We start from the raw sequence: 72089 nt of genomic DNA on the forward strand, positions 1-72089 counted from the left end.
TAAAATAGCATATATTATTATTGATGATTGATGTTTTCAAATAAATACTGTAAGAATTTTTTTTGTGACTTTAAAAATTAATTCTCATATTATATGCTAGTTCCAATACATAAAACTGAAAAGTAAAAATATATCAAAATAAACACCATTGGCTCCTCTTCTAAACCAAAGCTTGTCCCTACCCACTTTAATTCCATTAGAGAAGAGAAGTAGACAACCTCTCCTATTTTGCCTCCTAAGGATGTGAAGGTGCTAGAGTCAGATGAAGAGGAAGTGTATGAGGATTTTGAGTCCTACTATGATGTAGAATCATATTGGTATCTCATGGCTTCTGAGGAGGTTGCTCCCTTTGCCCATGGTCAAGAGATTCCCAACACCAAGATTGTCACTCTTAACTTGGCTTTGAAGGTATTAAAACTTGAGGAGAGTGTTGAGCAAAACGATTTGGTGATTAAATGACTTTTATCATATTTCAATGTGGCCATTGGCAAGATTAACAGACTTGATGCTATGGCTAAGGTTGATGCTAGGGTGGATAAATAGGTTATGGAGGAGAAGGATGGGTCTGGGAAGCTACGAACAAGAATCGAGATGTTATCTAGCATTATATAATAAAAGTGAATGCATTATTATATTTTTAAAATATGATATCTCTTTTATATGATTAAAAAAATATGTTTAATGCATTAAAAGGAAAAAATATTACAGTATAACAAAGACAAAAAAAAATATTTTAAATTAATAAATATAACAGTGAACATGATATCTATTAGCCTTTTAATTTACTAATCAATCATCTTTTTATTATCCCGAGGTAATATTTTGTTCACCATTTATGTTTTGATTATAGGGGAAAATTGGTTTTATATGACCAGAAACCCAAAGTCATAAAAAAAGAGCCAAAAACTGTCATCCAAGATCCAACAGAAAAATAGACGCTAACCAGCCCAGAAACAAGGGCAAAGCAGAGCCAAAAACTGTCATCCAAGACCCAATAGAAAAACAGATGCAAACCAGCCCAGAAACAAGGGCAAAGCAGAGCCAAAAATTCTCATCCAACACCCAACAGAAAAACAAATGCAAACCAGCCCAAAAACAAAGGCAGAGAACAACAGCCAAGAATCTTCACACTTTATGTTGAGACTAAAAGAGATTTTGTTACAATCATAGACTTTATGTTAATAAAAATAAAGAACCTACAACATATATATAGAATACAATGCTCTGACTCATTATTTCAAGACTCTATTTTCTTCATCATTTTTACTGGAACTAGAAAATAATTTGCTGAACAATAAAAAATGACGAGTCCATGATGTACCATTTTTCATCGTAAAATTTCATTATATTTCATTATATTTCATTAAAAACACTTCTACAATACTAATAATTAAATATATATCATTCTGAAAATCTGAAAACAATTTAATGATTTTTTAACCAGCAAATGACATTGGTGGAGCCTATTAAGGTAGACCGTGATTCAGTTTGAAGAATATAAACATAAACATATTCACCACAATTTTATTGCATGGACGACTCCTAATTGTGTGGCAGAACCCGTGACGATTTTCAAGAGGCCTATAAATATGACTGAAAATATATGACCCCAGATTAAAGAATGATTGGTAAGAACGAATTCACAGAGGCGCCCATAATCCAAACGGACCCTCATCGTCTTGCAAAACCCTTAGGTTATCCACTGTTGTTCCATTTTCACTATATGGATCGTTTTGATGTACGACACCCAATGCATTTTCTTCTCCAACGGAGTTACAAAATCCGGTGAGGAGAGGCGAAAGATTAGCCTGTGTGTTGAGGAGCTCTGCTTGAACGGTTGCCAGTTGCGATTGAAGGTTCAATACTTCCTTCTCCAATCGACAGATGGCGCCAGTGCAACCGTAGATTGGATCGTTCGCTCTCGCACTCGCTTCATATACCAGGCTTGTTACAGCATCTTCTCTATTCTCAGCCGCAATATCCTACACACAATGGAATGATATTGAAATAAAATCCGCGTTCAGTTGAAATAAAGTCGATCAAAAGCCTTTTATATTTAGAATAAGTATGCAGAGTTAAATCAATCAAATTGTTTCGATTGTGTGGAAAAAATCTGAAAAAACATTTGATACATACCCGCAGGATTTTGCTAATGTTCCTTGCCCCAAATAATTTGTGTACAACTAAGAATTTGTGTGGATCGTTTGGTGGGAAATAAGGAGCAAGCACACATTTATCTCCACATTTTCTTCGTTGAATCTTGCAAGCGGCACAAGGGTAAACAATACGGGAGATCTCTTCTGATTTCTTGTATATATATTAACTTCTAATAGTAAAGGGAGAGTATTAGAGTCGAATTCAAGAATATATAGATGAGATGGATTTGGGAGAAAGAAGTGAGTAATAGATACCTAAAATACTTAGATATATTACGGGTGTAAATGGGACATTATCTTCTTTATCACCATGCGACTCCAAAAAATTCGATTGATTATATGCGGTATGTCACCCGTATGGTTGGTTATACGACAGCGTCTGGGGTGTTCTAATCTGATGTCAGGCGGCATATATGTGTACGAATGTTGAATGTCAAATCAATAGAGTTCTAGACAGTGTTAATTTAAAGTGTAGTAAATAATATCTCAATCAATTAAGATGGAAAAGATAAATACAAAGGGTAAGCCAAATTTTTTTTTAGTAATTAATACATTTACCATTCAAGCAATTATGAAGATTTAGTGTATTATAAAAGTATATAAGTATGAGAAGAGTTTAGATTAAATAATAAATTAAAGTAAATAAACATTAATTTAGATATAATGAGTTGTAGGGTGTAGAGGATCATATAAAGAAAAAAGTATAGTCAAATTATTAATAGTTATAAAAGAAGATAGAGATTGTTTAGCAATTGTGATCAAACAAAGTGTGTCAATAGATCAAAAAAGTGACATATATGCATCTCAAAAAAATTGGGGATACTCTAACTTTTCGTGTATATAGATTATAATCAAAATAGTATCTTTAATTAGTGCTTAGTCAAATTTACCATTTTGGATCTAATTTCCACTTATGAAAATGCTCCATGCCTACAAGCTTCACCCCTAACGATTTTTTAATTCTATCGTGTGAATTCTTATTAAATGAACAATGTTACCTCCTTCACGCTCTTAGCATTTTTTCAATCAAGTTAGTAATATTAAAAAATACAATAAAAATGAACATTCTTCAATATGCACATACAAATTTCAGAATAGTTGCTAGGTGATTCACTTACAATACATTGAGTGTATGATTAGATATCACAAATGTAAGCATGAATTATTTTCTCGAACTCCATCAATAAAAAATAAACATGAATTTCTTTTGTTGTATGTGTTCTCAATTTTTATTTTTTCTATAATTGATAAATTTTGGTTTCTTTTTATACATGAAAGAAAAATATGTGAATTTTTGCACATAATTATCTTTAGACAAAAAATTAAAAGAGAGGACAATTGATTGAATTGTTTAATTTTAATTTTATATTTATAAGGATAAAGATCATGGATATGAAGATAGCACTGCAATTACCAATATGACCTAGGGCAAATAACTAATATTCATAATTTTTTAAAAGTAATGTTTTTAAAAGCAATGGATTATGGATTATAATTTGATTAATGGTTAGGATGAAAGAAGAATTGTATTTTCATTATGGGCATAAAATTATAGAGATAAGTGATGTGTAGAGAGTTAGGTACACATAAATAACTTTTGATAAATCTAGATATTTTTTGCTACATAAATGTATCAAGGCATTGATAAAAACTAGGCACAAAAATAAATAGAAAACACATCATGGATTTTTGAAACTCACCATTACATTTTATTCTCATTTTTAGGTGCACATGAATTTCTATATATGAATCATGTATCTCTATGTGTGTAACATTCTCAAACATTTATATGAGTAAATGCATTAAACTAATGAAACTATGGTCCACGAAGGATGAAGATTCTCCTTGCATGTATTTTTCTTTCAAGTATAGCCTTATGAACTCTTCAAAGAAAAGGAATAACTAATAATCCTTGTAGACCTCTTTAATTTATAAACCCTAAGGAGTTTTATTGATTAAAATGATGTCTTATCAGATAAATTAATTAAAAAAAAAATTAAAAAATGATTGGTAGAAAAAAAATGTTGTGCAATAATCTCAATCATGGTTATATGAAAAATAAAAATTAATTGGTAAGCATGTAAGAACATATAACCATCCTAGCATTAAAATATATCAACCATAGAATAAAAATACATTATACAAAGTATGGCAATGGATTAGAGATAGGGACAAAGGTAGGATCACTACCCTTAACATGTGAAAAATAAGGTGATGTGGCCCTTAATGACCAAAAAAAATACCCATGAAAGTACAACAAATTCCTAGAGAAATTAAAATTAAAACTAGGTCTAGAGAAATTTAGTCAATGCGAAAATTAAAAAAAATTAAAAAAGAAGAATAGAGAAAACAAGATTAATCAAACTATATTAAAACTCTACTACACAAGCACAAATCTAAAATTTTCCATAAGCAATGTGTCATCATCCATGTTCATATAATTAGAAAGAAATATTATTTTCACATAGAAAGATTAATTTTTAGAACTATCATAATCATACTGCAATTCATATTAAAAAAAAATGTATACTATCATTGTGTAAAGACAATGAAGTTTTAACAAATCCAACATGGTGAAATAATATATTATTTGAAAATACATAAATGATCATGTGAAATGTAAGATGAGGGGTAATATATGTATTCATCATAAAGTTCAGCATCACATATAATGGAGGGTAACTCATAAAAATAATATAGATCTAGGTTATGATGAGATTATAAGGATATATAATTACAAAACGTGTTACTATTGTTATAGGTAGGAAAAATGGTAGATCCTTGGTTGAAGAATAATCATTGATAGTATGAGGCTAAATATCATTATGAAAAAAGTAAATAAATGCACTCACACTCTCTAATAAAATATAATTTTCATTCATTAACACCAAGAAGGAGAATAAAAGTAAGACATGATAAAATAAAACCTCCATAAAGATGACACCCATATCCAAAGCATAGAATTGTGTGAATGAAAATAGAACATATGTATCATGTGAAACACATGAAATGAGCATATCAAAATATAAAATAAATGCCTACAAATCAAACAAAGAAGAAACCCTAGGAAATATCACGATAAAATGTGGAGTTAAGGTAGTAGGGTAGGATGAATAAGTTTTCTAATGCAACCCTAAAATGAACATGATATGAAAGAATAATAAAATTAGTGCTATATTAGATAGAAAACTTTAGATATAAAATTATTTACAATATCGTTGATAGGTTAATCATTTATGTAGAGTATACTCATATTATCATTCTTTGTTTTATGTAGAGTCAAGTTTAATATTTGGCTCAAGTTCCAACCTACAAACTTAATTTTGGATGATTAAGTAGGATTTTGCCTTATGAACTCTCAGATAATAGACTGCTAGACAATGATGTTCTTTTTCACAATCTTAATGGTTTTTAAGCTAGGTTTGCATAATTTAAAATACCTTCACAAACAACATTCTTGAAATATGCACATGAATTGCATAATGATTTTTAGATGATTCACATGCACTCGGATTTATGTGTTTTCATTATAGTATGTGCAAGCATGGACATTACTATTCTTGAATGTCTTTGTATTGAGAGATTCTTGGGTCTAATATGTCTTCTTCTATGTATCTAATGAATGCAAATTAATGTAGTTTTATTTATGAACATAACGCGAAATCATGAATGCTAGTGCATAATTGACTTGGTATCAAAGTGTAAAAGTGGGGACCAATAAACTATGATTTTCAGTTTTGATTTTACATTTTTAATGATCAAGGTAATGGCTTAAGAACACCTTATAACAGCAAACATGATTTAGACTAGACACTTAGATTAGATCAATGTCTAAATTATAGATAAAAATTCTATTAATAATCTGAATTAGATTAATATAAGTTAAATATTTTAAAATTTTATGTACATAAAATAAAATAAAAACACATATAAAACTAGGTAGAAACAAAGACCATGGATATATAACTAACTACACAAAAATACACCATTTGTACCTATATAAATATGACAAAAAATTTCTAAGCTACACCATGTATAGCTGTCTTGTTTCCTGAAGAATCGACACATTTGCTTTCAATGATGTACACTCGTCAAATGTGCACATTTATAATACTCTCCCTACTGTATATTCGTCGGCTTGTCAAATGTGCACATTTATAATACTCTCCCTACTGTATATTCGTCGGCTTGAAAATAAGTCTCGCGCGTGTAGGACCAACTCATTTTATAAATTGTCGCTTATAAGACACGAAGTGGAAATACATGGGCGACTCTTTCTGTGGGCTCTGATGTATTAGATTCTCTTTTCACAAACTACTTTATTCCGCTTTGATATAAGCCACCTCACCACCCAATATCACAGAAAAAGAATGGTGTTGTAATTTCAAACTGAGTTGAAAAAAAGTCGATCAAAAGTCATTTATACTTAGAATAAGTGTCCAGAGTTGAACCACTCGAATTGTGAGGTTGGTAATTTGGTGGGAAATAAGGAGCAAGCCTCCATTTATCTCCGCATTCTCTTCGTTGAATCTTGCAAGCGGCACATGGATAAACAATACGAGACATGTCCTGTTCTCGCTGAATCAGGTGTGCAGCAGGAAGAAGTAAATATATAGCTTTTAACAGTAATGCAAGAAGATCAGAGTCAAATTCAAGATGAGTAAATGTCTAAGGAGATGGAATAGATTTTGGACAAAATATTGATTGATAGATATCTAAAATATATAGACGCATTACAGGGACGCGAGGTGTAAATAGATCGTTTTCTTTTTCGCGCCGAAAGATTTGACTGATTATATGCGCGCTGTCTCTTCATGCGAGGTGTTAAAATTTGACTGCGTGTTAGAATGGGTGTACGAATGTTGGATTTGGTGTTATACTACGTGAAATAAAATAAAGCCCAAGTCTTTTCAAAGTTCATACAGAGAATCTAGTAAATGATATCACAATCAATGCATAACCAAAAGTAATGATATTCTAGTTAATCCGGGAAAATATTTAAATGATTATAAAGATTTGGTTTAGTATTTAGAAATGCAAATAAAATAGAGTATACTTTTTTTTCTATTTTTATTATATATAGATTTTTTATTTTTTTTTATGTAAAAAATCCGGTTTTAGAGGTCTGGAAATCAAAAAAAGAAACAAGAAAATGTTTAACCTTGAGTATAAAAAGGCTCAACAATATGAGCCAACCATAAAAGAGAGATCACAAAGACCAAACCAAGAGCTAATAGACAAAAGAAACAGTTACCACAAACATTAAATAGGTTTGTCACTTGTGATCATATCACAAACATCAATTAGAAGATATTTGGTCCAAACTTTAGTCACATAGTTGGTCCTAGAATTTAGACAAACACCCTCATTTGCTTACTAGTACACAACTTTGTTGTCTCACCTGGAAACATGCAAAATAATAACCTCTTCCAATTTTCAAGAATAAACTTTGTTGCAACTACAATCACTTCTAGTCTCTAGTTGTGAAAAAAACATGCTTCCATAACTCTAATGACTACTTTGTAGTCTTCTTCAATTCATAGTTTTCTCCAACCTTTCTCTCTGGTAATCATAAGATCAACCCTCGCTTCAACTAAGTTATTAGTATTAACACCATAGTCAACAACATAGAGTAGAATAGGATTTCCCAAAGTATCTCGAAAAATACCTCCTTCCCCAGCTAAGCCCAAATTCCCCTTAGTAACATCATCAGTTTTACATATGATCCACCCATTCTCTAGTGCACCCTACTTATGTTTCTTACAAGTTCTAGGAACCTATTCCAGGGTAGGAAAAAAGAAACAAAAGTAGTGCCAAGCGTTTTCCTGTTTCCTCTCAGAGTCCTTGAGCTCCCAACTGTCTCTTTTATGAGCCTTCCCAATTACCCCTATGGTGCAAATAATTATGTCCCAAATCATATCTACTCACCACTATTCCTCTCTAAAGATACGATGATTTCTCTTAGTCCAATGTGATCAAATAATCACTACAAGCACCACATCACAAATCAAATGCAATCTAGGCCTCACAACTTTATTAATTCAAGAATTTAGGAGGTTGGCTACATCTTTCCAATTCATTAGGCCAAACCCCACTTAGCTAAAAAGTGACACCAAATTTGCTAGGCCACCTCACAATGAATGAAAAAGATTTGTCAAGTGACCTCACAATGAATGAAAAGATGGTTGTTATTCTCCACTTGTTGTTTGCACATTACAAATCATGAGGGACCAAGATTGCTTAGCATCTAAAGTCGATCCTAGCTAAAGGCTCAACACTTCCAAGCAAGCCAGAGGAAGGCACTTATCTTTTTAACTCCAAACATGCACCCTATTTTATAATTCCATAGGAAGGTCGACATGGAGAAGTAGGGGAAGAAAGAACTCCTAACCATAACAACACCACTATCATGACCTTTCCACATAAGCTTGTCATCTTTTACCTCCCTAACAAGAGGCCACTTGTTTAATTTTCCCTCAAAATCCTCACAAGGGGAATGCAATTCATCAATAGAGCTTGTAATCATTTCCAAGATCTAAGAGTGGTGTCTCCCTCAATATAATCTAAAACTCAATCCCCCATTAGAGCTTCAAATTATGTCATAGAGAAAATATACAAGGCATGAGCCCTAAGAGAATTATCCTCAAACCAACCATCCCTTCAAATACAAATTTTGTCACCCCTACCAGCTTTCCATATCTTATTTGATCTAAGGAACAAATAATGGGCCTGGAGAAAATTCTAAATGCACCAACCATTAAGCATCTTGCAAGAGAAAATATTATTCATATATTATCCTTAAGATAATTAGCCTATACAATCCCACTACAGCACTTTCCTTTCTCATTGTAAATCCTCCAAACCAATTTTGTGCAAAGGTAAATTTATGTCCTTACATTTTATGACTCCTTAATCACCTTGCAGGACTCGTTTGTATACTTCATCCCATTTCACCTAAGTTTTATTTAAATCTCTCTTCACATCCCCTCCATAAGAAGCTTCTTTTCATCCATTTCAAGTAATTAGCCACCTTAATTTGAATTTGAATGACAAACATGGTGTAAATCAAAATGGTCTATTAAGGACACTCCAATGAGTGTAATTCTACTACATAAATGTGAGATTATGCTTGAATCAACCAAGACCAAAGAGACCATAAGATAGCACAATAATACAAGAGTTAAAATATGACAAGAATAAATTGTATTCCTATCATGTATTTTGTCTCTCTCTATTGTACTTTTCATTGAGTTCTTGAGATTATTCTTAAAGAAACCAAGATCAAAGAGACCATCAGATAGCACAATGATAAGAGAGATAAAATATGACAAGAATAAATTGTATTCCTATCAAGATGCAAAAGACATCAACTGGATCATCAAAATTGTTACATAAAATGTTATGAGGCTTCTTATAAAGGCAAGGCTAAGAGACTTGAGAGAGCACACAATGATGACATGTGGCTCAATGAGATGCAAGGGTAGGTAGGGGTAGGTAGGAGAAATAATAAAATATTCAACATGAGGTGGATCACCCACCGAAGGTGGAATTATGACTCCACAATAAGTGGATATGATAAGAAATAACAAGATCACACCATAAAAGGTGGAAATTATCCTACATACACATTCCCAATGTAGCACATCTCCCTAAGTGTCTCATATGCAAACTACTATGTTATGCATGTACCCAAGTAAACTTATGTAAAGTGTAATTATATCCAAGATGCATAAATAATTATACCAACACCCCCCCCTTAAGTGCAACTTAGGGAAATGCACTTAAGTCTACAATGCAATGAAGCAATGCAAGATGGGTCCCGACTATGAGGCTTTGTTAGGTACCCATGTACAAATGCAAATGCAATCTTCCATAAAGTGCGGAAAGAGAGAGAAACCCAATGGGGAAAAACCCTCCCCTAAAAGAGAGATGAAGACTATATACAAAGACCTCTCAAAGAAGTACGTGAAGGATTGAATCGCATGTGAGGAAAATGCCCCCCCAGATGAGAGAAGAAGAAAAGCTAAGTAGCCCTCTCTCAATGTAGAATCTGCACCAAAGGTAGAAGCTCGAAGATGAATGAAGAAACTGCTTCATGAATGGCTAATAACATTCCTCCCATTGGGAAGAAACAAAACCAAAGGTGTATGCATGTAGCTTCCCCAATCATGAAGGGAAGATGTAGGAAAAAAACTCATGATGAATAAAGCCTTTGAAATCTACTCAAGTGTCGCCATGTCGATGCTAAAAGTTACCCCCTCTAAAAGTGGTGAAATGATCAACACTGCTAAAAAATGCATTCCAAGATCTAGTGGAGATGAACGTAGAACAATATACAAAGACTCACATGTCTCCTCTAATGATAAAGAGACATCCTCCAACTATTGTACATAAGTATCCACAATCATGTCAAACTTGAAAGAATGATCATGTAGAGATTGAACAAGAGGATCAGAGTGTTCCATCACAACAATTGAAGAAGGATCATCCTCATCAAAGAGAAGATGAATATCATCAATGATGTCTCCCAAATATGAAATGTAGGACTCCACAAACAAACCTTCAATGTTTGTCAAGTACTCATCCCATGAAGCTAAATCTAGAAGACAAGATATATCCTACTACACTAAATCACAAGAAGGAAAAATTATCGCACTATCTTCATCATTAGGTGCAAGAGGTGATGTGATATCAATAAGAGGAGATGAAACACAAGGCTCAAGAATGAGGTCACATGTGAGAATCCCCAAATTCAAGTACCCAAATTTCTCCTCAGAATATCAATCACCACAAGAAGTGTGATTATAATATGTAGAATCATCATGTGGAGAATTGGCATATGTAAAATCATCCTCATCAAGGAACAAAATATGAAAAGATATATAACTGAGATGCATGATCCACTGCCCCAATCGCAATGATATTTCTATTCTCCAAGTCTCTAATAAAAACTGACTCAGGTGTGAACTCCACAATTTTCTTTGTTGCCCCATGTGTGATTTGATAGATGGAAATAAGGTTGTTTGTCAAATGGGGTACACAAAACATCATTGAAGGAGTTATCCCCAGTGGCAATAGTTCCTTTCCCAATCACATCCATGTCTGTATGATTTCCCATCAAAATATATGGCATGGTGCATGGCTCAAATGTAGAAAACATAGACTGTGAAGATGCCATATGACAAGAAGCCCCCGAATCTAGAAGCCATCTCCCTAAATCATGACTTGTCGTAGCACAAAGAGCTTCTCCTTTTATTTTCCCAAAATAGTGATTCTTCCCAGTTGTTGAGGCCATGAATGCTTGCACTTTCCCCTTTGATTGTGAGGAAGTGGAAGGTGATGAATCCTCCTTTTTGTAAGCATTAGGCAAATCAATGTTGTGCTTTTTGAGAATATTTATGAGCTCATCTATTTTCTTAGAATGGCAATGATGCTCCTCATGACCAACCTTTTTACAATAGGCACAAGTAGGTCTCTCCTTCTTTTGTGAATTGTCCTTCTTGGAAGAGGATGAATCTCCTTGTTGTGGAGAATGTGGTGCTTTGTCCTTAGGCTTTGATTTGCCTTTCTCCTTGTTTGAGTTATCTCATTTGTTTCCTTGAGTTGCCACTAATTCTTGAGACTTAGAAGTCTTAATAATTCCCATGCTTATCAACTTAGTTTATTCGATCATCAACATTTCAGTGAAAGCATCAAATGTAGGCATTGTGTAGCTTGAACCCATTGTCATCCTATGGGTTTGGAAACTAGAAAAAAATGCAGCATATTCTTGTGGAAGCTTGCCCATCAAATTGAAGATCAAATGAGTATCCTTCTTATCAATTCCATAATAATTGAGTTGTGCCCACAACTCTTTTGGCTTAGTGAAAATCTTGTATTGTATCAAAGTTCTTGGGATCTAACATGGTGAGATCACTATCAATTTGATATCCTCCAATCTCATAAAGTTGACCATAAAAGTCTTGAAACTTTTGCCAAGCATCCTTAATTAAGGTACATTTTTCAACATGAAAGATGAGATCCTTTGATACATACTTTCTTAAGGTACCAATTGCCATGATGTTCTTAGTGAGACAATTCAAGCAACTATTGGGATCAGCCTTAGGATCAACAGGAGCAACAATAGTTCCATCAATGTAGTGAGTTAACCCTTTTTCCATTAGTTTACTCCATGCATCAATTTTCCAAGTAGCATAATTATGCGGATTTAAGAGAGGAAACTTAGGAGAAAATATAGCAGCAAAAGGAAAGAACACAAGAGACCAAAATCATAAGAGACACACCCCCAAATTCACTCAATCAAATTACACCCCACCCCCCCAACCCAAATGATGATTTTGGCACTTTATATGTAGTGCATGTACAATAGGCCGCTTGCAAACAAAGAAAAATTGGAATTTTGATTTTGTTTTACAAATTCATCAATAGGATTAGAACTACAATGTGAAAGACCAGAAAGATAGATATATGCAATACATGTACCAAATTGGCCAAAAAACACCATATGTGGAAAGTACAATATCTACTCAAAATCACTGCAAACGGATAGAATATTATTAAAGTAGATGAAAAATCACACACTTTAAAAAAAAATGGCACTTGGAAAGGAGTTTGAATGAGCCCAAACAGAGTCCTGGAAGTTGCAGAAACGAGGATTGGACAGGTACAGTCACAAAAAACTGAATTTTATGAAAAATATGTCTACCGGAATCAAAGAATAATACAACCACATGAAACTAAAAAAACAATTAGCCCATTTAAAAAACAATTGCACCAAAAAAGGAGCAAAAATGAGCAAGATATGGCCTCTTGAAGTTGGACTATAAAATCGAAAAGCCAAATGAGAGGGGGCTGATAATTTTTTTTTTTAAATGATGATGGCTGCAAATCAAGTGATTAAATTTAATGGTTGTATGACTCTCATCGAAAACTTCACCCCCTATTGATGATATAGACAGATAACGTGGCAGATACGATTGTTGATGTGGCGCTATAGGTGTTAGTATGACAGGTGACATGGCATGTATGGTCGGTCCATGACGTGAATTTCTACGTGGAAGTACAGATGCGAATGATGTGTCTACTGATCTAGCAAAATACGTGGCAAATTTGACTATGCAGGTTGCGTGGAACTTGTCGTACAATGATGAGTGTGCAAGTTGGAACCCGTGAGAAGATGACACATGGTGAATTGGGCTTGTCTAAGGTGCTACACAGAGTCGGCAAGGTAACTGGGTGTAGGTCATCGGCGAGGTAATCGGTGTGTATCATCGGCGAGGTCACGGCTAGCTGGGGGAGTTCGAAAGAATGTGATGCAATGGCAAGCTAGCAACAAACAATCAGTGGGAAACCTCAAGGCCGAAAAACAATGCACGACATGTTCTGTCGGCGACGAAGTAGGTCGGCTAGAGACTGCCCAAGCCAGGATGACAACTGTTGGCACAGGTCATCGACGAGAGGAGGGTCACTGGCATGTGGAGGGTAGGTCACTAGCATGAGGAGGTTGGGAAGCTGACAAAAGAATGATCAAAGAATTGTGGCGGGGCTAGTGGTGGTCGGCAAGTGGGCAGAAGTGATATGAGCTAAAGGTACCTTGCAACAATGAAAGCGTAGTAAGGGTGTCATGGGTAGGTGTAAATACTCCCCCCCCTCCCCCCCCCCCAATTTTTTTTTTTTTTTAATATATGACTTTTACAAATAAAACATAAAAAAATATGAAATTCATAATGAAATTTTAGAAACATTTTTGCATAATTTTTTCAAATTTTTTTTATTTGTACCATATTGCCCTAATTAGTAAAAAAAATTCTACCAAGCCCTGAATCGCACTTTCATCAGAATAGGCCAAATTTATAGTTAAAATTCATGGAAACGACCACCCGGATTCAATGGTGAGGTCAGACTTGGTCTAGGAAGCCTCTATAAGATGCTTATCCTTAGATCTACCTCTTGACCTCCTTCAAAATCTCTCCAAAGGGTATACAAAGGTTCTCCTACCACTCTGATACCATGTGAGATTATCCTTGAAGCAACCAAGATCAAAGAGACCATAAGATAGAACAATGATAAGAGAGATAAAATATGACAAGAATAAATTGTATTCCTATCAAGATGCAAAAGTGATCAACTAGATCATTAGAATTGTTGGGTACAATGTAGATGAGCCTACTTATCAAGGCAATGCTAAGAGACAAGAGAGTACACAATGATGACATGTGGCTCAATGATATGCAAGGGTAGGTAGGAGAAATTGTAAAATATTCCACATGAGGTGGATCACCCACCGAATGTGGAATTATCACTTCACAATATAAGTGGATATGATAAGTAACAACAAGATCACACCATAAAAGATGGAAATTCTCCTACACACACTACCAATGTAGCACATCTCCCTAAGTGTCTCATATGCAAACTCCTATGTTATGAATGTACCTAAGTAAACTTACGTAAAGTGTAACTATATCTAAGATGAATAAATAATTACACCAACACTAAAGATAGCCACTTACCCTTCCACGAGGCCAACACCATTTGCACATGATTGGTAACATTGCTCTATTTTCTTTCAAAAATACACTTTTTGATAACAGGTATGCCCAAGTACTTTCTAGGAAGATAATCTATATAATAGCCACAAATATTTTGAATCATTAGCCTATAATAGCTACCATCATTTACAAAGAAATTTTTAGACTTGGAATCATTCACCTTTTTCCTAGGAGCCTCTTTGAAAGTGCAAGCTTCTTTGGCCTTAGAAACCCCAAAAAGGAGAGTATCCTCCACAAATTGCATATGGGAGATATTCAATGAACCACCCAAGACTTGTAAGCCTTCCAAGTTTCTTTTTCGCATCTCCTTTTTCAAACTTTTTCTCAAGACCTCCGTGACTAAAATAAAGAGGAAAGAGGACACCGAGTTACCCTGGTGAATGCCTCTTTTCAAATTGAAGAAGCCAATAGGAATCATATTCACCAAAATATCATAAGAAGGCATAGATATGAAGTTGACAATTCATCAACATCGAGACTTGAAAAAGACAAACTTTCTCATGACCTAGATTAGGAAGTCCTAGGGTACTTTATTATAAGCTTTATTCATATCCACTTTAATTATCATCTCTTTTTCCTCTCACGGTGGATCGATTGAATGACCACGAGTAGTGATGATGCCATCTAAAAGTATTCTACCTTTGAGGAAGTCAATTTGTTCCTTAGAGATAATGCCATACAAACACACCTATAACATGGATGTCATGCCCTCAGAGACTTTTTATTGTAGTTTACATTGCACAAAGATATAGGTCTATACTAATCAGAGGTCAACTAATATTTAACCTTGGAATCAAATCCAAGAAACACCAATTTTTTGACTTTAGAATAGCTTTCCCCTCCCTACATTTCTTTTCTACCCTCCAAACATCTTTGCCAACGAAGTCCCAATATCTATGAATAAACTTCACTTGGAAACTATTTGGCTTTAGAGTCATCTTAGCTCCATGAGAATAAAAAAAATTTAATCTCCTCCATAGTAAAAGAGACTGAAAGGAAATCGCTATGAGACTTCATGTTGCGATGATGGATATAGCAAAGAAGTTCCTCATGAATTTAAGGATTTTAAGCCACTTGGGAGCCCAAAAGATCAGGAAAGTATATCAATCCTTCACCTCTAATGGCTTCAATATCCTCAAGGAAAACATTCTCATCATTACTAATTTTCAAGAAGTTATTCTATTTCCTCATAATGTTTTTAGATAGATGAAAGAATCTTATGTTTTTCTCACCCTCTTTAAGCTATTTCACTATAGACTTCTGATGAAAAGAATCTTTTCCATTCTTAACAACCGATTTAGACTATCTAAGAACTTAACTTCCTTCAACTTGTAGTCTTGATTGTACCCAAATTTTGAAATTTCTTTCTCAACACCTCTTAGATTAGACTCCATCCTACTATTGTTAACAAAATAATAATAAAAATTATCCATAGCCTTCTTAGCCTTCCTCTTAAATTTTTTTAGAAACAATAAATCTCTAATCTCTTGCATCCTATAACTTTAGTGTTGCACTACTAACCAACCAGATCACCATAATCAAGGTGCTCATAATAGAAGGACTCCATATTGAGAGGAATATGCGTTCGTTTAAAAGGATTTCTCAAAATAAGAGAAATGACTCAATGAATAGATCCCCATAATGTAGAACATCTGAGTTGAAACCCCCAAACTCCACCAACCATTTAGATTTGAGGAAAGATTTGATCAAGTTTGGACTAAGAATATTATTTGCATCCAATCTCTTTTTATTCTGGGTAATCCGTCCATGTTTAGGCCTCATATCCAACAATGTGAGGTCATTGAAGCATCTTTTAAAATTGATAGACTTCAAATTGCCAAGCATCTGCCACCTTCGCTTGTCCTCAGGGGCCAAAGTGGCATTAAAATCGCCCCCCAACTACGTTATTTTCCATGTTGTAATTGTGTATAAAATACCATAGGTAGTCCCACACCACAAAATGCTTAAGTTTAGAATTCGGGTCATAAAAATTAGACACAATCACCTAAATATCATTCCTAATACCCTTACATCTGACTGAGAGATAAAACTATTTGGCCTACATCACTGAGCCACCAAATTTTCTTTTATTACAAAGAATAGGTATTGTAGACATCTAAAATTGTCCTATCCTAATTATATAAATATTTTATTTACTCAATTATTTTATCCTAAGCCTTCTATTTATTAAATAGATTTTTATTTATTTAATTAATTCACTAAACCTTTTCTAGCCTTTCCCTATTTAAATAAATATTTTATTAATTTAATTGGCCCCACCTCTTCTATTAAATTAAATCTTTATTTATAATTTAATTATTTTATTATCTTTTTCTTTCCATGACACTTGTCATTCATCTCTTAATTTACCTTAAACCACCTCCCTAATATTTTCCTATTTTCTATATCTACTCTCCAATCCTAGCGAACCATTTATTTTTCCACTTTTTAATCCTATCCCTTTATTTCTAGGGTATTCTCTATATAAGAAGATACTTTTATCCTTATCAATCCTAATATGAATCCTAATGCTCGTGCAAGTCCTCATAACAATCATGCATCTACACAACCACAATCCGTTCTTCATTGATCTCTTGTGTGCATACATAAAATCTAATAGCAACCAACATATCAAATCAAGATCAATCAAGATAGGAAGAAATGGAGATCAAAGCCTAGAATGAGCATGTGATTGTATAATCTTTCATAGTTGTTGTTTTGTATATTTTTAGGCTCTTCATTAGTGTATGGAGGATTTCACTATAGAACTATGGTTTTATGTGGTTGGATCTTATTTGGTTTTACAATAATTTAGTCTTCCAATTTCACCGCACATATTTTGGCACACCTGGTGGTACCTAGTCCCTAGTTTTCTAATATTTTAATGTTGTTAGTGTTTTTACATTTATAGATTTGACATTTGCAATGATTATTCTTCTTATTGCATCTATGGCTCATCTTATCATGTCTACAGATTCCTATCACATCTCTAGTTTTTGGTTGTTTGTAGGTTTTTATGTTGACACATTTATGGTCATTCTTACCACATTTTTTATCCATCCTGTCACTCCTATGGATTTTGGAATTTTCTAACATATCTGATTCCAATGATTTTTTTTTAGTTATTACTACATTTTTTTTTTATTATTAGTATGTTTGTAGTTTGTCCTAGTGTATTTTTGGATCTCACAGTTTTCTATTTTGCAAGGTCTTTTTGTGTTTTTGTCAGTTTCTATCGCATATGTGGCTTGTCCTGCCACATCTAGGGTTTAGGGTTTTATCATGTTTTTGCTAACTCTTAACGCCTTTCTGGTCTGTTTTGTTGCATTTTTTTTCTTCCAGGTTGTTGAAAGATGAATTTTTTTGAAATCATTTGTAGAAGACCCCTTTCGATTTCATTTTGTGATCTAATATTTGCCATTGCAAGTTTGGGTAATTTTGAAACTACTAAAACATTTTTTTTTTGTAGGGGTAATTCGGGAGAGTGGTTTTTTTTTTATTAGATTAGAAAAAACTTCCATTGGTGCACTACAAAGAACATTTGTTTGAAGTAAGAGAAATCTGTTGTAGAACCCTAAGGTGTTTAATAAAGTATCCTCTCCTCTCGCTTTCATAGATCTTGAGTGTAAAAGAAATCATTAAGAATCTCTTTTCTTTATAGGGCCTACCTCTTGAAGCATTCATGCAACTGAGAGGGAATGACCCAAGAAATACTTTCCTCCACTCTACTATATAAGTAATGTGGATGTGATGAAAGTCATAATTCACTTGGTGCCATTGTTCTATATCGATAGATATTTCCCCTAGTATCTTTGTCATGCATAGAACCCCTTTGTTTCAAAGGGCTAGGAAGCTTCTTAATTGAGAAAATCACTACATGTATAGAGACGAGTATAGGTCCCATATTGTGACTAAGAACCTTAAGTGGTGGCACACTCTATTTATGCTCGAACATTGTGATAGCTTTAGTGCAAGGGGATAGCTTGTTTCTCCCCTAAGATACTCACCATAAGGATCCCTTGAGATGATACGTAAATCCTCGACATATCATAAGCTACTTTTATCTTTCCATGGAGAGGGTGATTGGGTCATCCTTCTAGTTCTGGAGGCCCCTACCTGTTTGCTCATACAAAGAAAAAATAGTGTATACACCCATTAAGGTATCCCTACATTTGAGTCAATGAAGATTCCATCATGTGTGTTGGAGTTATTGCCTTGAGACCCTAACCTTAGGGCTAAGAAGAGTTTGAAGTGTTTTTTATTGTATTGATACCCATGGAAATTGGGTTATTTTGGCTTATTGCACATACACATTGCACTCATATTTTGACAACACCTCTTGACATTGTGTCTTCTTGCTTCCTATATTTTCTTTCTACAAAAATATCAACATTGAGATCTAGTCAGTTATGAACAACTTCAAAATTTTTGATAGAATTGAGAATTTTCCAAAAATGTGTTTGTGTTCACTTCTTGTGCATTTTTTACTTATCCTATTGCATCTATTTTTATTTCTGACACCTTTACAAACAGTACTGAGAAAATATTATCAACTAAGAAAACACATTTTTGAACTTATCTGACCACATCTATGTCACTTTCTAGCATGCTTTTGGAAGACCATATCCCATATTTGTACAAATTGAGATTTACACTACAATTATGAAACTGCATTTTTGGACTCTAAAACTGTGTTTTCAAAATATTTTGATGCGTCTATGGACTCATACGACAACTATGGTTTTGAGATTCTAAGGCCAATTCCAGAGGATTCCATTCATTCAACCATCATCCTTTTCATGACTTTTTTATACAATTTACATTTTTCAACTAGAGTCAAAAGGTTGTTTAGTAGTACTTATCATATCTTTCAAACACATCACATACATTTCTAGGGGGTTCCTGCATCAGATTTATCATCTTGGGTATCATTTGGGCATCTTGAGTTAAGTTCAAATTACCCCATAGGATTTTATTATCTCCTAGCAAGAAACAACTTGCTTAGATCATCACATTTATCTTGGAAGTGTTGGCAACCATGCAACAGACTAAGAGGGGGGGTTAATCAGTGTGCTCACAAACTTTACTTAACTCAAACACAATTTTAGATTTGATAATTAATCAATGCAGGAACAAAACAATACCACATCAATAACACACATAACACCAAGATTTTTCATGTGGAAACCCCGATTAAGGGAAAAAACATAGTGGGAACCAACCCACAATTAGATGATACCCTGTTAGGAGTAAATTAAATATTACAATGGGAAATGCACATGCATTTAGGCACACTTCCTAGAGCTCACTGATCAAATCAAATAACAAGAAGGGCTACAATTCTGAGGAAGACTCACTATCTTACAAAAACATTCGGATTACACCTAAAAGATCATGAACTGATACAATAGCATCTCCTTATGCCCAGTTATAGTTCCAGTTAAGCATGTAATCTGATCTACTCTACCATACTTCTTCACACTACCGAAAGATGAAAACACTTGTTCACACACTTATCCGATCACACATTTGGATACACTCATAGATACTACATAGATACATCTCTCATATGACTATTGCATATATTTACATAAATCATCAACATATATTTTTTTATATTTAATATTCTATCTAGAAAGGATGCCATAATTTCATTCTAAAGTACCATCTTGAGAAGGTTAAAAAGTTGTTGGATGGACTTTATATTTGTGAGATCGTGCATTTCTTTAGAGAAGTTAATCATGAAGCATTTTTGTTAGAAAATTCAACAATACACAAGAATTATTAGTAAAAAGAACTAAATCTGCATAAATTTTAATACATTCTTAATAAGTTAAATTTGTCTTTTTTAAGCCTTGTTTTGGTGGACTTTATTCTTTTGGTGTGAAAAAATAATTTTCTAATATGAGGTTTTTTAATTTGGTTCTAGCATGTCCCTATTTTAAATGTATTTGTATTTTTGGTTCCATTTTGGCTCTATTTTTTGGAATTCAATACTTTAGGAGTCGCATATCCTTTACATATTGGTTTTGAAATTTGTATTATGTGGTCTTTATGTTTCCTCATTTAGCTATACTTAAGGAGTTGATTATTTGTTTGATATCACCTACTTGTGCTCAAATTTTTGTTTTAAATATTTAAGGGTACATAAGTTCATGGATGCAATCCTTGTTCTTGATGAACTTTTTTTTATGGTAGAGCTTACAAGTTGAATCTATTCTATATTATTTTGTGTACATGAGATTAAATTTTTTGTTGGTCCATATATACCTAATTGTTTAATAAATATCTCTATTGATAGTTAACAAGGTTGACCTTTTTGTTATATTAGGACTCTTTTTGTATATTTCTATACTAGTAATACATTATAGGGTTTGGTTCATTTCCTACAAAAATAAAATAACGAGGAAAAACCTAACATTTAGTAGTATGTAACATATTAATAATACAAGAAAATTAGTAATATCAAATTGACTTATTTATAGAAGCCCCTAAGCTTCAAGGACATTTATTTTAATAGTTACATTATAGATAAAAAACCTTAATTATAGACAAAGACCACACATACCACACTATCTAACTTAGTTATGATATATAGAAATATATACAATATCAACTGTAATGTAAGAATATCACTTGAACAAGGATTTAAGAATTGAGATACTATTGGCACTATTAGGTTTAAAAATCAATGGTATACATCTTAGTCAAATCTCCTATTTTCCTTAGATATATTATCTTTTATTTTTACTTTCACATTTCTTAACTAAGAACGTAATTATCTACTCTATATAGAACAATATAGAAAATAGTCCAGCCAAATATTCATAATAATTATTTAAACATTTTTTGATTTGAGCATAATCATCCATGTCTTCATCTTTGCAGAAATATTGTTGACACACTTTGTCAATGGACTTCTTGTATCCAAATAGTATATATAATTCAACTTTCATACCAGAATATTTTTGGAAGTGATTCTTTAAGGAGTATTTTAGTAGTGGGACCCAGAGGTATTCTAAGGAGTTGTTCAATATTTGAATACATCACTATCCTTCATAAAACTCTTGCAAAGTGTGTTCCACTTTTTCATATCTTTGTGTGTGGATGTTGACATACAACAATCAATACAATGCCATGTGTTAGTATAACCTAAAATCATTGCCTAAAAAGTGCCCACAAAGAAATCCATATAAACTTATTTATAATTAATAAATGCATTAAGAAACAATATGGGCATGACATTTATTGATATATGGGGGATTTTAATATCATAATTGTCCCAAGGAAGTATGTTTCATACAATGTGGTTTAGAGAGTATAAAAGTTTTAGATGAGCTATAATGTAAAAGAGTGTAGAGGATAGAGGCTAATGCAATTAACAAATAAAATTATACATATTGCTAATATTGCATGTGCAAACAACATTAAGATATAGTGATATCATTAGGATGAGCAGGAGCAGAAGCGGGGTTTCTAGAGGAGGTGTAGAAGCTAGGAAGGAAGGGGATTGGGGTGAAAATGATGATGTAGCAGTCCTATGTTGTGTGGGGATCTCATGTCCCCCTTGTTTGTTTATTGATGTCTTCATGTTGTGCTCCTCTTTTGGCCCCTTTTTGACGGTGGCCCCCTATTCCTAGGGTTTGTTTTTTGGGTTGTTTGGTGCCTTCTATGTGGCCTTCTTGAGGATGTTTTGGCTCTTGTCCTCACTTTGTTCAGCTTGTCCCCTTTGGTTTGTAGTGTGGTGGTTGTATTTCGGCTCTTTCGTGCATCTATGGGGCTTTCTAGGCCTAGTCCTTGTGCGGCTAGTGGTTGGGCTCTTTGCGGTGTGGTTGTTGTGTTGTGGCATGGGTTCATTTCCTTATTTCTATGTGTTTGGATTGTGCAATTATTTTTCCTTGTCACTCTCCAGGCTTCTCTATTCCCTATCATTGGGTACATTGGTTTTATTTTCTAGTGTGGCTTAAGCCTTCATTGTTTGGTCTTTTAGGGGGTTGTTTTGGTATTTTTGTTGCCCCTTGTTCCTCTGAGGGTTGCGGCTTCAAGTGCTTGTTTCTGCCTTTCTCTCTATTTTTGGTTGTGGGGTCCTTTTCTTCCTTATATACCAATCCTATTGAGGTGGTTGTGTTCCCTTTGGAGGTGGCGACATCTTGTGGGGAAGACGTGAGAATTTGTGCGTTGGTGGTTGATCTTGACATTGGATACTCGGTACTAGACTAGTTTTAAGTGTGGTTTATTTTTCTCATGGATTCCTCCTCTACCGATCCTATTGAGGTGGGATCCTCTTCACTCAAGGTGCAAAGGAGTTCTTTAGGAGAGATGGAGTTTTGCTTGTTGGTTGCTTTCACTGCATAGTGTTGGTCATTTTTGGGTTTCATGGGTGTTTCCCTTGTGATAACGTTTTGGAAGCCTAAGTACTTTTTTGAGGATTCTTCTTCTTCTATCCCTTTTGAGGTGGGATCATCTTCTATTTAGGTGGAGAGGATATTTTCAAGAGAGGTGAAGTTCAATTTTTTAGAGGCTACAATTTCTTGGTTCTTGATGATCTTGAGTTCCACCGATAAACTCTTTAAGGTAATGGGATCCTTGCCAAAACCCATGATTCAGGTTAAGGGAGATTTATGAAACCCTTGTCCTTTAGGTTTTTAAGCTTTTGGGAACTTTGCTAAAACCCAAGGATCAAGTTAAGGTGCTTGAAAAAATCATTAGATTTTGATGGAGGTTAAGGGTGCCCTTGTAAAACCCTTGGATTGTTGATGTAGTTTTAGGTTAAGGGAGCCTTGCAAAACTCTTATCTCTTGTGTTGTTGACATCTCTTGTTGAATGGTTTTGTCCAAGGGGCTGGCTCTACTTGTTCTTACCTTGCTGGCTGATATTTGGTTGATAGTTGGCTATTGTTAGTCTTTGTTTATATCTTTTTGTACTGTTCTGCTCGTGGGTTCTGGATTCCCATTAATTCCAAAATTTTTTAGGTTCGTCAATTTTGGGTCCCCCTCAAAAGCTATTTTATCCCTAATAAAAAACATTAAGATAGTGTCCATGTGTAACATGTAAAACACAAAAACTATGAAAAATAATGACAATAAGATACAATGTGGGTATGACCTAAACAAATTGCACTATATAAATATTGCTAAGAAGTATAGAGAAAGGATGTTCTGAATTACAATGAAACACAAGTGGTTATTGAATAAAATTTCCCATCATAATATTTTGATAAACTAATAAAATACAATGAGACATTTTGAGCAAGGTTTTTGTCATTCTACCATATAGATAGTGTGAGTATGATATCAATAGACATACAATAAATACATGTGCTATCTATTAAGTTCAAACATAAACAAGTGAAAGGATTCTGTGATAAATAAGCATAGTGAGATAATGTGGGCTCGCTAATTCTTCTTATCAATAAGCTAGATTATTAATATGAGTTAAAGAGATATATGTAGATGTAGATGTTGTTGGTCATTCGGTAGAATTAATTTTTTGTTGCATCTATGTTTTGTCATTGATGTCAACACTAGCTGTTTGGATGCTTTACCGACACCCTTCTAGTTCTGGTGGGCTGAGTAGTTTTTGGTTAACTTGGATCGAGCATGATTCGGTTGACTCCGGTATAATTGGGCGATGGAATTGGCTTGTTCATGATGCTTATAATCATATTGGGTTAGTTGCTTTTAGTCTAGTGATTGGATGCTATCCTACTTACCTAGAAGATGGGTTTCTAGTTTTGGTGAGGGTTTTACTGGCAGAGCTTTTGATGAAGATCTTTGATGCATTACATGATTGGTGTTGGTAAAACTTCTAATAGAGTTTCAAGATGTTGTTGGTGATCATGTTTGAGACTTGGCATTTGAAGATCATTGCTGAAGCGTGTGGACCTACACTTGATCCCACTTGTTCTAGGTTATGGAAGAACATTGATGTAGCATATGTATAGGACCTATTGTTGTATTTTTGGGATGTCTTACATATTGGATATTATTTGTTTTGGTCTAAGCATGACATGGTTTGTAATTATGTAATTGATTTATTTTTTTGTGGCCGACCTGATTTTTTATGGTCGAGGGTTTGTATAAATAAGATGTAAGATCTCATGGTAGATCATGGTGGTTAATATAAGAGGTCAAGATCGAGGAATGTAATGTGCCAATAATGTAATGTCTTCTTGCTAGAGGATTTGGTCAATAATTAGAGATTGAATTGGGTTTATAAGAGGATTTAGTCCTCTACTATTGAGCCTAACTGGAACTGTACTCAGGAATAGGAGATGTTATCTTTTGTAGCTCAACACTTCTCTAGATTGTAGTTTGGATTTGTATGAAGTCAGTGAAACTCCTTTTGTGATGAGAAGTGTGCTCTAGGTTCTTGGCCTTATTGCAAGTGCAAGCCCCTTCATTGTAAATTCACATACTTACTACAAAAGTTTTATTTGACTGTGGGTAGACTTCACACTATGGTTTTTCCCTTTACAGGGTTTTCCAATTACAAATATTGATGTTGTGTGGATGGCTTTTATTCTATCATTATTATGTATACTTTATTGGATTAACTACTATTCTAGTACTATTGTTTTAAATTGATAAAGCTTGCAGTAATCTATGATAGCTGATTCACCCCCCCTCTCAATTGTCTTCTAGTTATCTGAATTGTCTAATAATTGGTATCACAACCTTTGTCCTCTCTACAGAAAGCTTAACCACTTGAGGAAGATCCTATGGTGACTAACAGTTCAAGTTCATCGTGTTCTTCTAGAGATATCTTTCAAAGGGATATACTAAGGCTTGAAGGAACAAATTATACATATGAAAGATTCAGATGGAGACTCATCTGAGATGTCTTGGCAAGGAGAATTAGGAGATCACATGGAATGGTGTCACACCCTATAATCCAGGATTTGGAAATCCTCTTTTGGAAAACCTGGACAAGGAGCTTGAGAGTGATTATAGAGCAAGAAAAACCCTCTTGTGTGCATTTTCTATTCAGAAAATAATAGTATTAATCGACAAATCATCTGGAAAGGCCATATGGGATAAGTTGCAAACTCTTAACGAAGGTGACCCTACAACGAAGATTTCTAAACTTGATGGTTATTGACTAAGCTATGGAAACATGAAGATGGAAGAAGATGAAAGGATCGTTGCATTCATGGAAAGGGTAAATGAGAATGTAATGGGAATTCGATGTTGTGGTGGAACTCTCAATGAAGATGAGATTGTTTCTAAAGTCTTGAGAGCCCTACCACCGGCTTACAAAATGAAGGCTACTTCTATTAATGAATTGAGAACAATGGTTAATACCTCTATCAAGAGAGATACTTTGGCTGGGAAACTATCTTCTTTTGAGCTTATAGAATTTGGACCTTCTAGAGCTGTGAAGACTGAACCTTCTTTTCATGCATCTACATCTACAAATGGTAAGCAAGATTGGGGAGCTTTATATGCAAAAGAATTAGAAGATATGAAGAGAGAAGATGATGAGTTTGAGCAACTTGAATAACCATTTGCTAGAAGAGTACCGAAAGGACTGGTAGGAAGTAAGTATTAAGGAAAAGCATCTTTTAAATGTTTTGCATGTAATAAGGTTGGTCATTTTGTATCTAGATGTCCTAAAAGGAATTCAATATTTAAAGAAAGAGTTAAGAGAATATTTAAACCTAACCTTGGATATCAGAACAAGTATAAATTCAAGAAAAAAAGAGACAAATCATGCTACTTGGTGGATGAGGAAGGCATTATTGATTCAGATGATGAAACAACAAATGACTCTACTAGTGGATCTAGTAATGGAAAAGAATGGGTATTCTTGGCTATCAAGGAATATGATCCAATACTGGAAGAGAATGTACTTGAGGAGAAGGCACTTACTACTAAAATTGAGGATAAGGATGAATGGGTAATTGACAATGGTTGTTCACATCATATGACTAAAGATTAGGGAAGTTTCTGTCATTGCAAAAAATTGATGGTGGACTAGTTAGATTTGGAGATGACAAGGCATGTATGATTAAAGGAAAAGGAGTTATATCATTGGATGGTAATAACAATACTGACAATGTTTATTATGTTGAAGGTTTGGGGCATAATCTTTTGAGTGAAGGACAATTGGTAGATAAGGGATTTCAATTATAGTTCAAGGATGGAAAATGCAAAATCATTAATAGATCTGGCTTAGAGATTGCAACCGGTACGCAGACAAAAGTTAGCATATTTCATTTGAACTTCGATGAGAAGACATGTTTGATTAGACAAATTGATGAGAGTTGGCTATGGCATAAAAGGCAGTATCATGTGAATTTTGATTGCATTGTGAAGATCAGTTCAATGAAGGTTGTTAGAGATATACCTAAGGTTATGAAGCCCTATAATCCGGTATGTAAAGAATGTCAAATGGGTAAATAGGCCAAAACCTCTTTTAGGAGTGTACAAGATAAATCAAATATGTTCTTGATCTTATTCATATTGATTTGTGTGGCCCTACTATAGTTAAAAGTTTTCATGGTGATAGATATTTCATGCTAATCATTGATGATTATTCTAGAATGATGTGGGTTACTTTTCTGAGAGAAAAATATGAAGCATTTGAAAAGTTTAAAATCTTTAAGGCTAAAATGGAAACTAAGACATGATTGAAGATTAAATGTTTGAGATCAGATCATGGTGGAGAATTCACATCCAATGAGTTTAATAACTTTTGTGACAAGCATGGTATTAGAAGATAATTTTCTACCTCATGGACACCTCAACAGAATGGAGTTGTGGAAAAGAAAAATAGAACTATCTTGGATGTTTCTAGAAAAATGATGATGGAAGCTAATCTAGCTCATATCTATTGGAGAGAAGTAGTTAGTACAATAGTTTACACATTCAATAGAGTACATATTAAAGGAGAAACCAGTAAGACACCTTATGAATTATGGTTTGATAATACACCTATAGTTAATTATTTCAGAATTTTTTGTAGTAAATGTTATGTAATGCCCCGCCAGGAACCCTAAAGGATAGCAACACAACAAGGCAACTAAAAGGCGCAATAATTTTTTTTTTAAAGATTAAAGGAAATAATCATAACTTTGCTCAATAATTAACATAAGCGGAAGAATAACATTACATCCTAAAGGGTTACCAACGAAGATTACTTCTAAATAAAACCACATCACAATATTAATCCAATCATCCATTTAAATTAAGGAAAGCCAATAACGATTAAATAACTCATATTCATAAATTGATCTCCAAAAGATCGGCTTAAAGAATTACAACATACATACTTCCAATGATTCATTTATACATAATAGGAAAGATAATTGAAACAATATATATCCCATGAACTTAAATTACAATATTCCATAAATTACATGGCTTCCATAGAACAATAAAATACAAAGGTTACAAGTTGCTGATACAATGACCACATGGGCCTCAAGGTACAAAATCAAGAACATAAGTGCTACACGAAGCAAGAACCAAGATGCACCGGCGAAGCCAATCCTTGCGTGAAGGTAGGAACAAGATATCCGATGGGAAGTGGCACTACCACCCAACCATGTGATCCCATAATGGAACCACCCCACCATGCTAGGAGATAGCAGAAGACCCTCAAGCAAGCAAGAAAAGTACAACAGTACACATGACTCCGCAGTACACAAGTGACTCGACTCACAAAACACTAGCGACCCTAGAGAGAGAGTGTCATCACATGGCTTAAGATGGTTACCCTAGGTAGGTCTCCATAGGTCCCGACCCCCATCATGGGTTATCCTGGTAACCTCTCCCGAACCCCCGGCTCCATCTAAGCATCATGCGGACCCTACCAACCTTTCGTGAGGACAAGGTGATAGGTTTTCCATTCCAGGCCTTCCCAAACACCTTGAGCCTATACAAGCACTCAACCGTGTACGGGATACATTATCTTAATTAAATTAATAACTACCCACCCCCTAAACAAATTATTAGGTTATCACTTAATAGCTGACTTTCGAGGGGTTATCCTGCCATCCACTTTGGGTGCGGCCCCCACCCGAAAGCCACTCTCTCTACTAGGTCACTAACTGGATAAGACTATCTATGAAAACTCTATGGTGGGCTAACAACCATAAATTATCTAGACGTAACACAGGTGGAGGACTCACAGTCACAAACCCAGGGTTGACCATTAGGGACATAACACATAATAGCCCACTTCCTCAAGGTTTGAACATCGACACCTGACCAAGGGTAAACATCGACAACATAATGACAAATTTAAACATAATGCGACGACATTAAAACAACTAGACTGCAATTATTAAAAAAAAACAAGATCCTACACAAGCAATCTTTCTTTAAGCAGTCGACATTGAAATCAAATAAACAAATATATACAAGCTAATATAAAATAATTCCAAAATAACAACTATTCGTTGAATACAATCATCATACGATTATTTTACAATACTTGGATAACAAACACTAATATTAAATTTAATCCAACTTTCCTTTATTCCAAACATTAATACTAACCTCTATATCATTTTATTTATTTTCACAATACAAGACAATTAATCCTCATCACTAAATCGAAAGATTATTCATTAATCTTAACATCATTATAAACTACAATTAACATATTATTATTATTTAATATTAAATAATAACATATCGTTATTATTGTTTAAATAACAATATATTATCACTTAATATTAAACACCAAATACACTTATTGATTTTATTTAAACCACTAACAAAATTATAATATCATTTCTTTTTTTAAAACTAAAAAAAAATAATAATAAAAAAAAAAAACAATTTATAATACCCAACGTGGGGCCCCCAAGCACCCACGCAGCATGCTGCTGTTCCCAGACTGGGGAATGCAGCGCTTGCTGCATCCTCAGTCTTGAGGAAAGCAGCGAGGCTGCAGGGAGAGGGGAGTTGCGTGGGCTGGGTTGAGCCCAGCTCCCCGCCACCGCCCCCAATCCCAAACACCAACAAATTTAATTTTTTGTTTTCAATTTTTTTTTTGTTTTAATAATAATTTAAATTTCGTTTTTAAACAAAAATGTCTGAGACAAAATGAAAGGAGTTATTAACAGAGACAGAGGTGGAAATCTCTGTTAGAACAAAATTAACAATTAATTTCCCAGCCACACCATATTTTATCAAGCATACAAACAAAAGATAAATTATAAAAATCACTGGTAATGCCAATTTTACCAGCAAATAAAAATCTTCTGAGACAAAACAGGGGCAATAAAATTTCATCCAAATCAGCCCAGTTCACTCTAAAATTCAAATTAAAAGGGAATAGAATTAATCTCTAACCTCCAATTGAATTTCTTGGCTCCCAACAAGCATGAACAAGAGAAAAATTAACTCATAACCATCATTTTAAACTGGAAATTACCAGGGAGAGGTATTTTATGAATGTTTGGCAAAATTTTGCCAGCATAACACTACTAAAACCCAACAATATTTCCAATTACAAACAGCAAAATAAACCAAGAAATTTCTTGCACAAACAAAGATGAAACAACACAAATTAAGTTAAGAAACTACATGGAGAAAGCTTCAGTTTGGAATTTTGATAACAAATTGATAGAATCCTTCTTCCACAAACCCATGACAAACAAACACTCAACACCCAAAATTCATAAATCAAGCTTTTAAACAAATAACAGAAAATGGAAAGGAAGCAAGGATTTTTTTGTTGAAATAAACAAGGATTCAACCAACCTCTATGATTTCCAAGCAGGAATGGTATGCTTCAGCAGGAATCCCAGCTAGTTCAAAACCCAAATCCACCCTTCAAGCAATTTTTCCAGAATTTCTTTCTCCTCCTCCAAAATAAGCATAACCCCCAAAATCTCCTCCAAGGTAAATTAGTAAGACAATCTCTTTAACCTAATTTTCTAGGTTGCAATATTTCTATTTAAAAAAAACATTAAAATCCCACAATTGACTTTCTTTTCTTTTCTTTTTCTTTTTCATATTCCTCAAAACAAATAAATGAAAATTCCCTCTTTTTTGAAAATTACATTTTTCATAAATAGCAATTAAATCAACTTTTCTACTAAATAGGAAAACAATGAGTTAGCTTTATTTGCATATATTAAAAGCAATTAACTAATTTATTCTACTTCTTCTGTTGGATCTAAACACGATTACTTGCCAAAATAAGCAACTAAAAGTTAAAATCTAATAAACTAATCAATTAAGCTTGATTCAAGACATAAGGCATAATAAGGAATAAATCGCTCAAGCCAACAAATAATGACAACTTATACTTTAAATAAATAACCGAACCACTATGGCACGCAAATCGAGGAAAAGCAAAAAGACTCGAAATTCGAACAAACGGGATGAACGACCGACTGACGGCACTCACAAAATAAAGACTGAGGTAAGGACTAGGGTCAAAAGCTATCTCCTCCACTCCCATCGGACATATAAGGCACGCTCAGACCTATGAAGCCAGGTGGAGACGATACCCCGTACCTACCCGGTACTTGTACCTGCAATATCCTACATCACCGAAGCACACATACATGCATATAAATATAGAATACATGGCACACACACCGATGAAGGAGAATCGCGACGTTCCCTGTCTCATCGAAACGAGTGAAGGAAAATCGTCCCCTTGCATCCAATACAATAGCAAACACGCAACATATATATGACACATCACCTAGCTAAAGTAAGATGTCAGTACGAGCAATAATCCATGAAGTACTAGAAATCACCAATACTGAAATACTGAAAATAACTCATGCATCCAACATCCAGATAAATATGAAATAATATCAAATACGTCTGCAAAATGACGAGCAATAAAGTGTCGACTGAATAGTAAACTGCCACACAAAGTCAGTCTAATAAGTCCGATTGAGAAGGGGTACTACATGTTATATCACGAGAGATGATACTATTGGGAAATTTGATCCTTGAAGCGATGAAGGCATATTTCTTGGTTATTCTAATGAAAGAAAGGTATATAGATTTTATAACAAGAGATTGTAAAGAATAGTGGAGAGTGCTAATGCTAGAGTAGATGAGCTGAGAAAAAGTCAAATCAAAACTTATGAGAAGAAACCGGCAGTGGAAATGATTATATCTGAATCGGTAGCACCACTACCAGAACAGAGAGTTGAACCAGTTACTCTAGCAACATCAAAGAAATATATAGTAACTGAAGAATAGGGAAGAGGAATAGAGAGTCAAAAGACTCCTAGGTATGTGAGATTGAATCATTCTAGAGATCAAATCATTGGGGATAAGAACAATAGAGTGATGACAAGAAGAAGATTGGCAACTAATGAGGTATGCTTAATTTCACAAGTTGAACCGGTATAGTAATTGAAGCACGTAAAGATGAATTTTGATTAAAATCTACGGAAGAAGAATTAGATCAGATTGAGAAAAATAACACATGGACTTTGGTTCCCTGGCATAAAAATAAAAATGTTATTGGAACTAAATGGGTTTTTAGGAATAAATTGAATGACGATGGTAAAGTTATAAGGAACAAAGCTAGATTGGCTTGTAAAGGATATTCTCAAAAGGAAGAAATTGTTTACGCATAAAATTTTGCACCAGTAGCTAGGATTGGAGCTGTAAGATTATTTCTTGCATATGTTTCTTACAAATATTATAGGGTTTATCAGATGGATGTTAAATGAGCATTCTTGAATGGGGATCTTGATGAGGAAGTTTATATTGAGAAACTTGATGGTTTTTCACTATTAGATGATACTAATTTGGTTTACAGATTAAGGAAAGCTTTATATGGATTGAAACAAGCACCTAGAGCTTGGTATGCAAGGTTGGATAAATATCTTTTAAAGCTTGGTTTTACTAAGGGCAATGCTGATAGTAATATATATTATAAAATCACTAATGATGATATACTAATTGTTGATGTTTTTGTTGATGATATTATTTTTAGAGGTGAAGATAAATTATTCATAGAATTTTCTAAAAATATGAAGAAATAATTTGAGATGTCTATGATTGGCGTGATGAAATTTTTCTTAGGTCTGCAGATTACTCAGATAGACAAAGTTATTTTTATTTGTCAAATTAAGTATGCTAAGGAATTATTGAAGAAATTTGGTATGGGATATTCTAAACAGGTAAGTACGCCTATGGTTACAAGTGAGAAATTGACAAGGAAATATGTTTTTGCACTGATAAACCCTACAAGATACAAATCTATGATTGGAGGTCTACTTTATTTGACTCAGACTAGGTTTGACATTATGAATGTTGTTTGTATTGTTTCAAGATTTCAGAGTGATCCTAGAGAAAATCATGAGATGGCAGTGAAAAGGATTTTTTAGATACTTGCAAGGTACGTTAGAATATGGTTTATGGTACCCTAAGGATGATAAATTTGTTTTATGTGTATATACAGATGTGGATTGGGATGGAGATGTTGATGACTAGAAAAGTACTTTCAGTGGAGCTTTCTTTCTTGGAAAGAAGTTGGTTTCATGGATTATCAAGAAACAGTCATATACTTCTTTATCTATTGCTGAAGATGAGTATGTTGTTGTTGCTAATAATTATACGAAATTTTTGTGGATGAAGCAAATGTTGAAGGATATAAAGGTGGATTGTAATGCACCGGTAGTTATTCACTATGATAAATCTACTGCTATTGATATATCAAAGAATCTAGTATTTCACTCTAAGACAAAGCACATATCTATCAAGTACAACTTTTTAAAGGAGAAGGTGGAAACAAATGAAGTCAAACTAGTTTATGTGAATTGTAAAGAACAAATTGTAGATACTTTCACTAAACCTTTATATAAGGAATCATTTGAGTACCTAGGAGATAGATTGGGGGTTTCTGCCCCTCTGACAGAGACTTGATTGATGCAGTTTGGCATCAGTCCGGTATGCAATCTTAGATATACTATTAATTCTGGAACTGATGTGGGATGCTATTACTTAGGGGGAGTAGGCACCTTTGAGATTCAGAGGCATACACTTTGATATTTTTGTTAGATTTATAGCATTGTTGTCAAAAGGGGACAAATAGTGATGCGAAAAACAAATTCAAAACTTTACAGAGATATTATTCAAAGAGGGAGGGTTATTGATATTCAAAGCTACATGTAGGAGATTGTTGGTTGTCTTCCATAGGGGGAGACTTGTTTGGCATTTCTTGGTACTTATATTTTTTTCACATATAGTGTTGCCATCAATGCCAAAGGGGAATATTGTTGGCCATCCAATGGAATTGATTATGTGTTGCATCGATGTTTTGTCATTGATATCAAGACTAGCTGTTTGGATGCTTTACCGACACCCTTCTGGTCCCAGTAGGTTGAGTAGTTTTTGGTTAACTTGGATCCGACATGATTCAATTGACTTTGGTATAATCTAGTGATAGAATTGGCTTGTTCATGATGCTTATACTCATATTTGGTCAATTGATTTTGGTCTGGTGATTGGATGCTATCCTCCTTACCTAGAAGATTGGTCTCTGGTTTCGGCGAGGGTTTCACCGATAGAGCTTTTGCTGAAGATCTTTGATGCATTTCATAATTGGTGTTGGTACAACTTTTGATGGAGTTTTAGGATGTTGTTGGTGATCATGTTTGATACTTGGCATTTGGAGATCATTGCTTAAGCATGTGGACCTACACTTGGTCCCGGTTGTTCTAGGTTATGGACCAACATTGATGTAACTTATGGATAGGACCTATTATTGTATTTTCGGGATGTCTTACATATTGGATATTAAATTTTTTGGTCTAAGGCTGACATGGTTTGTAATAATGTAATTGGTTTATTTTTTTGTGGTGGGCCTAATTGTTTATGGTCGAGGTTCTGTATAAATAAGATGCAAGATCTAATGGTAGATCATGGTGGTTAATATAAGAGGTCATGGTCGAGGAATGTAATGTGCGAATAATGTAATATCATTCTGGCAGAGGAGTTGGTCGATCATTGGAGATCAAATTAGGTTTATAAGAGGATCTAGTCCTCTTGTATTTAGCCTAACTAGAACTTTGCTCAGGCATAGGAGATGCTATCTTTTGGAGTTCAAAACTTCTATGGGTTATAGTTTGGATTTGTATGTAATCAATGACAATCCTTTTGTGATGAGCAGTGTTCTCTAGGTTATTGGCCTTCTTGCAAGTGCAGGCCCCTTCATTGTAAATTCACATACTTACTACAAAAGTATTATATGACTGTGGGTAGACTTTCCACAGTGGTTTTTCCCTTTACAAGGTTTTCCGGTACAAATCTTGGTGTTATGTGGATGAATTTTATTCTGTGATTATTATTTATACTTTATTGGATTAACTGTTATTCCAGTACTATTGTTTTAAATTGCTAAAGCTTCTGCTAATTTGCGACAACTAATTCCTCCCCCTCTTAGTTGTCTTCAAGTTATCTAAACTATCTAACAAATGTATGAATAGTTTAACAACATGCCTCAAGGAAATGTAATTAATCTAGGTCATAACTATAGTTAAATGGTTGGATATTGCCAAGAAGTTTGCTAGAATGATGTGTTGTCATTGATGTCAACATATTCTTTTGTGTATTCTAGAGTTGTTGTTAGATTAAATGAGTTGGTTTGGTCAATGTGCTGCATATGAGTTGTTACAGTTTAATGGGTTTAGAGATACTTATCTCTAGTTGATTCAGATAAAGTTGTAGTGGTGTGCATGATGTTTTGATCAAAATATGAGATTTGGTATTGAGGTTGGTTTTCAGTTGTTAGTGTTATTTGGTATTCTAGATTGTGCTCCACATTCCTCTGAAATTTTAATATGTTGGTTTGTAGATTTGGCAAAGTGTTTGGGATGTTCATATGTGTACTCAATTCAGATGGTTAATGATTTGGAATTCCACAAGTGAATCTTTTAGTTTGGTAGTCAGTTCAGCATGCGTTCTTGAGGTTCCATATATTGATGATGGAGATTATAGTAAGTGGTGATATTGTGGTTGTGGATGTTTCTAGATCATTTTCTATCTGTGTTGATGGTCCACATTGATCATTGTGCGCATTATTGATCATTTTATTGATTCGGTGGTGTTCTTCATGTTATGCAATATTCATGATGATTGTAGCATGTTGTAGATGTTCAAGGTATAATTGTTGGAAGTATTTCTTACATGCGGTGTTAATTTACATCCAAATTATGTCTTAGCCAACATTCTTTTGGTCCACATATATTGTTGTATCTTGTGAGGTTATTCTTTTGTAATTTTTTTTACGGTTGAGCTGACCTTGAAATATAGGTTGATGATTAGTATCAATATATGTTATATTCATTTGTGAGATTTATCTGTGTCTGTGAAAATTGATTTGATCTTTTAGTAGTAGAGGAGAGGTGTGAAAAGTGTGAAGAAGTGTGAAAGAGAAGAGTTTGAGTTTATTTGCTTAATCAAAACTGTAACTAGGCATGTGAAGATGCTATTTCATCAGCTCATGATCCTCTAGATGTAATCCAAATATTTTTTTAAGATAGCGAGTCTTCCTGGGGGTTGTAGCCCTTCTTGTTTTATGATTTGAGCAGTGAGCCCTAGGGAGTGTGTCTGAATGCATGTGCATTCCCCATTATAATATTTCATTTACTCCTAACAGGGCATTATCTCATTATGGGTAGGTTCACACCATTGTTTTTCCCTTAACGGGTTTTTCCATGTAAAAAATCTTGGTGCTATTTGTGTTATTGATGTGGTGTTGATTTATTCTTTTACTATTTATTATCATATTTGAATTTAAGTTTGAGTTATGTTGAGTTTGAGAGAAAACTGATTCACCCCCCTCTTAGTTTGTTGCATTGTTTCTAACAATTGGTATCAGATCTATATCCTCTAGAAGAAGCTTGACCGCTTGAGGTGATTCATGATGGCAACCTTTGATTTAAAAAGATATAGTCCAAGATTTGATGGAACAAATTACACTCTCTAGAAGAACCAGATCAAATACAATTTGTGACACATCGGTAAAGACTATTGGAAGATAACTAAGAATGTGTATAATGCTCCTCCAAATGGTCCTACCACTCGGGATGAGATTAAGGAAGCTTAATTCAATATTAGAGCTAAGGAAGAATTTCTGAGTGCCTTGTCTGATTTTGAGATGACTAATGTGATGGATTTCCAGACTGCTCATGAGATCTGGAAGAAGCTAGAGACTTTGTTTGAGGTGACAACCATGTGAAAGTTGCTATGTTGTAGAGCTTAAAGGGAAAATATGAAATGCTGAAGATGGGTGAAGTTGAGAACATTACCTCCTTTATGTAGAAAGTGAATGAGATGGTATTGAACATAAGATGTGCTAGTGGAGTGTTGGAAGAATCTGAGATTGTTGCTAAGTTGCTAATATCCTTGCCTCTTGCTTACAAGCACAAGGCTATTGTTATTGAAGAGACCCACATTGTGACAGATGTGACTAGAGACATGTTTATTGGTAAGCTTGATGGCTTTGAGTTGAGTGAGTTTGGTGAGGCCCCTCCTAAATTTGAATCTGCATTCAAAGCTACTGTATTTGTAAAGCAAAAATATGTTCTCGAAGAAAGTTCTACAAGGGTATCCTGATATGAGAAGGAGATGAGAGATCTTGAAGAAAAAATCATAGAGCTTGAAGAGCTTAAAGCCTTGATTGCCAAAAGATTGCTTAAAGGTGTTGATAAGTATGAAGGAAAGTTGCCTCTTAAATGTTTTTCACACAATATGATAGGACATTTGGCCTCAAGGTATCTCGAAAGAGTTTCCAAGAAGCCATTGAAGCCATATAAGCCTAAATATCAGAAGAAGTGTTATTTTGTTGTTGATGAAGGTGTGACAGATGATGAATATAAGAAAGGAAATTCAGGAGATGAATGGGCATTCATTTATATTAAGGAAGATGATCTGGTGACTGTCGATTCTGCTAGCTGCATTGTTGAAGAGAAAGCTTTAGCTACTAAAGTTGAAGAGGAAGATTAATGGGTTATTGACAGTGGTTTCTCTCACCACATGATAGGTGATAAGAGTAAGTTTGTGAGTATGGAAAAGTATGATGGTGGTGTAGTAAGTTTTGTTGATGACAAAGCCAGTATAATCCATGGTAGAGGTTCTATTTCTCTTGATAGTAAGAATAGAACTGATGATGTCTTATATATTAAAGGTTTAAAGAATAATCTGTTGAGTGTTGGATAGATGGTTGATAAGGGTTATAGTTTGCAATTCAAGAATGGAAATCACAAGATCTTGACTGGCTCCAGAATTGAGATTGCATCAGGTACAAAGACTAAAGGTAATATCCTTTCACTTGAATGTTCGTGGTAAAAGTTGTTTGATTCCTCAAGTTGATGAAAGTTGGTAATGTCATAGAAGGATGTGTCATGTAAATTCTGACTGCATGGTTAAGATAAGTGCTACTCAAGCTGTAAGAGATATTCCAAAGATTTCAAAGCCTTCTAATCCGGTATGTAAGGAAAGAAGGAAAGAGTTTCTTTCAAAAGAAAATAGTATACTTCTAATGGAATATTGGATCTTGTGCATACTAACTTGTGTGGTCCTTCTAGAGTGAGAAGCTTGCAAGGTGATAGGTATTTCATGTTGCTGATTCATGACTATTCAAGGATGATGTGGGTTACTCTTTTAAGGGAGAAGTTTGAAGAATTAGAGAAGTTCAACATTTTCAAAGCCATGGTTGAGATTGAGATTGGTCACAAGTTGAAGTTTATGAGATTTGATAGAGGTGGTGAATTTTCCTTTGGTGAGCTCAATTATTTTTGTGAAGAGAGTGGGATGAATAGATATTTATATGCTCTACATGCCCCTTAGTAGAATGGTGTTGTGGAAAGAAAGAATAGGACAATCCAGGAAGCTGATAGAAGCATGATGATTGAAGGAAATGCTCCACATATTTATTGGAGATAAGTTGTGAGTATTGAAATATATACCTTTAACTGGGTGCATATCAAAGGTGATGCCAGTAAGACTCCTTATGAGTTATGGTTTGGTCATGTACCTACAGTTAGATATTTCATAATTTTTGGTAGTAAATGCTATATTAGAAGAGATGAAGATCTAGCGAAGCTTGATGCTAGAAGTGATGAAGGAATATTTCTTGGTTACTCTACTAAGAGTAAGGCCTATCGATGTTATAACAAGAGATTGAGGAAAATAGTTTAAAGTACTAATGTGAAGGTTGATGAAGGAAATGAGAAAAAAATTTGATCTTGTGGATATGATTCAAATGATCAGGATGTCAGTACAGAGCAAGGAAAGTAAGTGCAAACCCAGAATCAAGTTCAGTTTGCTCCAGATAATCCTGAGAATGAAAAAGGTGCAAGTGCTAATGATGAAGAAATAGTTCAATAGTCTGAGAATCATAAAAATCCTAAGACTCCCAGGTATGTAAGGTTAAATCATTTAGTGAATCAGATCATAGGTGATAACAATAAAGGTGCGATGACTAGAAGAAGAATTGTTGAAGAGTATTTCTTGATTTTTAAGATTGAACCTAAGGATGTTGATGAATCCTGTAAAGATAAAAATTGGGTTAAAGCTATGGAAGAAGAGTTGACTCAAATTGAGAGGAATAATACACTGATTCTTATTCCCATACCTAAGGATAAAAATATAATCAGAACTAAATGGGTGTTTCATAATAAATTGAATGAGAAAGGTGAAGTTGTTAGAAATAAAGCATAACTTATTTGTAAGGATTATTCTCAGATGGAAGCTATTGATTTTGACAAGACTTTTGCTCCGGTAGCTAGAATTGACGTTGTTAGAATATTTCTTGCTTATTCTTCCTTAAAAGATTTCAATGTGTATCAGATGGATGTCAAGTCTGCCCTTCTTAATGGTGATCTAGAAGAAGAAGTCTATATTGAACAACTAGATGGTTTTCAGTTGATAGATCTGAAAGATATGGTTTGAAGATTAAAGAAATAATTGTATGGATTGAAGCAAGCTCCATGAGCTTAGTATGACATATTGGATAAGTATTTGATGATGCATGAATTCAAAAATGTATTGTTGATAGTAAGCTATACTTCAAGATTGATAATGATAACATCTTGATTGTTGAAGATTTTGTTGATGACATTATTTTTGGTGGAAATGATGGTTTGTGCAAGAAGTTTGCTATTGATATGGAGAATGAGTTTGAGATGTCTATTATTGGTGAAATGAAACTCTTTTCGGGATTGCAACTTACACAGTTGGATAAATATATTTGTATATCACAGTCTAAGTATGTGAAGGAATTATTGAAGAAGTTTAGTTTGGATGATGCAAAGCTTGTTGGTACACCTATGGTGATCGAATGTAAGTTGACAAAGGATGATGACTCTCCAAAGGAAAATTAGACTAGATATAGATCTATGATTGGTGGATTGTTGAGTTTGACCTATACTAGATGATATATTATGAATTTTGTGTGTCTTGTTGCTAGATTTCAAGTTGATCCTAAGGAATCTCATGTTGTTGTTGTAAGAAGAATTTTTCAGATATTTAAAAGGGTTAGTTGATTTTGGTTTGTGGTATCCTAGAGATGATGATTTCACTTTCAGTGCTTTTATTGATGCTAATTGGGTAGGCAATGTTGATGATAAAAGGAGTACTAGTGGTGGTGCATTTTTCTCGAGTAAGAGATTTCTTTCATGGATGAGTAAGAAGCATAATGCTATCTCTTGGTCTACTGTATAAGATGAATACATTTCTACTACTATCAATTATATTCAGGTGATTTGGATCAAGCAGATGTTAAAGGATATCGGAGTTACTTTTAATGTGCCTACTGCTATATACTATGATAACTCAAGGAACATTAGCATCTCTAAGAATTTGATGTTGCATTCAAAGACCAAGTATATATCAATCAAGTTTCATTTCTTGAGAGAGAAGGTGAATGAAAAGGAAGTCAAATTGGAGTATGTATCTAAAAAGGAAGTCCATCAAGTTTAACGTAACCTTTGCCTAAAGATACTTTTAAGTATCTCAGGGAGAAGATAGGGCTTATTTCCCCTCCTAATGAGAACTAATATGTACGGATTTGCATCAATCTAATGGACTTCATAGAGATATCTAGTTATCTGGATTGATGAGTGAGGTTGCTACTCAGGGGGAGTAGTTAGTGTGTTGTTCAAGTTTTCATTTTGTGTGTTTATCTAAGGAGGAGAGACTATCTTATAGGGTGAGAGGATGATGATTTGTATGTACCTTTTACATTGATGTCCAAAGGGGAGAGAAGCATGTGAAAAACTGCTATATCCTATGTTAATCTCAGGGCAAGATTATTGTGATTTATGGGGAGATTGTTGGTTGTTGATTTATTTCTTTGCATTGACTATTTTTTACATTCATATGTTGGCATCAATGCCAAAGGGTGAGATTGTTGGATATTGCCGATAAGTTTGCTGGAATGATGTGTTGTCATTGATGTCAACATATTATTCTATGTATTCTAGTGTTGTAGTCAAATTAAATGAGTTGGTTTTGGTCAATGTGTTGTAGATGAGCTATTGAGGTTTAATGGGTTTGAGATACTTATCTTTAGTTGATTCAGCTAAATTTTTAGTTGTCCACATGATGTTCTAATCGAGTTATGAGATCTGGTATTAAGGTTGGTTTTCAGTTGTTCATGTTATTCAATATTCTAGATTGTGCTCCACATTGCTTCAGAATTGCAATATCTTGGTTTGTGGATTTGGTAGAGTGTTTAGGATGTTTGTATGTGTCCTCAATTCAAATGGTTCATGATTTGGAATTACGCAAGTGAATATTTTAGTTTGGAAATTAGTTTAGTGTGTATTCTTGAGGTTCAGTATATTGATGATGGAGATTCTAGTAAGTGCTGATGTTGCGCTTGTTGTTGTGGTGATTCACATTTCTTGTGGATGTTTCTAGATTGTGTTCTATCCATGTTGATAGTCTGCATTGATCATTGTGTTCGCTATTGATCATTTTCTTGATCCGGTAGTGTCTTTTGTGTTATGTGACATTCATGATGATTACAACATGTTGTGTATGTTCGAGGTGTAATTAAGGGAAGTATTTGTTGTGCGAGTTGTTGGTTTAGGTCCACACTATGTCTTAGCTAACATTTTTTTGGTCCATATATATTGTTGTAGTGTGTGAGGTTATTATTTTTCAATTTGTGTTGAGGGTTAGGCCAACCTTGAAATATAGGTTGATGATTAGTATAAATATATGTAATATTCATTTGTGAGATGTATTTGCATGCATGAACATTGATTTGATCTTTTAGTCATAGAGGAGAAGTGTGAAAGAGAAATTTTGAGTTTATGTGCTTGAAGGGAACTGTAACCAGGCATGTGAAGATGCTATTTCATTATTTCATGGATGCAATCCAATTGTATTTGTAAGACAGTGAGTCTTCCCTAGGGTTGTAGCCCTTCTTATTTTGTGATTTGAGCAGTGTGCTAGATGAGGTCGGAGTAGAGTTAAAGAATATATAGATGAGATCAATTTGGGAGAAAGAGTTGAGTAACAAATATGCAAATTATACAGATCCATCATGGGTGTAAATACAGCATTTTCTTCTTTATCAGCATGTGATGCCGAAAATTTGATCATGCACATGCTCGGATATATGATAGAATCTAAGGTGTTTAAATATGATTAGGTGTTAATTATGTTTTAAATGTATGATTTGGTGGTATGTAGACAGAGATAAACAAAACCCTAACATATTTTCAAAGTATTTGTTGTCATTATTATACCACCTTTTTTAATAAATGTACTAGTTCATTTATTATTATGCTATGACATAAAAAGAACATGTCAATTTGAAAAGTTAACAAATATATTAAAAAAAATTGTCAATTTGAACAAGTTAACAAATATATGTTTCTAAATATATTCTGAAAATTACATTTGCTGGAGTACTTGTAATTATCTATGACATATATAATAGGAGATTTTATACAAAATATAAGAAAACAAACTCATTTTGTTTGTTCTTTTCATCTACCATTGTACCTACAAGAATAGACATGTAAGCTTGCCATAAATTCAACACAATTAATAAAAATTGCTAATAAAAAGAAGTAAATAAAATGGAAGGAACACTCAATCCATGGTAATAAAATCTAGCTTATACAAATCAAGAACATTGATCAAGAAGTGTAGAAAAAATAGTATTCAAAATGCAATAAAATCTAATGATGCATGTGGTCATCTTTTAATGATAAATACATTATCAATAAATAATTCTACAAATTAATGATAAATCAACCAAAAATGAAATTAAAAATTTAACTATATTAATTTAGTTACCAAAATAATGAATTGATTCAACTCATCAATCAACATGAGATAAGTAGGCAATGGTTGTAACCTCTCCAAATGCACTCCACCATCAATAAGAGTTAACTCATAATCCAATATTCAAGCCCTTGCCTACATCCATCCTAGGATAAATCTATAAATCCAAGATCAAATTCATCTTGTTTAACATACAATCCTTAAATACAAAATTATGTTGCTTGAGTTAGAAAACAACATAACTACCATTATACATCCTAACCTTGAGCATATGCACATTTACCTTATGGAACTAGAGAGGTATTTGAGAGGCTTTCTTTAAGATATTTCAATTTGGATGCAAGTACATCTTTGGTTTTAATAGAGGTGAAATTGGGTATAAATCAAAGGCTTGATTTTTTGCATTGAGTCTTTTTCTAGTACTTTTTGATCTCTTATTCATTTATTGGATTATATTATTGCTCAATGCACCACTAAATGTTGATTTGTGATAGGTGACATGACAACATTTTATTGGTCATGATTAATTTCTTAAACCACCAATAAGATCTTGACACTATTTTGGTTCCTCGTGACTGTTGTTGTCAAGTTTGATAATTCTTAACTATTTGATCATTTTAATAAGTATTAGATACATAACTAGGTTACTATTAAAGGTGTAGTTTTGATGTGACACTAAATGTTCAAGTGCTTGCATGCACAATATTTTCAAGATTTAATCATATTTTATAAAGATAACTAATTATTATAGTTCATCCTTGTGCTCAATAGTGAAAAATTTATTGTAAGCCTCTGTCATATATTCGGTTGAACTCTCAAAGTTTATTTAATCGTGTTTCCAAATTTTGATACATTGAAACGTTTAAAAACAATATACCACAATATTATTGCATGTAGCTAAATAAGATCTTGTAACAAATACCTAAATTCCTAAATTAATCAAGTTAGTTTGTATGAAAGTAATGCGCTCAATTCCTAATTGCTCCTAACATATAACATTTTCTTTCCACCATTTAAACCTTAGCCATCTAATCTGCACCACTTTTACTAGACTATTAGGTCTTCAAAAACATTTAATATTAAGCTTTTAGGCGATGTAATCATCTATGATGTTAAAAATAAAATTGTTCGCCGATGCTTTCCAAAGTTGGCTGCACCAGGAATCTCTTTATTCAGACGATGTATTAAAGTATGCATCAACATAAAGTTGTAACCTCGTCGAAACTACGCGAACCCCTCCATTTGAAGACAATGTAGGCCCATGTACAGTGTAAATTAGCTAATTTCTGTTGAAGACAAGGTAGGCCCGTGTACACTGTAAATTAGCTAATTTCCTTTCAAGTGCGTAGGCACATCTGCTCATTAGAAGCACTTTTCTAAAGTTGCGCATTTTTCTCCAATTAACTATAATTTACACGTGTGAAAAAACAAACTATTTTTTATTTAAGACTTGTGTAGAGTTAGAAAAAAATGTAGTAAAATATTTTTATATATATTATGTTAAATATGTGTATGGTATAGGTAATTTTTTATGTTATATAAGGAAATTAGATATGATTATATATATGTTCAAAAGGGAATGTGTAGATTTGCATTGAATGTTAATGTTTATAAAATAGTACAATAAATTAATTTGTATGTGATGAGTAAGTGTTTATAGTATTACTCATAAAATAATATTACATATTCACAAAAAAGTGGGAGAAGTTTAAATTTTTTAAGTTCGTATGGTATTAAAATTCGGAACACAAAAACGCAATCAAATTTGTTCAAAGAGTGAGAGTAGTAGCACAGGGGAAGGAAAGGATCTAATAATCCAACTTACCCAATTCATTAATGGGGTCCAAAGTGCCCACAAGAGGTTTGCACCCATCATTATCTTTATTTTTTCTTTAGCAGCATGAGTAGAAATAATTGCGCAACGTAAGTGGGGGAACTTATTGGAATAAAACTAGCTAGAAGTGCCACCAACATGCGACACAATTTCTTCCCATAGGCGGGGAAAATGTGGAGCACCCAAGAGCAACGAATAACTAGCCCTGTTGACTTTGACCCCTTCTAATAGTAAGTGGGAAAGCTTGGGAGTGAGTCCCATTGTTATTATGAATAAAGAGGCTACATCCATGATAATGCCCATTTAAAGGTGGGTGATCCCTAGAAAGAGGGAGATGGAGGAACTCTAAAAGCACATAGAAGGGCATTTCCCCTGTGATCAAGGACCATCTATAAATGGGCTACCTCAAGTGTAACATTGTTAGCTTGCACCTAAAGTTGCCATAAAGAATTCAAACAACTCATTGCTTTAGTATAAAATGAAACATGAGTATCAATAAAACAATTGAAAAATTAAATTATCAATTTCTTTTTTGTACCATATGTTGAATAAATATTCACCTTGATAGCATATAATTTTTGGTTGAATTTTTTAGAGATGTATCATCCATCCCCTAAATGAAACATATTCCATGGAAAAAGTTCTAGTTTGAAAGGATTCAAAAATTAATAAATATAGGTCCAAACATTATAAGCTTTGTGACAAAAGTAGAAATAGTGTTTGAGAGACCCTATTGCTTGTAAAATGGATATTAAACGAAGGGAAGTAGGGTATTCATTAATGTAATCTAAACTAATATCAAAGTTGAGAATTATATAGATTTTAATCTTTATAATTATAGATAGGAAAAACACATATAAAATAATATAAAAATATATCAAACTCTATTATTTTATGAGGAAATCCCTTTCATGATAAAACTCCACACTTGAAATTAATGTAATGTGCTATTTGTTAATTTAAATATAATAAAATTATGATTGTAAATCAAACTTTTAGAGTAATACCACTAACTAGAGATATAGATTAATTTTGGCAACATAATAGTATCTACAAACTCACTGTCAATACTTGTAACACTTTATAAATAGGAAACACGGTACACAACACCTTCAAAAAATAATACATGAGTTAAAAGATCTCAAAAAATGTAGCACCTAAGTAACTAGTTAGAAACCTAACACACAAATCACAAGATGTGTTCACAAGCTAACAGTGATATTTTCCTTCCATCTATCATAAGTGTATTGTAAACCATTCACCAAGTTTGGTGTTCAATTTTGGCTTCATTACTTTTATTAGAAGAGGACTTACAACACATCAAAACATGTATCATAAGTTGGTCAATAAATGTTACTCGCTCTTACAACTCATTTATATGTCTTATTTGTTTCTACATTTTAAGTACAATAGGTCAAACTTATGATGCCATAAATTTTAATCCAAGAGGTTGTTTGGACTATTTTTAGAATTATAGAGCTCGAAAAGATCTACATTAGCAAACATCACTGGAAATGATGTCAAACAACTCATTTTTATAATTTTGTTGAAAACTAAAATCTATAGTCCAAAATTGAACCTTAATATTTAACAATTTTAAAATTACATTCTCGATACATTCAACATTACAAAAAAGGTTCTGACACCTTTCCTAATATTTCAAATAACTTTTACCATAAAGAAAATCAACCTTCATATAATCGTTAGGAAAACTTTTTTCAATCCCCAATGATATAGACAATCAACTTGATAGAAAGCACAATAATATATGAATAAGAATCAATTAAAGCCATAACACCATTACCTTAAAGAAGGTAGCAAATACTCATGTGACCTGGTGTAAAGCATAAGTTTATTTGACATTAGCTCAATATAAGTGTTTTATAAGCCTTAAGAGTCTCTCATTAGCTCCTTACATAGGAGTCAGTAATAAGAATACAACTAAAATGCAACCCAAAACTTTGAAACAAACTTAAATCATGTAAACTTGTCAAGAAAAAAAATAACTATAGTAAAAAGAGATCTTTGTAATGCAAAACTTTGAAACAAATGTAAACCTCGCGGATAAAGAAAAGATGATTTGTTCCTAAAAGTAAACTATTCCAATCCAAAACATTAAAAAGGATCTAAATTTAATCTTTCAATCCAAATATGTGAAACACGAGAGAAAGTGGATTGGTACTACAAAAAGATCTTTTCAAACAAAAATAATTTCTAAGAATTGCAAATCATGTGCTTTTTTAAGAAATCTATTTCCTGGGGGACATATTGCTTGACTGCTAATGTGTACTAGGCATGCTTTTAAACGGAAAAAATAATATCTAAGGATTGGACATCACATCCCATTGTTAGAAAGTTATTTACTGGGGACATATTCCTTGACTGCGAAACTTGAAATGTACTGCTATGCAGTTTTGTGGTATAGCTGAACACAGACATACGTCTCTTTCACTCTCATTATATTGTCATGCGATGAAATACACTGTCAAAATGAGTTGGAGAGTAGTATATTCCAGGAAAAGACCTGAAATTAGAATATCATTTGCTTTCTATACTTTACACCTGTTTCATGCGTCACCTAACTGTTTCTCTCTATTATAATTGACCTTTGTAATTGCTTTTAAATAGGAAAAGCGATGCATGAAAACATTAAAATGTAATTAGGAAATCATGATCTAAAACTACCAAAAATGTGATGCTTAAGACTTTAGCAAAAATCCCATTCCAAATTTGGGGATGAAACAATATATCACAAAATAGATTTATATGGAAAATCTCTTACATGATAAAAATCCAAAGTGTAAAGCAACTCAATGTGCTATTCAATAATTTAAATAGATTTACAACATATTTATAAATCGAAATTTTATAAGAATACCACCAAATAATGATATGAAATAATTATAACAACATCATAGCATTTAAAACTTCATTACTGATACCTCTAACACCTTAGGTTGCATCTTATTAAAAATATTCAAAACCTTTGTAGTTCATCCTATTATGTTGATAGGTAGACCAACATGAGAAAGTATCAAAGTATAAGTATACCAACATGAGAAAGCATCGAAGTATAATTGTTGTGTTGTTTCAAGGGCTTTCTTTCATCGATGAAGTTTTCTTTTGACTTATCATGCTACTACTCTAAGGAGGAACATTGAATCTTATGTTGCTTGGGAGACCTTTATGAAGGTACTCACATTCATTTACAAAGTTCATATAAAACCATTACAAAATAAATACATCAAAAGTGTAGGCGATACACAGAGCAAGGTTTTCATGAAATTCCTCACAAATTTACAAAAGTGCATGAATATGCACGTTAAAGTTGAATGCTCTACAAGTTCTTGGTTTGGTTTTGAATCATTCAATTGTTTCATGAGATGTGGTATGTTGGGATCAAAGGAAAAGTTTAATTTTTATCATTGTTTTAGTATTAATTCAATATTGAGAAGTCAGAAAAAAATAATAAAAGGGATATCATAATTATTTGTTGAAATCTACATGTCAAGATTGCACATATTTCAAGCATTTTTTTTTTACATTTTGAAGTATCATTACATTCCAAAGTTATTAATATGATCAAGTTTTGGGAGTAGTCTCTTGCTACTAAGAAATAGTAAATAGGTACACAATTTTACACCTTGAAATGGAATCGGATTGGTCAAGAGATTCCTGACACTAAGATTGCCACTCTTAACTTGGATTTGAAGGTATTAAAACTTGAGGAAAGTGTTGAACATTAGGACATGGTGATTAAATGAATTTTCTCATAGTTCAATGTGGTTATCGAGAATATTAACAAACTTGAGGCTATGGCTAAGGCTGATTCTATGGAGGATAAATGGGATATGGAGAAGTACAAGTTTGGGAAGCTATGAACAATATGGATGGTAAATTAGAGAATTGGGATAAATTTTCAAAGAATGTTGAAAGACCTTAGTGAGAAGGTGTCTCAAAGAGATAAAAACAAGATTGTAATGGAGTTGAAGGAAAGCCAGGAAGGAGATCCTTAAGAGAAAAAATTGAGATGTCCAAGAGAAGGTAAAAGATAGTCTCAAATAATTTGGATTCCTTATAGTCTATACAGGAGGAATCGACCACATGAAAGCTAAGCGAAAGAGACATGCTCTATCCTGCTTTGCTTCAATGGAGGCGCTACCTTTATGATTAAAGATAGTTCAGATTTCATTTTTTGAACTTTGCTAAGGGCTCAAACAAAAAATCTACTCCTTGTAGACCATCTCTTTTCATGTCTTTTGTATTTGGCTGGTTTAATTTTGGTTTTTGTTTGTTGGTTCCATCCCTAGTCTTGGTCTAGTGCTTGGTGGTTCCTTATTATTTTTTGGTGTTTTGTCTTTAGCGAAGTATTTATTTCTCACGAACCCTAAGTGGCACATTTTTGTGGATATGTAATGGTATGGGCCTAGCTTGCTTTTATTTAATCAAATTTTATTAATACTAATTAAAAAATATAGACTTTAAAAAAAAATAAAGATCAAAGTGAATTACATATACAAACAAACAATAAAGGTTGATCTTGAGGATGTTATCTAGCATTATATAATAAAAGTGAATGCATTATTATATTTTTAAAATATGATATCTCTTTTATATGATTAAAAAAATATGTTTAATGCATTAAAAGAAAAAAAAATTGCAGTATGACAAATACAAAAAACAATACTTTAAAATAATAAATATAACAGTGAACATGATATCTATTACCATTTTAATTTACTAATGAATCTTCTTTTTATTATCCCAAGGTAATATTTTCTCTACCATTTTATTTTTTTTATTTTTTGCTAGGTACTTCACCATTTATGTTTTGATTAAAGGGGAAAATTGGTTTTACAAGACCAGAAATCCAAAGTCATCAAAAAAGAGCCAAAAACTGTCATCCAAGACCCAACAGAAAAACAGACGCGAACCAGCCCACATAAACAAAGACAAAACAGCTCCACAAAACAATAACCAAGAATATTCACCATTTATATTGAGACTAAAAAAGATTTTGTTGAAATCATAAACAAATGATGAACCTACAACATATATATAGAATACAATCCTCTCACTCATTATTTCAAGACTCTATTTTCTTCATCATTTTTACTGGAACTAGAAAATAATTTGCATCATAAAATTTCTTAATATTTCATTAAAAAAAATTCTACAATATTAAAAATTAAATATATATTATTCTGAAAATCTGAAAACAATTTTAATGATTTTTTTAACAAGCAGATGACATTGGTGGAGCCTATTGAGGCAGATCGTGATTCAGTTTGTAGAATAAAAACCTAAACATATTCACCACAATTTTATTGCATGGACGACTCCTAATTGTGTGGCAGAACCAGAGACGATGTTCAAGAGGCCTATGAATATGACTAAAAATATGACCCCAGATTCAAGAATGATTGGTAAGCTATATAAACTGGGATATACAACGAATTTACAGTGGCGCCCATAACCCAAACGGATCCTCATCGTCTTGCAAAACTCTCAGGTTATCCACTGTTGTTGAATTTTCACTATATGGATCGTTTTGATGTACGGCACCCAATCTATTTTCTTCATCAACCGAGTTACAAAATCCGGTGCGGAGATACGAAGGATTAGGCTGTGTGCTGAGAAGCTCTGCTTGAACGGTTGCCAGTTGTGATTGGAGATGTGATACTTGCTTCTGCAGTCGACAAATGGCGCCAGTGCAACCGTAGATTGGATCGTTCGCTCTCGCACTCGCTTCGTATACCAGGCTTGTCACAGCATCTGATCTCCTCTCTGCCGGAATATCCTGTAACAAAAGGAATGATGTCGAAATAAAATCCGTGTTGAGTTGAAACAAAGTCGATCAAAAATTTTATTTAGAATAAGCATGCAGAGTTAAATCAATCAAATTGTTTCGATTGTGTGGCAAAAATTCTGAAAAATATTTGATACATACCCGAAGGATTTTGGCAATGTTCCTTGCACCAAATAATTTGTGTACTACAAAGAATTTGTGTGGATCGTTTGGTGGGAAATAAGGAGCGAGCAGGCATTTATCTCCACATTTTCTTCGTCGAATCTTGCAAGCAGCGCACGGATAAACAATACGAGACATCCCTTCTGATTTCTGGTGTAGCTGAATTGGGTCTAGCGAGAAGATCAGAGTCGAATTCAAGAATTTATAGATGAGATGGATTTGGGAGAAAGAGTTGAGTAATAGATACCTAAAATACTTGGATGTATTACGGGTGTAAATGGGACATTATCTTCTTTATCACCATGTGATTATATGCGGTCTTTCACCCGTATGGTTGGTTATACGACAAAATCTGGGAAATCTGAGATCATGTGTCATATATGTGTACGAATATTGAATATCAAATGAATAAAGTTCTGTATACTGTTAATTAAAAGTGTAGTAAATAATATCTCAATCAATAAAGATGGAAAAGATAAATACAAAGGATAATTAAATAATATTTTAGTAATTAATATTTATACAATTCAAACAATTATGAAGATTTAGTGTATTATGAAAGAATATAAGTATGAGAAGAGTTTAGATAAATTAATAAATTAAAGTACATAAATATTAATTTAGATTTAATGAGTTGTAGGGTGGAGGGGATCACATGAGGAAAAACTTATAGTCAAATTATTAATAGTTATAAAAGAAGATAGAAATTGTTTAATAATTGTGATCAAACAATGTGTGTCAATTGATCAAAATAGTGACATATATGCATCTCCCAAAAACTTGGAGATACCCTAACTTGTCATGTATGTAGATTATAATAAAAATAGTATCTTTAATTTATTCTTAGTCAGATCCATCCTTTTGGATCTAATTTTGCACCTACGAAATTTTTGTGTGCCTACAAGCTTCACCTCTAACGATCTTTGACTTCTGCCTTGTGAGCTCTAATAAAATAAACTATGTTACCTTCACACTTGTAGAAAACGTTGTGGCGGAGCAACGTACAGGTATTATAGTCTCCAATGAAAATCATTAACGGTACTTTCTTTATTATTGATATCCTTTGAATGGAAGTGTTTTTTATCAAGTTGGCAATATTTAAAAATAGAATAACATTGAAAGTTCTTCAATATGTACATACAAATTCTAAAATAATTGTTAGGTGATTCACTTACAATAAAGTGAATGTATGATTAGATATGACAAATGTAAGCATAAATTATTTTCTTGAATTACATCATAAAAAAATATTTTTGAATTTCATTTGTTGTATGTGTTCTCCTATGTTTTGATGTATTCGGTTTATACATGAAAAGGAAAATATTTGAATATTTGCACATAATCATCTTTCGACAAAAAAGTAAAAAGGAGGGCTATCAGTTTAATTGGCTAATTTTAATTTTATATTTGTAAGGATAAAGATCATCAATATGAAGATAGCCTTGCAATTACCAACATGGCCTAGGCCAGATAATATTGACAACTTTTAAAAAGGAATATTTTTAAAAGGAAAGGATTATGGATTAGAATTTGATTAATGGTCAGGATGAAAAAATAATTGCATTTGCATTGTGTGCATATAAGTATAGAGATAAGTGATGGATAGAGAGTTAGCCATAAAAGTATAACTATTGATAAATTTAGATATTTTTTGCTATATAAATATATCAAGGCATTGATAAAAACTAGGCACAAAAAAAATGCAAAGCACATTAAGGATTTTTCAAACTCACCATTACATTTTCTACTCATTTTCAAGTGCATGTGAATTTATATATATGAATCATGTATCTCTAAGTATGTAACATTCTCAAACATTTATAGATTAAATACAATAGAAATTAATTATACTATGTTTCATGAAGGATAGAGATTTTCCTTGCATGTTATTTTCTTTCAAATATACCCTAATGAACTCTTGTAAGAGAAGGAATAACTAATACTCCATGCATACCTCTTTAATTTATAAGCCATCGTGATTTTTATAGATTAAAATGATATCTTCTTAGATAAATTAATAATACAATAGGAAAATTAAAAATTATTGGAAATAGAAAATGTTGTGTAATAATCTCAATCATAGTTATATGAAAACTATAAATTAACTAGTAAGCATGTAAGAACATATAATCATCCTAGCATTATAAACCATAGAATAAAGCTACATTACACAAAGTACGGAAATTGATTAGATATAGGGATGAATATAGGATCACTAACATTAACATGAGAAAAATAAGGTGACGTGGATCTTAATGGCCGAAAAATATACCCATGAAATGTAATGCCCACCAAAATACCCTAGAGAAATACACTAACTTAACATGAAAAATAGAGATAACAATTTTTTTGAAATATCTATAAATGTATCCAATACAATAACTTCTCATATGCAATAACATTCATTATCTTAATAGTAATAAATAAATATGAACATGAACACCAATAAGATACGCAAGAGGAATTAAACACAACTACATCAATAACATCTAAGTTCCCTACGATATCTCAACGTCATTACCTATCCTCAAGAACATATTATCATAAGCATAACTACCATAATATAGACCATTCTAATCAGCTAGTATTGACTCTTTTAATTCACACATATGAATCCTTTATTACCCAATATTATCATGATTTCCATTCTTCAATAATGCAAAACCCATTTGACCCTTATGATTCATTTTAAGAGCACCAATACCGTAGATTCCTAATCCCAATTTCTTGTAAATTGATTTAACATCTTATTACCATTAACTATACTAATTACCATGTTACTAATCTATTTCCTTAAATATAATAGAAAATCACATAACACTAAATGTAACCATAGAATCAATTTCATTAATAATCTTTACCCAAGATACAACATTGCATATACATTAATCATCCACATCAATTATCATATCTCTAAACTACATATTCAATTACATCAAGAATCTTACAGGACATATATGCCATCTAAATCATATACATCGATCTGCTACAAGAAATGCATCCATAAGCCACAATGATAGAATCCACATCCATGCATGAGAGCATCCACTAAAGAACATCCCAATGGAAGAAAGGCACAACCACTCCACCATGTGGAGTCAAAGGAACCACCCCACGTCTTGTGAGATAGATCTAATATGACACCTAACAACCAAAGAGGAAACCTCTGTAACACAAACCAAGGAAAACATACCAAACAACAAAGAAACCCCTAGAGGTGATTCAACAACAAGACATAAGGAACTAGGACCAACATGTAGGGAAAGAGTGTCATCACATGCTACAACATAAGATACACACGTGGAACTGTTTCAACCTTTGAGGAAATCAAAGGAGTTTGATTTACCTGGTTACCAGATCTTCCACCTCACTCCGATTTTTGATCCATGAGATGGGAACCAAAAACCTTAATTCTTATCTTGCTTAGATGAGTTACTCTACCCAACCCACATATTTTAATTATTATGTTATCACTTGTTAATTACAATAAACCCTCCAATGAGCTATCCAAACGGTCTAGACCCCAACTCTATTACATAAGAATCCTAGCAGTCTATTCCTCATGACCTCAACAGACTCATGGAAGTCCACTCTCCATAATCAAGCACCTAGGCATTAACAACACAAGAAATCAAGCAAAAGGGCTCACAAAACATAATCCGGTAACCAAGATCTCCATAACATGGAATATCATAATGCACAAAAAGCCAACATCACAGCCATAAGCAACTGGTACCAAATGAAATAAAAGAGCCCAACATCACAACAAGGTAAAGAACATCTTGCTAAATTTTGCCAAAAAGGCAAAAGCCATTTTTATAACCAACGAAAAAATATAAATGTTCAACCAAATCAATGAAACAGCCCTGGATCATCTCAGGATTCTTAGAAAACATAGATCCAACCTCTGGACAAACATAGAATCCAACTGCAAAACACAAAAATCCTGAAAAACTGACTCAGAAGCTAGAAACACAAAGTTTAGCACATCTGACCAACAAAATAGCACATATAATTAACAAATTAGCACATACACCAAAAATTATAGCACATATACTAATTTAGATAATGCATATGACACTCGGAGTAGCACATACAACACTCAGAGTAGTGCATATGAGGCACAAATTAGCACATATGATGGACACAGTAGCGCATACAATGAAAAGATCAACACATACAACTCCTCAATTAGTGCATATGACACAAAGGGTGAAAAAAAACTCAAAAAACGGAAACATAGATTTACGACTTGCGAAAATAAAATCACAGGAAACATATAAAGTCTCGAAAATGCAATCAAAAGTGATGCCCTAAAGAAAAGATTTGGAAGGAACAAACAAAACAACAAATTTCCAACAAATAAATAAGTAATCAAAATTCTACCAAATGCACAATCGGCCATTCATGGCAATAAAATCCTAGGAAATATAAATTCCCCCAATACTATAATTTAACCATATAATATATTTGTAAATTAAGCTATATAACTTATGCAAATAAATACTTCCCAAATCTCCCGAAAATAATCTTTTCGGAAAACACTGTGCAAACAATCTTTTTAGAAAATAAAATTCACAAGGAGGAGATTTCCTCCAACCTGGACAATAGAAGTAATGGCAAGAATTTGATGAAGCGCAATCCACAAAATCCAAGAAAGCCAAGCAATCTCTAAAAACCAAATCATCATCCAAAATTAAAAACTTGCAGAAGAAATTCGAGAAGGTAACCTGGCAAAATGCACAAGTGGCCGATTAAATAGAAAATCAAAACCCAAACTATACAAAAATGTCGGCCAATCAAAATAAAAAATAAAAATATATTTCTTACCAAGCCTTTCCAAAAATGAAGACATGAAATATTAAAATAATATATTATTTACTTACCCAATAAATTCAACCAATTACCAAATAGGATATGTAAAATAAATATTAAATCCATTAACCCAAGAATACAAATAATCAATTAATATTCATGGGCACAATTTATACAAAGCCCAATAAATAAGTAAATAAACCAAGGCTATAATAAATTAAAGCCACAATAATAAATTAAAGGATATTATATAAATAAATATTCTAATTAATAATAAAGTCTTTTCTTCCTAAATAATAATATTAATTCCAAATTAATAATTAAATAATGTGATATAAAATCATTTATCCAATATTATTCTTTCTCTTTTAATTATTTATCTTATTATTACCAACAATATATATTACCAGTCCAACCACTCTGTGAAGGCCAGCGCTGCCCGCATTGTGTTACACATGGCTAAAAGTGAAGGCTTTAGAAAAGTCTGGCTGGAGTCTGACTCACTAAACAATGTCAATTGTCTGAATGGGCACACGGATCCTTGCTGGACGATTGCTAATTTGATCAAGGATTGTTGGGATATAATAAATGAGTTGGAAGAATTCAAAATTTTGCACGTATTTCAGGAAGACCACAAAGCGGTGGATCTGCTGGCCAATATGGTGGTGGGCTACATGGCAGCTGAATGGTAGAGTAGTAGGGAGTCATTCCCCAAAAACCTATGTGATCTGACATTTGATGATTCCACCCACTTGCGTTAATCAATAATCTTTAATCATGATTTGATTGAGTTGTTGGGGAAACGACTCCTTTTTGTTTTCCCTAACTAAAGATCTAGAAACTTCCCTTGTGCTTGGATTTTTTGTCTAATTGTGTGGCCCATTTTCTGCTACTGTTCGAAGACTTTGCTGGAGTGGCCCATTTCCCATGACTATTCAGAGACTTCTCTGGTGTGGCCCATTCCTTGTTCTTTGGTGTCCCAGATCATTCATGTACTTGTGAGAAATGAAAGAAAAACAAGGAATTGTTGCAGGAAATCATTGATGGGGGAATTGTCCCCTTCTTGGCCCTTCTCCTCTGCTCATGGAATCCTTTGTCAATGGGTGGAAGAAAGGGGTTCTGAGGGCTTATGGTGCTGATTACCAGTTGGATGAAACCCTGGTGGTGACGGTTAATGGTCTGGTGATGAATGGCAGAAGCTTCTATAGAGACAAGAAAACAGGGGAGGAGGACTTGGCGAATTTTTTCAACAAAGACAATGAGCACTCAAGAGTTAACAAAATGGCTGATGGTGGCTACAATAGGAAAGATCTTATGGCTCCCTGGGTGGACATTGCCGAGCTCATCATGATGTATATTACACTCAATGGCAGATATGCCAGTATCTTTTCCTACCATTTTACCATTTTGAATCATTTTAGACATGGTAAAATCATTTCTATTTCTTTCTATTTGGTCTCCTCTTTAGAGAATAGTCTTGAAAAACATATGGAGAATCCAAATAATACTATTCTTCATGAAGGGCTTATTATTCTCATCATGGAGTATGCTAAGGCCCTTGAAGTTGTGCCCTCTCTATCTGAGAAAGGCCAACATAATAATATTCAGGATGTCTCTAACTTGAAAATGGATTTGGAGGATAGTGGGGGTGCCATTCCTTTTGATGACCCTAATTATAACCCAGTGGTCACCCCTGGGATGTTTAGCAGTAAGAATCCCCCCAGATGGGCAGCCAACAAATATAAATCTACCAGGAAACTAATTTCTAAGGCGAACCCCTTTCTAAAAAGAAGAAGTTTGTGGCTAATGACTATGGTCCAAGACTTCAGACTAGGAAATTAAACTAGACATTCCAATTAACATCATGAAGGAAAATAAGGGGACCATGTCTAAAGAAGAGGACAGTGGGTTACAAAGGAATAGTTTTGTGATGAACCTGGTGAGGGAAGCGACTAGAAGCCAAGAGAGCTATTAGAAGTGGGTGGAAAGAGAAATTGATACCCTCAAAGTGGGCGTAAACGAGATTATTAATATCTTCACAGCCTGGCCTGATCCTAGCAAATCTAAGAAGCTCATGATTATGACCAAGAATTTCTCCCAAGATGTCGAGGTTATGAAATGCAACCATGAACAAAGAATTGAAAAGATGGAACAGTCTATGGTAGAGATAAAGAAAAAACTCAAGAACTTGGTCGACATAAGCAAGGAGACCATGAATAATAGTATAGAGGGGCTCGAAAAGATCAATGTCGTGGTTGTGGAATATAGATCCATTGAAAGTGAACCTGAGAAATATCTTGGACGCGAAGACATGGCTGTTGAAGGCAACAAAACCATAGGCCCTAGTTCCAGGACAAGAAGCAGTAGCAGCAATAAGGACACCTCCAGATTCATTATGGAGGAGCTAAAGGAAATCAATAAGATTACCATCCAGAAAAACAAGGAGCTAGTGCACTCTCTTAATTGAGTGCTTTTTTTTTTGTTTTGTTTTGTTTTGTTGTCTGTGTCTCTTTTGCTTTCGTTCTTGTTCTAGGGTTCTCCCCTGTTTTGCTGTTGGTTTATGTTTATTTGGCTGATGGCTGACTTTTGTAAAACTTTTGGTTTTGGATCCATGTAAAACCCATTTGTCTTTATCAAAAAGTATATATATTTATTTTATTATATAAACTATATGTAAATAAATTAAATTTAACATTATTAAACTAATAACTCAATTAATTAGTTAATCATAATTAAGTCAAACAATAAAAATAATATGCCTCATAGGATAACAAATGGCAACTCAAGAGATCACTTGACACTAAACAAGAACTCACACAAAGAATGACAAGGGTAATCAATGTTAAACCTAGAGTATATAATGGGTTTTCATGTCATCTTCGATCAACTTTCCATTGGGATAAGACACGCTCAGACCTGTGAAGCCAAGTGGAGTTGATTCCTGGTACCTACAAATCCTACATCCACAAAGTCACGATACAACAAATATAATATATAATATTGGCAAGTGATAGAGAATTGAAATGACACATCCCACTCGCAATGAGTGATGTGACATTATCCCTAACATGAAGATAGTAGGAGACACTCACAAACAATCAAGCAATATTATAATCGATCTCACATCATGAATTAGGGTTAGTACATCATAGAATATCCTCAAATCATCATAAGAGTGTATAAACAACACATAGAATGGGTACATATAAGTTATCAAATGAGCACCTAACATCATAATAACCCATATATCAAACCATAATATCGTCATCCACATGGAATAGTAATGTCAAATGCAATATAATATGTCCAATATCAATGATAAAGCATCTAAACTACATATAAATCCACAATAGTCTAATCCAAGCATCACAAGATAGTCTATGTTATGACAAAATAGTATATCGAAACACAAAAGGAAAAGATAAATCAAGGAGGGCCACTACATGAAAGTACAACAAATGCATAATTGTGCATTAATGAACATGAAAACATATTAGGTAGGATAAGATTGTTATGTAGTAGCCTCAACATAGGAAAGACAATGCAAATATGATACTTTATACAAAAGGTACCTATCAAAGTACAAAAAAGAACCAATGTGCCATCCACAAGCACAAAAAACATTGCATAGAATTAGTGGCCTATTATTGAGATAATGGCATGCATAAGATTGATGATGACATGAGTCCTTCTTGAATCAACATGATTGATAAGATAGATAAGATCAATAATAATAGGCCTTAAAAATGAGGGAATTCCTAAGATATAGAATGTTTTAATGTAAGATAGGTTATATAGATCTCAGTAATGAATAATGGTAATGAATCCCATTAGGTAAAAATGGTTAAACACAATCCCCCCAATACATGATAATTATGATAATGATAATGATATTAAAAACATATATATGAAAAGTGATATGAAAATGTAGGCACAATAAACAATATAATCAAGATATGTAATATAGTAATATGACCATAATCTAAATAGTTTCTCTTATTTAAGATATAACAATGCTAGCTCAAAAAGGATGGGGGAATATTATAATGTCCTCCAATGTAAGGACATATAAAGATAAATTATAAGTACTCAAAGTAAGATATTGTAATGCAACACAAATAAATTTACACTCTACAAAGAAAAATACACTGATAATATCATATAAACTAGGAGATATATGATATTGTAAATGAGATCATCATGTAATACAAAATATTATGGGAGAAATACATTAAATGTAGGATCAAATAGTTATAATATAAGAGATGCTCTAAAGTAGAAAAATATTAAAATAATAGATTTTAAATAATTCTCTCTCAATGACAAGATAAGTTTTTGATTAGGATAAAATAGGTTTTGAAGGGGCCCCGAAACCCTTTACAACCATTGAGCTACCATCATAAAATAGAGAAGACTACCTAGTAGCAAAGCACAAGTTTTAGAATGGACCTGAAACCTTCTGGACTTAAGGGCATCCAAAGCCCAAAACCAAAGACTGTACAAAGCATAAACACAAGATCATATCAACCACCACCAATCAAACTCCAGCTAAAAGTCAATAATAAAGCATTACAAATTAGGTTGGTCCAAACAAAGGAACCGAGTTAGCAAACAAAATTCCTCAAAACCAAAGAATGACAGATTTAAAAAGAACCCTTAGCCAATAAGATGGGTTTTCCAAGGCTCCCATAATGATGCAGAGGTTGGCAATAGTAGGATGATAAACCCACACACACACTCCTAGGTCTTACAATGCCTATGCTTCCTCTCAAGGTCTCAACCCACTCCAATGTGAAATAGGATTCTTATCCTTGTCCAGGCATGGTATAAAACTCCCTTGTCCTCCTTAAGACTCACCAAGGCCTTCCACAACAATGCTTTGGAATATAAGTTTGGGTATTGGTCCTAAGGGCTTGAATAGGTCTACCGGCTAGTAGCCCTCTTTTACTGATTTTTTGGTTTTTCCTTCGAATTGTGCCAAACAAAATAAAAAGTAAATTTGGGTTTCAGATACCCTTTTGGGGCTACTGTCAAACTCCAAAAGTTTAGGCTTCCAACCTATTCCTATGCTCTCCAAGTTAGGTATGTTTTACAAATGAAGTATGTGAGAATGGGGTCACACAAATATTCTAACTCTTCAAGAGGATCCTTCTATATCCCAATGTTCCCAATCTAGAAATTAACTCTTCAGTTCATCATTCTTCATTGTGTGCACAATGAGTTCCATTCTAGGCTAATCTAAACCCTCAAATAGTTTAGACTAGGGCTTGGTGGTAAAACTATGAAACCAACTCCTCTGACCTCGCCCCTTTGGAATCTCATAATAAATGTCTCTAACTTGAATTCTACCTATGGCCATTTGATTCCAATGGGTAGATTGCAAGTTAGGGTTCCATTTGCATTGTAACTCTTGAAAATGGAGGGTTTCAGACCTATAGAGAGTAAACCGCTTATAAATTCCTCCAAATTTCACTTCAAGAGGTTAGACTAGGTGCATAAGAAAAGTAATCTAGGGAACTTTCCAATTAACTTAGATTTTCATCAGAATATTTCACACCCTGTATGGACAATACGGAAAACTATCACTGTTATGGAAAAATCATATTTGTTCTATTCACTTTCTCCACCAAACTTTATAAAACTCTTCAACCCCTTTCCCCATGGTTGTTCAAACATATATAAAACCTTCTAAACATTCATAACAAACTTTTGAATAGTTATGAACATTGGAGAGGAAGTTGTCATCCCACCAACAACTTTTCAAAGTTGCTTGACAACAAAATGCAACATTTTGCAACTTGGACAATATTGGGGAATTAAGAACTTGGACCATATAGGAAAATCTCCAAGGTGATTATTTGAATTTAAACACCTAACTAAACATCCTAGACCTATCAACACTAAAATTCAAATTCTAAGCCTTCATGGTCTAATAGACCTCTAGGTTTATATGCTCACCTAAGAGATTATTGACCATACAAATAGGCACTCTATTACATCAACGGTGATCATTGATCCAACCCCTTATTACAACACAAAAAGAACATGTGAACACTACCATGGTTAGAACCTTGACTGAAAAGAGAAGGTGGTTTGTACCATATACTCCCAGGCTCCAAAAAATCTCAAGTGCTTGCTTTCTCAATGGCCTCCGAAGTAATCGAGGTAGAATCCTCTAAAGGTTGATTCTTTGATTTAACTAGGTACTCCAATTAAGTCTTCCTCCTTGTCTTCTTGCTAACCCTTTGATCCAAAATGCACTCAATCTCAGGTTTGAGAGGGGGTGGATGTCCTTCCAATATTACTAGGCTAGAAGAATCAGATGGACCTTGTAGGAATTTGTCCCACATCTTTTGAGAATATTGAAAGGACCTATCTTTTTCATTGGTAGCTTGGTATACTTCTCCTTAGGGAGCCTCTCTTTTTTGAGATTAATCCTCACCATATCTCCAACCTTGAACTGAACATCTCTCTTTGTGGCATCCACTACTTTCTTGTACTTTTCAAAAGTTTGAACAAATCTATCCCTGACTTGTTGGTGTATGTCCTTCATGGCTTCAAAACAATCATTTGCTTGGGCACTCCTCCTATCAATATTATGTACCTATCAGAGTTCAAGAACATCTCTAGGATGAATTATATATACAATTTGGAAAGGACTCAGTCTGGTATTTCTGTTCATAGTCATTGTATGAGAATTCTACCTATGGAAGAATGGCATCCCAAGTGGCCCCATGGTCCTTAGTCAAGCACCTCAACAAATTTCCAAGGGATCTATTAATCACCTCTGTCTATCCATCAGATTGAGGGTGATAAGTAGAAGAGAAAGACAATTTTTCCCAAAACCTACGCCACAAAGTCCTCCAAAAATGTCCTACAAACTTAGGATCCCAGTCTGATATGATGCTCAAGGGTAATCCATGAAGTCTAACAACCTCTTTGAAGAACAAACCTGCAATACTAGAAGCATCATGTGTAACTTTGCATGGAAAAACATATATACTGTCATAGTCTAATTTAGTCCTAGGGAGACCTAAGACAAAATTCATGCTAACCCAATCCCAAGGTTTGGTAGGGATGGGTAATGGAGTATATAGACTTGCATTGGAACTTGTCCCCTTTGGCATATCCCACACTATGTCACATACTTTCTTACATCTGATTGCATCCTAGGCCAAAAGAAAAATCTCCTAACCAATTCAAGTGTCTTATCAAGTCCAAAGTGACCTGACAAACTCCCACAATGTTTTTCCTTGACAATATTTTCCCTCATGGAGCAATTAGGAATACAAAGCTGACTGCCCTTGAAAAGTAAGCCTTCTTGTAGAATATAATCAGAAAACTCAACATGATACCTATCATTCATGTCCTTACAAACCATATAGGCCTCCTCGAAATCTTCATCCTCTTGATACATGTCTTTCAAGGCAGTGATCCCTATGGTTTCCAATTGAATCTCTTGGATTGCTAAGTTCCTCCTACTAAGTGCATCATCTACTTTATTGGCCACACCTTTCTTATGTAGGATAGTGAAAGTGTAAGATTGAAGATATTCCAACCACTTCATATGCTTCTGATTTAGTTTCTCCTACCTATTCAAAAAAATAAGTGCATGGTTATCAATATACATAATAAACTCCTTAGATAAGAGATAATGTCTCCACTTCCTAAGAGATTGCACCATAGAATACATCTCTAAGTCATATGTAGAATAGTTTTGCTTGGTGTGATTTAGTTTCTCACTAAAAAATGATACATGTCTACCCTCCTGACTCAAGACTCCTCCTATGGCCTTCTTTGATGCATCACACTCAATAGTGTAAACCTTGCAAAAGTCAGGGAGTACTAGAATAGGTTGCTCTGCAATCTTGGTTTTCAAAAACTCAAAAGACCTGTTAGCCTCCTTAGTCCAGACAAATTTGCATTTCCTTCCACCTTTTATGGTTTCTATCATTGGTGCACTCACCCCATTGAAATTCTTAATAAATTTTCTATAGAAACTTGCTAACCCATGGAAACCTTTTACCTCACTTTCTAATTGAGGGGTTGGCCAATGTAGAATTGTCTCCACCTTAGATGGATCCATTTTAAGATTTCCTTGAGAGATCACAAACCCAAGGAACACTAGTTCTTCCTACAAGAAAACACATTTATCCAAATTGATCTTCAACTGCTCCTCATATACCCTTTTCAACACCAAATCCAAGTGCATTATATGTTCATCCCTGTCTTTACTAAAAATTAATATATCATCTAAATACACTACTACAAAATGATTGATGAAAGGCTTAAGAACCTCATTCATGAGTCTCATGAATGTACTAGGGGCATTGGAAATCCCAAATGGCATTACCATCCACTCAAATAGGCCTTCATTGGTCTTAAAATTTGTCTTCCATTGGTCACCATCTCTGACTGTGATTTGATGGTACTCAGTTTTCAAATCCATTCTAGAATAGTACCTGGCCCCTCCTAGACAATCCATCAAATCTTCCATTCTTGGAATTGGGAATCTATATCTGATTATTATCTTATTGATGGCCCTAGAGTCAGTACACAACCTCCATGTTCCTTCTTTCTTGGGAGCTAGTATTGTTGGGACTGCACAGGGACTTATGCTCTTCCTAATGAACCCTTTCTCTAGCAATTCTTGGATCTGTCTTGCAACTTCTGCATTCTGTTCAGGGGTAAGCTTGTATGCTAGCTTATTGGGAAGTGTAGCACCTGGTATGAGATCAATACAATGATTGATTTCCCTTCGAGGGGGGATGGAGTCTGTGGTACTATTTGCAACTATTCCTTTATACTTGCCTAGAAAATCTTCAACCTCTTTAGGACCTACTTTCTTTTCTATCTTTGGGCCCTTTGGCTGCTTCTTAGGTTTACTCTTAGGCTTCACAACTATTGCAAAGCAAGGGGTGTCTTTCTCCTTCAAAACCTTCATAAACTCCTTCCCATCTACTAGCATAACATTGGTCACAATGTGCTTATCCTTACTGTCATCCGGAAGAGGGGTCATAGTGAAGTTCACCCCATCTTTGGTGATGGTGTAGACATTCTTCCTTCCTTCATGCCTGGCATCTACATCATATTGTCAGGGCCTTCCTAGTAGCAGATGACAAGCATCCATTTCTACCACATCACACAACACCCTATACTTGTATTCACCTATTCAAAACTCTATCGAAACTTTCTCACTAATCAAGGCTTGTTGACCTTTGTTCAACCAAGACACCTTATAGGGATGGGCATGAGGTAATCTTTGCAATTTAAGTTTAGTAACCATTGCAATAGAAGCTATGTTATCTGTGGACCCTGAATTCACAATAACTTTACATACCTTTCCTTGTACCTTGCGGGAGGTTTTGAAAAGAGATTTCCTCTGAGGGGATTCTTTGATGGCTGGCACCTTCAAGAGGGTCCTATTAATCATCAAGAGTTCTCCTTGCTCCAGGTTTGCAGACTTTGAAGTTGATGTGTGGTAGGAGGTTATACTTTGATTATCTTCTTCTTGTATTAGATTTTCTCTTCTATCACCTCCTTGGCTACTATTGCTTAGCTTCTCTAGACACATAAATGACTAATGCCCAGCTTGGTTGCCTGAAAAGAACCTATCGGTGAAGACACTAGGTCCTCTCCCACCAAATTTTCATCTACCATTCCCCCTTCTTCCTCTAAAGCTACCTCTGCTCCCTAATTCTACTTCATGTTCCTAATGAGTGGAATCTCCTTGGGTTTTAGGAGATGATCATCTGCCATTGAATCTCCCCTTGCCCCTGAAACTTGCACCTTTTCCTCTACTATTGTGTTCCAGTTTCTTTTTTTGCCTCTCCTCAATCCTAAGTTCCATCTAAAAAACACTTGTGCACTAATTCAAGATTCAACAAACTCAATTCATCTTGAATACTGAACTTAAGACCATTTATGTACCTTGCTTTTATGTCTCACTTTCTGGCATCTTTGCCTTGAGTGATATCCGATGGAACTCCTAAGTGTAAGTACTAACATCCAAATCTCTTTTCCTTAGGTTTTGTAATATCTTGTGTAAGATGATCTCATAGTCCTCAGGTACAAACTGCCTTTTGATCTCTATCACCATCTTCCTCCATGAAGTTATAGGCCTCTTTCCTTCTTCATCTCTTTCATTTTGTACAAAGTTCCACCAACTAAGAGTTGGACCCTTCATTTTTGATTTAGCCACCTTCACCCTTTGGTTATCAGGTACCTCTTCACATTCTAAATAATTCACTGTTTCTTCTATCCAATCCATACAATCTTCTGGATTCATTTTCCCAGAGAATGTAGGTAGTTCTACTCTATTGTCTCTTCGTCCCACCCTGTTAAGGGCTTCAAGAAATTGCCTTTGGTCTGCCGATATCTCTTGTCTATCTTCTTCCTCTTCTCCTTCTCCATCAGAGGCTAATGCAACTTCTTTTCTTGCTTGTTCTTTCTTTAACTTCTCTATCTCTTCCTCCATCTTTTTATTCTTGGTCATCTTCTCCCTTACTATCTTGGCCAACTCCATGTTTGTCATAGGTCTAATGGGAATCTCCTCATTATTCTTTGTTGTGTCTTCCATTTCTTTGTCTTTCCCAAGACTCTTCTGATGGTCTGATACCACCTGATGCAGAGGTTGGCAGTAGTAGGATGATAAACCCACACACAAACTCCTAGGTCTTACAATGCCTATGCTTCCTCTCAAGGTCTCAACCCACTCCAATGTGAAATAGGATTCTTACCCTTATCTAGGGATGGTATAACACTCCCATGCCCTCCTTAAACTCACCAAGATCTTCCACAACAATGCTTTGGAATATAAGTTTGGGTATTGGTCCTAGGGGCTTGAAGAGGTATTCTAGCTAGTAGCCCTCTTTTACTGATTTTTTGGTTTTTCCTCCGAATTGTGCCAAAAAAAATACCAAGTAAATTTGGGTTTTAGATAACCTTTTGGGGCTACTGTCAAACTCCAAAAGTTTAGGGTTCCAATCTATTCCTGCATTCTCCAACACCTACTTGGTTCATAGGCCTAATTGATCAACTTAGGTCTATTTTACAAAGGATTTATGTGAGAATTGGGTCACAGGAATATTCCAACTCTTCAGGAGGCTCCTTCTATATCCCAATGTTCCCAATCCAGCAATTAACTCTTCAGTTCATCAGTCTTCATTGTGTGCACAATGAATTCCATTCTAGGCTAATCTAAACCCTCAAACAATTTAGACTAGGGCTTGGTGGTAAAATTACCAAACCAACTCCTTTGACCTTAGCCCTTTGGAATCTTAGAATACATTCTTCGAACTTGCATTCTACCAATGGCCATTTGATTCCAATGGTTAGATTGTAAAATAGGGCTCCATTTGCATTGTAACCCTTGAAAATGGAGGGTTTCAGACGTGCAGAAAGTAAACCGCTTATAACTTCCTCCAAATTTCACTTCAAGAGGTCAGACTAGGTGTGTTAGAAAGGTAATCTAGGTAAATTTCCAATTAACTTAGAGTTTCATCACAATATTTCACACCCTGTACGGACAGTACGGAAAACTATCACTGTTATGGCAAAATCAGATTTGTTCTATTCACTTTCCCCACCAAACTTTACAAAACTCTTCAACCCCTTTTCCCATGGTTGTTCAAACATATGTAAACCCTCCTCAACATCCATAACCAACTTTTTCTTAGGTATGAACATTACAGAGGTAGTTGTCATCGCATCGGCAACTTTTCAAAGTTGCTTGACAACAAAATGCAACATTATGCAACTTGGACAATATTTGGGAATTAAGAACTTAGACCTTATGGGAAAATCTCCAAGGTCAATATTTGACACCAAACACTTAAGAAAACATCCTAGACCTATCAACACTAAAATCAAAATTCCAAGCATTCATGGTCTAATAGACCTCTAGGTTTATATGTTCGCCTAAGAGATTATTGACCATACAAATAGGTAGTCTATTACATCAAGGGTGATCATTGATCCAACACCTTATTACAACACCAAAAGAACATGTGAACACTACCATGGTTAGAACCTTGCTTGAAAAGAGAAGGTGCTCTGCACCACATAACCTGTGATAGAATCTTTGGGTCACAAAAAGCCTCAAAATTGAACCCTAACAAAAAAAAAACACTGACCGGACTGGGCCCTTGAAAACGAATAGCATCCAGCCTATCCTTGAGAGAAACAAAAAACATAGGGTTTTTCTAGGCTCCCTCAACCTTGATAGTGGGTTTTACAGGGCTCCCACAACTGAACACAATGGGTTTTTGAAAGGCTCCCATAGCCTTGAACTTGAAAATAAGCGGAGAAGAACACAAAATACCCTCCAAGATCACCACCCCAATAGGTGATAAAAGAGAGAAGCCAAATAAAAAACTATACTCTATTCCCAAACAACAAAGAAACGGGGTACCAACAGCCTTCCTGAGCAACACTGAGAAAAACATACCCTCAACTCTCTCCACCTCAATAGAAGAAAGAGGAGATATTAACATTGATAGGCCCAACGCAATCCCCAAGTCGACAAGAGACAACACACTATCCACTCCCCGAAAGCATTTCCCAACATCATACATAACAAACATCTTCGCCTCAGTAAGAGATAGGTCATCTATAACACCATCCATTTTCACCTCTAAATGAGATAGGGCCACCTCTATATTAACAACTAAATAGAACCAAAGATGCTGAGGAAGAAGCCATAAAATACAAGAGAGGCCATCCAAAGGGCCAAAACAGATATGAACATACAAAACAATCCACAAAGAGAGAGAGCTTCAAACAACAAAAGGGAAACCAAACCACTCAACCATCCTCTCAAAAGAAGCGACCTGCAAGGAGTGAGAAAGACCAAGAGGAAAGAATAGAGTGCATCCTCCTTGAACAGATCATAAGAAAAGGAAACAAGATCAAGATTTCCAAACTCCCAAAAAAAATCCCTCAAAAAAAACCTCTAAAGAAAAGAGGTGGGCATGGAGAGTAACAGCAACCTCAGGATAAACACCATCCTCGCGGTCCCCAATGCTTCAACCAGAGAGGACCCCCACTCCAATGTAAGAAAACCAAATCAAGACCCAAAGAAATGACTCATCAAAGTGAGTAGAGGCCAGATCTGAATCTTGATCATCATCTGTATCATCGTCGCCTCCTCTAGAGGCTTCTTAATTTGAACTCTTCACCCCCCGTGCTTCCCGCTCGCTCCTCCACTCTTCCCACTCATCATCGTTCCGGTTTTAATTTCCAAACAATGTTTTTTTTATTTCAATGACAAGATAAGTTAATAATAAATCATAGATGAATTATAACGAATGACATATTTTGTTAAACTAGATATATAATAATAATGTATCATGAGCCCAATGCTTAATGTAAATAGATAGACTAATAGATCAATTGAGTGCAATAAAGTAACGATCGATATAATAATCTAGGTCACCGAATGCACGAACATAAGATGATTCTCTAAGTAAATATATCACTTAATGTAAATATGCAGCAAATATTCATGTAAATTGTAAGATAGAAATGCTTATCAAAGTACAAGAGATAGGGGATCATGAAAAGAAGAGATGGTCAAATATGAGTGACTAAATAATATATGACAACGCAAAATTAAAAGATACAAAATGTAAAACATGAAAAAGAAATCATGAAATATTCAAGTGATAGAATAAATAGACATGCTCATTAAGTGGTTTAAACTTGAAAATGAAGTAAACATAAATATGAAACAAAGTATGTATGCCATGAAGAAGAAGAAAAAAATAAAAAATTTTAACGTGCTATCAAAAGACAAAGTAGATGTGAAAATTTATCAACACCAAATTTAAATGAAGAAAAAGTAAAAGTGAAATTTAGATAATTAATCCAAACTTCATGTTGAATAGTTTATGTTTTATGTAGCGTACGTGATCTTAACATGTTTATTTTCCCTTTATCTCTAATTTTTTTAATTTTATGTTGGAAAAAATAAATTTAATGCTTGGGATATCATTTTGTATGATAAGAAGTATATCTAGTGCAAGAATTAAAATATACATTAATATATGTTATTGCTAATTCTAAGCTACTCTAATATGAACTAGGTCTAGAGAAATTTAGTCAATGAGAAAATAATAAAAATAAAAAAGAAGATAGAGAAAACAACATTAATCAAGCTATATTAAAGCTCTACCTCATAAGCACAATCTAAAATTTTCTATTAGTAGGGTCTCATCATCCATTTTCATACAATAAGAAAGAAATATTGTTTTTAAATAGTAAGAATAATTTGTAGAACCATCATAATCATAATGTAATCCATATTAAAAAAAATGTATAATATCATTGTGTAAAGGCAGTGAAGTTTCAACACATCGAACATAGTCAACTAATATATAATGATAAATACATAAATGATCATGTGAAATGAAAGATGGGGGGTACTATATGTATTCATCATAAATCTCAGCATCACATATAAAATATGCTAACTCATAAAAGTAATATAAATCTAGGCAATGATGACATTATAAGCATATATAATTACAAGACCTATTACTATCATGGATAGGTAGGAAAAATGAATGATAGTTTAGTTGAAGAATAATCACTGATAGTATGAGGCTAAAGATTATGATGAAAATGGTAAATAAAAGAATCGAGGCACTCTAATAGTATATAATTTGTATTAATTGACATCAAAAAGGAGATGAAAGGTAAGAGATGATAAAATAAAACCTCCATAAAGATGACGTCCATATGTTAAGCATATAATTGCATGAATAAATTGAAAGGCCATAGGTATCATGTGAAACACATGAAATGAGCATATCAAAATACTAAATGAATTCTTGCAAATCAAACAAAGAAGAAACCCTAGGATGGAAGAATAGGTTTTGTAATGCAACACTAAACATGATATGAAAGGATAATCAGATTAGTGCTACATTAGATTTAAAAATCTAAATATAACAATATTTACAATAACATTTATAGTTTAATCATTTATGTAGACTATACTCATAATATCATCCTTTGTTTTATGTAGAGTCAAGTTTAATATTTTGGTTCTAGTTCCCACCTACAAACTCAATTTTGGATGGTTAAGTAGGATTTTGCCTTGTGAACACTTAGATATTAGACTGCTAGACAATGATGTTCTCTTTCACACTAATAGTTTTTTAGCCAAGTTTGCATAATTTAAAATACCTTCATAAACAACATGTTTCAAACATGCATACGAATTCCATAATGATTTTTAGGTGATTCACATGTACTTTGATGAATGCATTTTCATTATAGTATATGCAAGCATGAACATGACTTTTCTTGAATGTCTTTGTATTGAGAAATTCTTGGGTTTAATATGTCTTCTTATATATCTAATGAATGCAATTTTTTTGTAGTTTTATTTATGAACATAACACGAAATTATGATTGCTTGTGCGTAATTGAGTTGGTATCAAAGTGTGAAAGTAGAGACCAATAATCTATGATTTTTAATTTTGATTTTGCAAATTTATAACGATCAAGATCATGACTTAAGAACGCCTTACAACCACTAACATGCTTTAAGCAAGAAAGTTGGATTAGATGAATGTCTAAAATAGATTAGATTATAGATTAAGATTATAGTAATGATTTTGTGGGCTCTGATGTATTAGATTCTCTTTTCACAAACTACTTTTTTCTGATTTACTATAAGCCACCTCACCACCCAATATCACAGAAAAAAAATGGTGTTGTAATTTCAATCTGAGTTGAAATAAAGTCGATCAAAAGTCATTTATACTTGGAATAAGCATGCAGAGTTGAATCATGTATACCTGAAGGATTTCGGCAATGTTCCTATTTCCATAAAATTTGTGTAACAAGCGTCCATTTATCTTGCAAGAAGCACACCGATAAACAATATGAGATATCTTTCGTTCCCGCTGAATTGGGTATGCAGTAAGAAGACATAAATATATAGCTTTTAATAGTAGAGCAAGAAGATCGGGGTCAAATTCAAGATGCGAGTAAATGTCTTAGGAGATGGGAGAGATTTGGGACAAAAAAATGAGTAATCTATTATCTAAAATATATAGACGCATTACAGGGATGCGAGGTGTAAATAGATCATTTTCTTTTGCATGTCGAAAAATTTGATAGATTAGGGGAAAGGACCCAGTAGTTGTGTACCGTAATTACGTGGAAATTTCAAATCATTCCGATTTTTTTATAGCAGCTAACCTAGCAAGTCTCCTGCTTATAACTAAGGTTTCAGGACCACATAATCAAATATGATGCCACATCAACATGCTTTTTGCCAAGGTGTCCAAAACAACCCCTAAAAAAAGTGAGACCAATAGGTGTGCATAAGGACCCCAATACTTGTGTAACTGATGTGGCATCACATGATTGGTTACTTTTCACAATAAATAGTATATTTCATTCGATTATTGGTACTTATCATACACCTATTGGTGCAATGTTTTACAAAAATTGGACATTAAATCAACAAGTATGGGGTATTAAATCAACAACTTCTATCACAAGAAT

General features: G+C 33.9%; 2 protein-coding genes across 2 annotated transcripts; both read right to left on the reverse strand.

Moving 5' to 3' along the window:
* Nucleotides 1-1640: 1640 nt before the first annotated feature.
* On the reverse strand, nt 1641-29579 carry LOC131033107 (LOB domain-containing protein 1-like). Its single transcript, XM_059217776.1, has 2 exons — nt 29529-29579; nt 1641-1982 (listed from the first exon to the last, which is right to left on the reverse strand). Exons 1-2 carry the CDS (start codon nt 29577-29579, stop codon nt 1641-1643), a joined length of 393 nt encoding a protein of 130 aa, XP_059073759.1.
* Nucleotides 29580-50240: 20661 nt separating this feature from the next.
* Nucleotides 50241-50891, reverse strand: LOC131033106 (LOB domain-containing protein 12-like). Its single transcript, XM_057964237.1, has 2 exons — nt 50733-50891; nt 50241-50582 (listed from the first exon to the last, which is right to left on the reverse strand). The coding sequence occupies exons 1-2, from the start codon at nt 50889-50891 to the stop codon at nt 50241-50243; spliced, it is 501 nt and encodes a 166-aa protein (XP_057820220.1).
* Between the last annotated feature and the right edge of the window lie 21198 nt (nt 50892-72089).

This window comes from Cryptomeria japonica, chromosome 3, assembly GCF_030272615.1.
Source record: "Cryptomeria japonica chromosome 3, Sugi_1.0, whole genome shotgun sequence".
NCBI lineage: Eukaryota > Viridiplantae > Streptophyta > Pinopsida > Cupressales > Cupressaceae > Cryptomeria > Cryptomeria japonica.

Excerpts from the sequence above, each read along its gene's own strand:
- LOC131033107 (XM_059217776.1), bottom strand. The coding sequence starts at position 29,579 with ATGCAGCAAGCGCTGCATTCCCCAGTCTGGGAACAGCAGCATGCTGCG. Across the intron at positions 1,983-29,528 it reads AACAGCAGCATGCTGCGTGG|GATATTGCGGCTGAGAATAG; the intron begins GTGCTTGGGGGC and ends CATTGTGTGTAG.
- LOC131033106 (XM_057964237.1), bottom strand. The coding sequence starts at position 50,891 with ATGTCTCGTATTGTTTATCCGTGCGCTGCTTGCAAGATTCGACGAAGA. Across the intron at positions 50,583-50,732 it reads ACATTGCCAAAATCCTTCGG|GATATTCCGGCAGAGAGGAG; the intron begins GTATGTATCAAA and ends CTTTTGTTACAG.